At 38.1% G+C, this 72089-nt stretch overlaps 3 protein-coding genes across 9 annotated transcripts; 2 read left to right on the top strand and 1 right to left on the bottom strand.

Moving 5' to 3' along the window:
• The first annotated feature begins 3687 nt into the window (after positions 1-3687).
• Positions 3688-27177, top strand: dazap1 (DAZ associated protein 1). 7 transcript variants are annotated; one of them, XM_030131397.1, is made up of 13 exons: positions 3688-4015; positions 5138-5178; positions 8655-8821; positions 9609-9674; positions 10854-10958; positions 11207-11255; positions 14431-14513; positions 18285-18432; positions 18640-18672; positions 19291-19440; positions 20877-21044; positions 23873-23965; positions 24397-25908. In XM_030131397.1, the coding sequence occupies exons 1-13, from the start codon at positions 3984-3986 to the stop codon at positions 24603-24605; spliced, it is 1344 nt and encodes a 447-aa protein (XP_029987257.1). In that variant the 5' UTR covers positions 3688-3983; the 3' UTR covers positions 24606-25908. The 7 variants fall into 7 exon arrangements, with proteins under 7 accessions (XP_029987257.1, XP_029987255.1, XP_029987256.1 ...); XM_030131395.1 differs by having other exon boundaries at positions 3693-4015; positions 10851-10958; positions 24397-25904; XM_030131396.1 differs by having other exon boundaries at positions 3695-4015; positions 10851-10958; positions 20880-21044; positions 24397-25902.
• A 614-nt stretch (positions 27178-27791) lies between these two features.
• Positions 27792-52055, top strand: LOC115417458 (dipeptidyl peptidase 9-like). The gene is made up of 21 exons (XM_030131385.1): positions 27792-27974; positions 30576-30666; positions 32511-32755; positions 34559-34671; positions 35669-35842; positions 37632-37800; positions 38399-38509; positions 39397-39525; positions 39646-39707; positions 39803-39903; positions 42566-42743; positions 42834-42993; positions 43814-43893; positions 44769-44939; positions 45051-45186; positions 45351-45496; positions 46901-47047; positions 47138-47290; positions 48667-48809; positions 48991-49102; positions 50873-52055. Exons 2-21 carry the CDS (start codon positions 30611-30613, stop codon positions 50963-50965), a joined length of 2679 nt encoding a protein of 892 aa, XP_029987245.1. The 5' UTR covers positions 27792-27974; positions 30576-30610; the 3' UTR covers positions 50966-52055.
• Positions 52056-52887: 832 nt separating this feature from the next.
• Positions 52888-56317, bottom strand: LOC115417464 (angiopoietin-related protein 4-like). Its single transcript, XM_030131403.1, has 7 exons — positions 55802-56317; positions 55481-55591; positions 55268-55343; positions 54700-54813; positions 53877-53972; positions 53513-53785; positions 52888-53358 (listed from the first exon to the last, which is right to left on the bottom strand). The coding sequence occupies exons 1-7, from the start codon at positions 56273-56275 to the stop codon at positions 53183-53185; spliced, it is 1320 nt and encodes a 439-aa protein (XP_029987263.1). The 5' UTR covers positions 56276-56317; the 3' UTR covers positions 52888-53182.
• Between the last annotated feature and the right edge of the window lie 15772 nt (positions 56318-72089).

Consider the following 72089-nt stretch of genomic DNA (forward strand, 5'->3'; position numbering starts at 1 on the left):
GTTGGAAGGTAAGAGTGGAGACAACAGAGTGACAGACTGTGTTTAGCAGCTGCTTTATCAGTGATAAGATATTTTAAACAGGTTATTAGGGACCGTTTATGGTTTATATATGATAGACTATTTTCAAACTCTGAACCCTGATGAAAGGCAATGCTGTGCTGAGAAACAGGCTGTGACTGATGGGTTCGACCCTTAAAAAGACCCGTGCTGAGTGGAAGCAGGCACACCTAAAATTTATAACATTTACATTTTTCAGATATTTTAGGGTCAAAACACAGTAATGTCCCATCAGAGAGCGAACTTTAATTGACTGCCATTCCAACATTTATTTCAATATAAAGTGGCTCCTTGTTTTGGATAATCCCTTATGGTCCAACTAAAGCAAAAATGAATTTAAAAGTAAAAATGTGGGTCATTTAGCAACACTAATCTGTCAAATTGTCTCTAAAATGTCCTGTCAGAGAGATTTCAAATACCATGTTTTGACCCATTACGAACCAAAACAATCATTATTTTAGATGCGTAAACACATCTTTTTAAATTTTTTTTTTTACCTTTCTTCATACCGGTACCCTTACACAGAGTACACCCACAGTCACCTGTTGTGGCTCTTCGGTCATGGTTCTCCTCACGGCCTGGATGCAGAGGCCGCTTCTGGTGTCCTGTCAAGCCAGAACACTGGACGCCGGCTGGAGCCCTGCCCCCAGCCCCGTTTGCGCCCTGGGGCTCGGCGCACAGGTTGGGCTCTGCATCTAACCCCAGTTGGCCCTCGAGCCCGACCTGTGACCCAAGAACGGCAATACGTACCGAACCATGGATAACCTGTACCATCCCTGTTGTTCACCACTTTTAATGGTTATATGTAATATCCAGCTGACAGGTGAGCGTACATCTACTATCATACTCAGTACTCTGTCTCCGGGCACTGAGTTCCTTATATGTTTCTCCTTGGTTGGTTAAAACAGAGGGGATCCTGCAGAAAGACTTTTCACCATGTCCCGCTGTGTTTGAACAGCTTATGACTGCACAAATTTAACCATGACTGCAATTATTAAGTACAATTATCTGTCTAACAAGAATGACACTGCTCTTTCTACTTTGTGGGTTGTCTTCCAATATGACCATGTAAACATAAATCATGTGACCCCTGATGTCATGTGGCAGCGGTCTATTATTAGACCGGCAGAGTGACTCAGTACTCCCTCTAGTGGTCACATAAATCCTCCAGCCCATCATTCACTTCATATCTTTACACTTTAATACACTGGCATCTTTGGCAGAACTTTACAGCTCTGTATCTCTTTTAATTCATAGCTAGCTGTGTCCAGTGGTGAAAGCACTGACACTGGCTGAATGTCAGTTCACCCCTTGGCCCTCCCCCTTACCTCTACCCCTCCGTTTTGCGCATACATGTGAAGGTGTAGTATTGTCCCGATTCTCCATTAGACAGAGGGGAAGGGTTAAGTCGGAGGGCTGTATAGTCCTTGAAACAGAGACTTTCCAGGACCACGTTATGAACAGAGGGGTAGAAGAAATTTCCCATAATTCTGTTCAAATCATTGGAAAGATGGAGGTAAACACAGCAAAAAGTGCAGCAGTGTGATGAAAGAAACACACAAATGTACTTATTTTCTTTGTAAACAACTTGATCGTTTGATCAACCATTTAATGCTGTTTCAATGTGTTATAGATCGCATTTCTGCAGTTTATTGTTGATAGCCGCTAAAAGACGACCAAAGCCCATGCAACAGAGATGGTTACAGCTGCTGACATCATGATGAATACTTTCGGAAACAAAGTTTCTGCATCTGTTAATAGCGGCATCAATGAGTGCGGATGTAACAGGTCACGAAGGGTTGTCCCATTTCATAGGGGAATGTTTCAACCCCTACCCCTTGCAGCTCTGTTTTAAGGGTTAGGGCTAAGAGGTGAATTGGGATCAGGCCACTGCTTAGCTTTTTTCTTTTTCTTTGACTCTAAAAAGTTGTTTCTTGGGTGACTCCTTACTCCCTCTAGTGGCCACATACATTCACAGTGACACGGTCAGATCAGTCTAATGATAATTCTGGGTCATTTCAGAATAATTCAAAGTAGAAATACAACATAAACTTCCTGTTCATTTCACTTGATTATGAAAATCTGTTTTGAAACCAGGATTTTTTTCAACCTCTTGATTCCAAACCTTTGTAAGTTGATGTTCAGTTCATACTCTACACATTCCTAATGTGGATAATCAGTTTGCTGTGCAGAAAATCTGTGGCAAGGCAATCTTCTAGCAAAGAAAACATGTCTAGTATGATGTGCATGCGAGTGGAGCAGACTCATCAGGAGCTCAGTCGCTCATTTTTGCCTGCCCACAAGACATTCAAACTATGCACCGCAATTTTTGCATTGAGTCGACTAATCAGTCCCTCCAGGATTTTGCGGGATTTTTTGTTTTTTTAAATTGTGGCCTAAAATGCCTGATTTTGCGGCAACTTTTCCAAAAAATTGCGGTGAAAGCTGTGATGATTTGAGGCTTCTTTTATTAAAGTCACAGGAACATGGGCATTTGCAAGTTAACTAGAACAGTCTTTTTTTGAGTTTTTAGCCTTAAAAAGCACCAGGAAGCCATGATTTTAAACAAACAGGCTTTTTTTTCATTCATTCATTTATTTGTTTTGAGCAGAAGAAAAATTTAAACATTTTTTGTGTACAAGGAACTAATATCAGAGCAAATACATTAATAAAGCGAAATATCACTCCTTTAAACATGGAGATACTGTAAGTTATTTAGTTTTCAACACAGAGCTTCTTGAACATGAAATCTGACCCTACTACTGTGAGAGCAAATCATAGGAATGATAATACATTATTATTACAACCCCAAATGAGAAACACATGGAACTGTATGAATAAAAAGCACTGATATTAAAATGTACTTTGGCTTCTATTTCACTGTCCAATTAAAAAAGGCAACACATTTCAACTTGATTTCATTTGCGAATATGCATCCATTCCTCACAATACTTGTGTTTTTATTATGTATATTTGAGAGCCACATCAAAGACACATTTCTACTGCTCTGGTAGTGGATTATAATACTTTTTTTTTTTTTTTTTTTTTAATTCTGATCTTTATTTTGAGCAGCAGAAGAAGAAAAAACCATGTCCAGTGAAGTAAACCTGAGGAGACTGTATGTCCTATATTTATATATATAGACATTGATGATATATACTGAATGTAATTAATGCAAATGGTGTTTGTGTGACATATAACTAAAACCATGTCTGACATATCATCACATTTTTCTTTTTTAATTTGTGTTTTTATGTTCTATGCTATGCTCTATACATTTTAGAGCCAGGTCAAAGGCACATTTCCACTGATCTTGTAATGGATTATAATTACATATATACTTACATTACATTCTATATATTTCTGAAGCCCCACGGGGTTTTCTGATCTCACCTGCACAATTAGTTTCTGTGCTTGTCCTAATGTTTGATTTGTTGTGCAAAATAAATAAATAAATAAATAATAATAATAATAAAAAAAATAATAATAATTTTCTGATGCTGATATTTATTTTGAGCAGTAGAAGACAATACCATGTCCAGTGAAGTAAACCTGAGGAGGCCGCATGTCTGTCTGGTCCTGGCTGTGTGTTTATCAGACAGTAAATGTAAATGGGAGTCCAGGTGTCATCATTCCTGTTCTTGTCCCTCATCCAGACCTTGTGCCTCCATGTTTTTCCATGCGGTGGGATGGTGGCTCCGTGCTTTCCTTCAGATCCTGCTGTGGGCCGGTTCTAACCCGTTAACGGGCTGGGGAGTCGGTGTAATGTTCCTTTAAAGGCCGCTGCCCCCCGCAGCGTCGTCATTGCGCAGAAACAGTTTGAACCAAAAAGCGGAGTGACCTTCCGCCGCTCTCAGTCTGAGAGGGGCAGCACTGAAGCAATAAGCCGGTCACAGCTCCTATACTCCCCCGCTTTAGCCTCAGAAATGAACAACAACTTAGTCGGAGATGAAGTCGGGTAAGACCCTTTTAATACAACATTTCACAGCGGATGCATTTACCTGGAAAATGCGCTGTATTTTAAAGTTGTCCTACTCTGTGCTGGAGCTGTCATTTGACAGCTAACGATAGCTAGCAGGCTAAGCTAATTGCAAGTTAGCGAGATCGTTAGCCGGAGGAAACACGACCAAAAAGTAAAAGTTGTCATAAAAGTAGCTCCGTTATTGCAGTTATCGTTTGCCGGGAGATGGACCGTGTTAGTCTGCCGTGCTGCTACTTCGCTTGTCACGGGAATGTGAAGAACTAGAGCTACTTATTTCAGTGTTGTTTTCAGTTAGCTCTGAGCAGCTGAGCTAGCTTAGCTTACGGTTGCCAGCGAAGCGAAAGTCTCCTCTTCTTGACTTCGCCAGTGCGAGGACATTTAGCGGGCACCGGTGAAGGATGGAGCATCCTGGTCCGCACAAACCCACCGACACTCTAACACCCACCACAGTGTGTTATAATATTCATGTTATTAACAGAAGGGAGACGGACAGCAGGTTTTATAGCGGTGTCATTTAAACTGCAGTTAAACTTCCAGTAGCGCACGCAGCCTCCGAGTCGCCGGTCCGCATGCGGAGAGCCGAGCCCCCGCTCTTCTCCGGGATCACCTCGGTCCTGTGTTCGGGACCGACGGAGCTCCGGGTACAGGGTAGTATTGCTGCAGCTTCGTCGGTCACCTAACCGGTTGTGTTTGGAGTTAGCCTGCTACATGCTATGGCTTTATGCCGGGGTATGTTACGTGGCAGGGTGTTCATAAAAAGACCTTTATTGTCGAGGCCATCGTGGATTCTGTCGAGAGACCGAACTGACATCATCATCTGAGGTGAAGACTTTTACATTAACCGCATGAAACACTGCAAACAGTCCAAGCCGGAGCTGAGGGGTTGTGTCCATGTATGCAGGATCAGCTGTGGCCGGATCCGTGCCTGATGTTGTGTAATATCTGTCTGGTTCTTTGGCTAGTTCAGTCTAATCCAACAAGACTCCTGTGTTTTTAATTTTGTGTCTTCCATAAAGTCATAGGTTTCAGTCAGCTCATTAACATTCAATTCTGTCATTTACTCTCAGTCTCATTCCGAATCCATCTACTTTTTTTCAGGAAACTTTTTGTGGGTGGATTGGACTGGAGTACCACACAAGGTGAGTTATTTTGTTTAATGTGTTAAGACTTAATGCCCAATGTGTGATCAGGTGTTAAGTTACTGGGATGACATTTTAGTAGTTGTATGGGTTTGTCAGACTGGTTATAGCTTGTACCTTTTAAGAGACATCTCATTTGAGGGATAAATGTTGTGGTGATACTTGGCATAATAGTGTACATAATGGTCTGTGTTAATTAAACCCTCATTAATGTGTAATATTCAAGCAGGTAGTTGTAGAATAGCAGAATTACCAGTTGATCAGGTGCTGGCTGGTGTGAATTTGGAAAATACTTTGATGTATTTAATCAGCAGATGTGATAATGGGCTGGGCTGAGTTACAATTAAACACCTACTTGAACAGCAATGATTAATATGGTTAAGTTTTGTTGGATAATATGTTAGCTCTGTCTATATTCACTAATGTGAGGGATCAGAAGTATATAAATATAAGTACATAAACTAAAGTAATATGCAAAAGATGCGTTATATCTAGTCCTGCTGTTCCTAGACATTAGTCATCTTCATGCATCCCCTTAAGGAAATGCAGATCAACCACAGTAACACATTATACAATAGAATTAAATGAATAATGGATTCATTATTGGCAAGTGAAATAGTTGCGTAGATGTAGTGTTGAGTGAAAATAAGTGTAGTGTTTTTAGTAGGAAGTAGTCCATAATTATGTTTCATGATTAAGAAAGTGAAATGTATATATTCATATGATAAAGGATGGATCCCGTTGTTCATTCATTTATGATTCTCATTAGAATTAACCTCAACTTGTAGTACTTTTTGAGCCCTTCCTTTACACTATATATGTTTTTAAAGGTGTCAAAGTTTAACCAATTTCTCAGAAAGTCTGTAAAAACACATGTGAATTTATGAGTTGTCATCCATTGCTGTCATGAATTGATCATGATGATGATTAACATCATACAAAAACATTCACCAGCCAGAAGAGCTGATTGATGTGAGAGATACTGTGTCTATAAAAGGAAGCCATGTATAGTTTTCGGTTCCTGAACTGAACCTATAGTTCACTTCATATAACGTGGTTTGCCAAAGCCGTTGTCTGACAGTTGTTTCTGCAGCTGCTGATACACGGAGGTTGGTCAGTGGTGATTCAATATAATATCTAATTTATTTTTTCTAGTCTTTATTCACTGAACAGTGCAGTGTCCTTATTGCTTTACACATAATTATTCACTCAGTCTGTAATAATTGCACACCTTTTAATGCACAAACCTTGTATAGTTTTTATTTCGCATTTCCACGTGGGTGTTTTGTAATGAAAATGTGACAAAAAACATCTGGTTGCCAGTGCACCTTTTGATTTCAAGAAAATACCAAATTAACCATCTTTCTGGTCTGTGTTGAGCTACTGCTGGTCTTTATTATTCAGGTTTTCTTTGTAGGTCATCCTGATTTGACTCCATTCTCTTCTACACTTTGCATAATTGCTATCATGATATTAGAATCCCACTATGTCTGAGTGTGCATCCTCCTCCCATTCAGACCTGCCTGGAGACGGTTTCGTTTGTTTACAGCCTCCTCTGGCTCATGCTCGGTTGGTCATTGTGTAACTTTGCACGAGGGGCCTTTCAGTGCGAACAGCCCTGTTAACATTGAGATCCGAACCACAGTGCCGGGTAACTTTGAGCCTGTTTCGCCGGCGATGCCCCAGGGCTTCCCAGCAATGAGAAAAGCAATTACAATCTTTCTCCGAAGTGACTCCTCATTTGTTGTAACTTGCACGCCGTGCCTCAGTGGGCGGGTGCAGACATTGGTGGAGCTAGGTGTATATTTGGTGTGAGATCACTGTGGGGTTTGTTCTTTAGGAGTTTTCATATGTGGCTTGAAGGTGACCAGACTGCATTTTATGTTTTTATATCAGATAGTGAAATATTGTGTCTCTTTAGTGTTCCCTATGTATTTTCACAGTGATGCAATTATCTTTTTCTTACCCCTGTTATGCTGCCAGTTACAGTCCTGGTGTTTTAAATTGAATTCTAAAAGATGTTTTAATGGTGTAATTCATCATAATGGGTGCAAAGGTTGTACAGCTTTGGAAATAATGTGATTTTCTTTAGAAATTTCATATAATGGACCTTCAAATGACCTTTAGAAATTCTGTTCTGGGCATATCTATTGTTTCTAGATTATTTTTCATCGTCAGATGTTGTTAATTTGTGTTAATTCTTAATGAAAGTTTTAAGAACATTGTTTTTTTTGTCTTGTATTAAATTTGTAAAGCAGTCTTTTCTGAACTGAAGATTTTAAAAGTCACATTCACCTCTAAATATTAATGTTGCTTTACTTCCCTATAGTGGTGTAATACTATTCTTAAAGCTGTATGTATCATGCCTACTAGAGGTCATCATATAGTTTTATTAATAACAGATCATTGTAGGAAAAAGCTAATAGCTGATTAATTGATTAATTAAGTAGCCGATTGATTCTTCATGTACAGTACTGTGCAAAAGTCTTAATCCATCTTTCTATTTTATTTCTTCTGGATTTAAATGATAATACGTATTCATTTAATCATCATCATTTTCTTCTCTATATATACAACAAGAAAATGCAGGAAATATGTGCAGAATCTTAAAAGACACAAAAAAACTGAACAAAAAATTAACTAAAAGGTTAAAGTGACTATATATTGTGACCTCTGATCCCATGACAAGAAGCAGCACAAACAGTTAGAAACATCTGACGTGTTGAATGAAACCTGGTATAAAACATCAGAAAATTAATGCCATAAATCAGAACAAAAGGGTTCAAGGGTTAAAGACATGTTAAATGCAAAGGGAGGTCACACTAGAAATGACCACTTTGGTTTATAGAGGCTGTTTTTATCCTGAAACTTTAGTTTTTCCTGCTGTTCATACTTCACATATATCAGATTGGTCTAAGTACAGAGACAAATGCATATTTGTGGACATAAGAACTTTACTAAACCAATAAACCTACACAGCTGGAATAGGACTTTTACACAGGACTGTATGTCCAAATAAACATTCAACTCGATGATTCAAACCAGATGTTGAACTGATCATGCAAGTCAATGTAATAAATACCAAAATGAATAACCTGCAATCAAACTCATAGTAGTTAATCAGTAAATGTGGAGTTTAGCTTCAGACTAAGATTGGAGCATTTATTATTTTCCCTCAGACTATGCATTTCCATTTTAGAATCTTAATATTATCTGTTAATGCCAACCTCTGCTGATGTTAGTGTAGCCCTCTATGATTCACACTGTGAGATTTTCTGTCCCTCCATTTGCTTTTACAGATTATTATTATTTGTATTTTTTATTTTTTAACCGTTGAAGGCAAGACTAATAAACCCAGTGACCTGAGCAGAGTGACATACTAGAACTTGAATGACTTTAAGCAGTTTTCTAACATTGCAGGTGCTGTGTTTGTATTTGCGAGGCTCCACTGTTACATCCCATCTTCCTTTTTTCAGAAACACTGAGAAATTACTTCTCACAGTACGGGGAAGTAGTAGATTGTGTCATCATGAAGGACAAAACTACGAATCAGTCGCGAGGCTTCGGCTTTGTCAAATTCAAAGACCCAAACTGTGTACGGACAGTGCTGGAGACAAAGCCGCATAATCTCGATGGAAGAAATGTAAGTATTTTAAATCTAAGCAGCAGATAAGTAAATTAACTCAAGCAATCTGCCTGCATCTTGTATGGACGGTATGAAATAACCTCATGCTGTATTTTATAACCCAGAGTAGTAGAAGATATTCAAGGAGAAGTGTAGTTTTGTCGTGGTTGCAGAACATGATGCAGACAGTAGTTTAAGACATACAGTTGCAGAAAAAATTATTAGACAAAAAGTCACCAAAAACAATGGTTATGCAGTCAAGTTCTAACTCCTGTGTGTATCATGTGACTAAAACAGACAGAAAAGAAAACATGGAATGCCTGAAAGCATTGTTTTTGTCAGTACAATGCCATAGATATTGACGTAAGAACTGAAGTGATTTTGGTTATTATCAAGAAAACATGGAAAATGGATAGATATCAGCTCTTAAATAAAAATTTTATGTGCTGTTTTTGTTATTATCATTATATTTGTCCAAACAAATGTACCTTTAGTTGTACCAGGCATTAAAATGAACAAGAAACTGAAGAAAACAAGGGGCGGTCTAATCTGTTTAAAGCTAAATTGGCAGCTAATGTTAGCCTAGAAACAATCTGTTAATGTAATCTTTCTCTTCATCTTAACATACACTGAGTTCCATGGATTACATATTTCCACTGTTGGCTTAGGGAGACATAAAATTTTCTTGCCTGCATATTGAAAATGTGAGTTAGGCCATTACTCTGTATTGAATTCAGTGAAGAAGAACGTTTGAAGGTGCCTTTATTTAGGTCTAATGTCAAACGTTTTCTGTCTCTGCTGTCAGATTGACCCGAAGCCATGCACTCCCAGAGGAATGCAACCTGAAAAGTCTCGAACCAAGGAGGGCTGGGTAAGAGGAATCTGATTTCTACTGCTAGGTGTTTCTGCTGGAATAAGGCTCAGGCCGTCAGTCTCTCCTTCCTCTCCTCCTGAGGTTGGACTCTGCTTTATTTTTTCCCCCCTCCTAGACCATTAGGACACCTTGATCTTGTTTTTTAAAACACTGACTTTGACCCACATTGTATTTCCTTGGAGTTTGTTTTGTGCTTTTTGGTGTAAAGCCCTCAGACTTGGAAAAGGATAACAGTTAATTTTGGGTTTTGATAAATCACGCATGCTATTTCTTGTATCGACCTCTATTTGTGTCCGATGTACAGCAACAGTATCAGCAGATCTTTGGTGCAGATTACATTGGCCTGGCATTGACACATAATACGGTCGTATTTTTGCATGTAACCAAAATGTCATCACCATGCACCAGCGTTTGCTCCTGCTTCTCTCTCTCTCTCTTTTTTTATGCATTTAAATGAAGATTCCTCCAACCTTTGCAGCTAAAACATGTTTCTCTTCAAACTGCACTGCCTCATTGTGTAAAACTGATAAAATACAAGTAGGTTTGGGGAAGAGTCAGCTGATGCGGTGCAGAAAATTGCTGTAAGCAGTTAGTACTGAAAGCCAGAAATCTGCGTGTGAGCCTTGGTAGTTTGTGGATCGATCAACAATTCTGTCAGCCCCCTGCAGATCTTTTCATTCACAGCATCCTATTGGGCACCAGAACTTTTAGCTATTGCACCTTTGCCGCTACTAAAACATTTTTCCAAGTCACACATTTGGCCGCGAGCAGAGCCTCCGTATGTCAGGAGCTTTTGTAAACACAGCTCTTTTCCTCCTACCGGAACCCCTTTCAGTCTAAGTCGTGCAGCTGGTACTGAGGGTTTTACTAACAAAGCAGAAGATGTAATGTGAAAAATCATTGTTGTTGTTGTAAGCAGCCTCTGGCCTCTACAATATGAGTGCAGTGCAGAGCGATGGCGAAATGTTTAGTGGTTCAGAGTAAGTGGAGGAAGCCGTGTTCTCTGATCTGTGGAGACTAGTGTTTGCATTGACATGACATGAATTATACCCCAGGGCAAGAGAAGAACCTAATTTCTTCTGCACTGTCTGAATAGATGATGGCTAACTGGCCCCATCCCAGGGTGATCTTTTAACAGACATTAAAATCCATACACTCCCTGTTTTCTTTCAGAAGGGCAGCAAAGCCGATAGCAATAAATCAAAGAAGATATTTGTAGGTGGAATCCCCCATAACTGCGGCGAGCCTGAACTCAGGGACTATTTCAATAGATTCGGAGTGGTGAGTATTGCCGAGTGCATGATACAAGTCTGTTCATATCGTCATTAAAATTGCTTGAATGGATGTGACTTTGAGCAGGGTCAGTATTTCACTATAAGGGATTGAAATTTAGCGGGATGAGAGCGAGAGAGGACGCTTAATTATTATTATTTTTTTTTCCAAATTGAGGCTGAATGTTTAATTGGTATAAGAACAGACCCTGGCTGGTTTTCTAAATGGAGCCACTGTTTCCCTTTGTCCCATTCAAGGTCACAGAGGTGGTAATGATCTATGATGCGGAGAAGCAGAGGCCCCGAGGTAAAAGCTGATCCTGTTTTCTCTCTCCCCTCTCCATACCTTACCATCTTAAATCTCATGACAAACTATTCTGGCCCAAAGAGAAAAAGCCAATACAGACATTCAATTTAATCTAAACTCTGTCGCCTGCTTCGTTCATTTATTAAACGGAATCGCACTGAAACATCAAACACAGGAGAGGCATGTTCAGAAACACCTCATGGAAAACAGCAGAGTCAGAATAAAAAGAGGAATTAACCGCTCTGCAGTGAAATGCATGGAATCCATTAATGTCACAAAGGCAGTATATTGTTTATGCTAATCTGTGAAGTGTCATGTATATTTGCTCACATAATTACCGCAGCCACTTCTCAGCCTCTTTCACATTGCCATATTTGAGAATTACACACCTTTTTATTTGTTTTTTTCCCTGTGAGGCTTTAATTGAATTGTTGCAGCATCCATCTAAGTGCACATGTTATTTTTATTTATTTGCTGTATTCTTGTCACGGTCAAATTTTAGGAGCCCAGGTTACATTTCAGTAGTTGTGTCTGATAATGTATGAAGAAACGCAGGCTTATTCTCTGTCATTTAAGAAAAACTCCAAACTTAAACAAATAGTGGCATTTGCTGTTGATGAATTTCTCATTTTTAGCCGCAGTCTGTTGTTTGTCTTGTACCTACTCTTGTGGATAATTGGCCAAAAGTAAACATGGTGTAACATCACTTCTAGATATTCTGCACAAGACATTTGAGTAAAAAAAAAAACAAACCATAGAGACAGTAAATGCAGTTAAATGCCAAAGCAGAAATGTCAAGTTGAGTGCAATACAGCCGCAACGTGTAAGTCGACATTTTCTCCTGTGGAAAATCACTCCCCCGAAAACTTCGGAAAAGTTGTTAAAGGGCACGTTTGAAAGAAAATCGGCAAGTAGTGTAAGACAGAAACCAGGTTGCAGGAAAGTAGGTGCCCTCCTCCCCAACAAAAAATAAAACAATGCGCTTTATCACAACTTAGCGCTGCTGGCATATTGAGAACAGGTTGAATATCCAAGAGTGGATTCGTCCTTCAGAGAGTTTGTTTTCAGCCCAAACATCGAATATGATCAAATTGATCATTATTGCACCGCGAAAATACTTTTTACAAGTTAAACGCCAACACTTTCTCGAAACCCAACTGTGTAACCCTGTTTTCTGACTGTAAATATGACAGGCTTTAACGTCTCTGCAGAGTTTGTCCAGTTCAGTCATAAATTTCTCACAAGTGCACCGACATGTGCCGACACTTTTAGCATTCACGGGCGGCCTCTGTGGGAATCAGACTTGTGCCACTGGCGGTGTTGGCGTCAGACTCTGCCCGCTGACTTACAGTCACAGCTGTTTCATCTGCATTTGTCCTACATAACTATGATGCAGCGGCCACTGACCCACAACATGTATTGCTGCTCCTGCTTCAAAACCCCATTCACTCTCTGTTGGGAGTAACCCAGAATAGTTTGTCATTGGAATTTAACATGATGTTTTGCACCCGCAACAACCATTACATAATCTTATCTAGTATAACCAGTTTATTTTACTAAAACCGTTAGATGTTCAACATTGGAATAAGTTTTCTTTACCTTGACTTAGATGTAATTGATACATGTATCTTAAATGGCATAGTATGTGTTTTCCCATATGTAGAAAGTTAAGTATTTTTGTAAGTAAGCCCTTTCTATTTTTCTTTCTTCTGTCCCCCTTCTCCTTGTGAATGGTTTGAATGTGATTAACGGTGTCTCTTAAGATTTGTCTTTTCTCCTTTAGGTTACTGTGCATTGATCAGTACTACAGAGATACAGGCCAAACATAAAACACACTAGTTTTACTTGATTCAAATGGGGTCTACACAAAGTTTCCTCATATTTTGACGTGGGCTGAACTTCATTTTTTTTTGCTAAAATGGTTTGTTTCACAATTATTCTCACTGTAACTGCACTTTGTTCCATTGATTATCATTTAAGGTAATAAGAACATAGTTACCATAATTCTGTTACAGTAGTAAAAAGAGGCAAAATAACACAGCTTTAGGAATTAAATGCCGTAGTCTGAGATTTTAGCTATAAATTAAATAACCATGAATAATAAAATGTTGTCCTCTTCATATCTGGCATGTTTTAGTGACCCTGTTTCGTATCGACCAGGACATGTCACTGTAACCAGGGTCTGTCAAACTCTTCCGATGTGACACATGGTTTTAATTTTAGACATGGGACAGGCCATTGATAGATGTTATTAATAGCGATAGATCTTGAGTCTTGGGAATACTTGGCATGGCACTAGAGGTCCCTCCAAATTTGCGTGGTCTCATAGGATTGTTTAATTGGATTCAGGTTAGGTCCCCAAGTAGAGATGTGAACACAACCCAATTCTGCCAAAGTGGAAAGTTAATCAGATTTTAAGTAGATCATGGCAGAATGCGGCAGCCTGTTAACACTCTGAAAAAGTTCTGCTATCGCACGTCGCTCTCTTTTGAAAAAAGTCCTGAGAGTTTGGACTTTGTACATTCCCCATGAAACCACTTGAGCAAAATCAGTGGCTCTTGACTTTGGACACCAGGTTTGGCCTATATCTTTGTATTACTGCTGTGAGCAATATTTTAATTGTCCATTTAGGCTTATCCTGGCTGACTCAAAAGTAAAATACTGAATTTGGGAAAGCTTGGAGAAAGCTTTAGGCATTCTACAGTTTGTGTTTCTTCATATTTTTGTGATGCATTAACAATGGCTGCTGCGAGTGTGTGCTCCACAGCAATATACCAAGGGACAGATCAAGGTGGGGTTTGGATGAAACAGCATGAAGTAACACCAAGTAGTATTGCTTCAATTGGCATTTATCGGCTTATTTCAAAAGTCTGAACTCACCTTTCTTTACTAAATCAAATGCTTCACATGTTATTCTTCACCATTAACAGCGTAGCAGTCTTGTATTGTTATTATTTACAGTTTATTTTATTGCACTGTAAAGAGAAGTTTCCTTCAATCCCCCAGGATTTAGTCTTGGATTTGTGTTGTTCTACAAGTCTGCGACATCATCCGAACCCCAGGAGCCTCTTGCTCAGTCTTGACGGATCCTCACTCTGCTGAAGCCAATACTGTTCTTCATCTTGTGTTGTCACAACCCCCCTGCTACCTTGATTCACTCTTGGTCGTTGGCTAGGTTTTGGATTTATTACTTTCGAGGCCGAACAATCAGTGGACCAGGCTGTCAACATGCATTTTCACGACATCATGGGCAAAAAAGTGTGTAGTTGTAGTTTTATTTTACCCTTCAGATCAAACGGAGGCTTGGGCGACGCACTGAGTATTACCCTGTGATGCTGCTTTATTAGGTGTGACTCATTTTCATAATCCATTTGTGAGTGATCCTGTTCCTGCAGCATCATAAAACACAAAGTCAATCTTTAATATCATACACAGTGAACTCACATTTGTACCATTTTTGGGGGTATTGAAAACAACCTACCCTTGACTCATATGGACACATCAAAACATTCAAAACTTTTCATTATTGTCGCCCAAGGCTTTGTTGAAATTGACCACTCCTTTAGGCTGTTTGTAGAGCATTAGAGTAAATTTAATACATCAGCGTTAAACCATCTGGCCTTTTATGTTGCCAATAAAATATGATAAAACCAAAACATGTAGATTAAAGAATTCAACAGAGTATAAATCACCTAAAGGATTGGTCCAACCAGTTCTGTTTTATTTTGTTTTTTCTGATGTTTTGTTGGCAGGTCACTTACATGTCAACATGTTGTTGTTGTTGTTGTTTTCTTTTCCTTTTTCTTTATCCTTTTTTGAAACGTTTTAAGAAAAACCTCAACTCAGTGACCTCAGATGAAGAATCTCCATACTGTGTCTGTCAGCTCTGTTTAAAAACCCCAAAAATCGAAATCTCTCTGAAACGCTGCTTAGGAGACATGAAATTGTTAGACGCGAGTCGCAGAATGATATTGGCATGTCCCTTCTTAGTGTTTGTTTTAACTCAGCAGACGTACCAGATGGATAGGGTTTACTGCACAAAGACTATTCAGATTGCGTCAGGTGAGCTCTCCTTTCAGGAACAAACAATACATTTGCTATAGTGTAACATTTAAGCACACCTCCTAACATTCTGGGAGCTCTTCTATTTTCTCCTGTAGGTAGCAAACACTGCCCACCTGGCACCACAGCTGAGTAAAACAATCTATAAAAATACCGCAAGTGCTACTTAGTACACATCTGGTTAGGCTCGGTCCCAGCAGTTCGGTATTAAAGGCACTTTTAAAGCTCTCGTTCATTCACAGCCACCCTTTCCCCCCAAAGAGACGTGTTGTAATTAGTAGCTTTTAAACCACTCTACAGAGATACCAGAAAAAAAAAGACAGTCTCCTCTCCGTCCTCCATGCAGACAGCAATGATTTGTGGGCATTAGAAAATGATCAAAGTCAGAAACAGTGAAGTTATATCCACTCAGTCATATCATATTATAACATGTATCCTGTTTCCGTCCTTCAATGTTACATGGCTACATAACTTTTAGAAATCCTTGAAGGTCAGTCTGATATTTGACACTATGGAAACCTCCAAGTGGCTTTAATGTGAGGTTTTTTAGTCCTAAATGCAACGTTAAAACCATCTCTTTTGAGAAGTGGTTATTGCCGAAGTGTCTCTGCTCCTTCGAGGGCGTTTTTTGACAGAGGTGCAGCTTCAACTGCACTCGAAGCCAAGTCATGATCGGTATCACTTCACACAGTAACCGGCCACTTTGGCAAACATACATTATGTGTCAAATTTCCTGCTTAACAGCCTTTTAACATCCATTACAATTAGAGACATATGAGCTGTGTTTGAGTTACAGCTGCAGCCATTAATCTCTTAAATTAAGCAACAACTATTTTGCTTAATTAATACTTACCTCCAGCTTTTTAAATACCCCTAGAAATTCAACTAAACATCTTTTAGTTTCAGACCCAACAGGGATATTGTCTTGGGTTTTGGGGAACGATGACATTTTAGAAACCAAACAACTAATTAAGTTGAAAAAATAATCAGCTTTGAAAATGATGTAATATAGTTTAAGTTGTGTTTTAGTCAAATGATGAATGCATTTCTGTAAAATGACGTCTGCATGGATTTGAGCTTTGTGCATTTTTGTTATAAACAAAAGATCAGTGAAAAAGGTTAAACACCCATCAAACAGTTTATTCTCCATCAGTACATCTAAAATCTTCCACCAACAGGATTTGTGTGGAGTATTTATCATATTAATCATCATTATAATGTAGATAATTTTCAGTAAAACGTCACTGATCATTCCCTCTAAAAAGATGATTTGTATCACGTTTACTCATTAGATGATTCGGTCCAACCTCTCCAAACTCTCCAGTGGAACTCGCCCCCCTTGACTTTGCCCTGGTTTCCAGCAGGAATCAAGGCTTGACTTAATCCATTGTTCTTGACTTGACATTACCTTACGCTGGGACTTGAGGGAGGCTGGGAGATATGAGTTACAAAATTAGAAATTGGAGCACATCAAACTGTGGAACAAATCCCAGTTCTGCTGTTGGGGACTGTACAGAAGTCATGGTATCCATCACTCGTAGCTGTGATGCCCACGGGAGGAATGCTCAGGTAGCTGCCGGCGGCGGCCGAGGCCACTGCCGGAAACATGTGCATGTAATTAGGTCGACAGAGAAGGAAGACGGGAGGCTGGGGAAGGTGGCAACACCTTAAAGCGGGGAGGAATTTGCGATTCGTTTTCCTCCTGCAAGGTGACCCCAATAACTCAACCCCTCAGTCTATTTATGGTTGGCTCTCCCTTAGTCTCAGCCGGTTTCTTTGCTCTGGTTAACTGCTGTTAGTTTTGCCTAGTTACAGAGAGGAAAGTTTGGTTTTTAGGGCGGGACGTATATTTGTCCTCAGAGCTGCAACAGCTAATTGATTAATCTACTTGTGCTTCAAACAATTATAGCAACAATTGGCTAATGAATTAGTAGAGTCAGTGATTTTTCATGCAAAAACTGCCAACATTTGGTTTTTAAACGTAGTCATTTTTACAGACATCTTAGTTTTAGACTGTTTGGTTGGTGAAAAACACCTTTTGAAAACGTTACTTCAAGCTGTTATTGTATTATAAGATAAATTTAATCATACGCCTGATTGACTTGAAAGATACTGTAAAAACCTGCCAATCACTCAGTAGTAAATGTATGTCTTAAATCTGTCGATTGTCATTGTACGTATATATAAAAAAAAACAAAACAGAAACTTAATTTCTAAGGAAAATTATTTTCTTTATCATTTTTAAAACCCAAAAAAAAATGGAGGAAGGTTTGATTGTACAGACACTGTGTCCTCCAGCAGCCATTTGTTTCGTTCACTATATTTCAAAGTTAATTCATCACTTTCAGTCAGCCGGACAAACATTTTCTCACCCTTGACACAGTATGAAGATTCAATTTTTAGATTTGTCTGAAAAGACTGTTCATTTTTACTATCTGCATGTTTACCTTATATTCTGTTAGATCTCAGATACAAATTTCTCTCTACATCCATTCCCCCGTTAAAACTTATTCCAAATAAAATATAGATGAGATTTTTTATAAGCGTTAGCTGGAGAAAGGTAAGTCATGACCTTCAATAGATGTCTTTATCATATATAGGGCAGCTCATTCAAGGTAAAACAAGATGAATCTATGTTTCTCAGGTACATCTAAGGAGGCTTTTATCTGGAGGCAGTTTTGCCGTTAGAAACCATTGGTCTGTCCTGTGTTTTTACTGTTATTTTGGGCAAATTTCCACTTGATAATTAGTACCTGAGACACATAGTCATCCAGCTCTCTTGGCTACACAGTAATATTTATTTACATAACTGCCCCACATTAATCTGATAAACATAAAGTGAACGATATCAAACTGGCCCCGAAATGTTGAGATTAACTATGAGAGGTAGGTCAGGTCTGCTAGGTGAGGGACTTCAGTGGTCATATACGGGTGTTGCCAAATGTGCCCTCCTTGTCCTTTGTCCAGGTGGAAGTAAAGAAGGCCGAACCTCGTGACAGCAAAGCTCCTGGCCAGCTTGGCCCTGGCCAGTGGGCACCCAGGGGCATCTTGAGTGCAGCTAATGGTTGGACAGCACAGCCTGCCCAGGGCTGGCAACAGCCTTACGGGCCACAGGGTGAGTGGGACCGAGTCCAAGAGCAGAGAAAGTCCAGCTCACAAACCTAGTAACTGTGGTGTAAATCCTCTGCTTTACCATTAACCTTGTGCATGTAGGTCACTGCCTGCACTCGGGCTGAACGTTAAACTGGACTCTGTCACCATTGTACATCACAGGCAGCTTCACTGTGTGTAGTCTAAAGTTTGTTTTGTCTTTTTCCCAAAGGAGTGTGGGTATCAACTACTGGCCAGCCCATAGGTACGTGTTCTTTCCTCCCGTTACAGCTCATGAAGTAATACTCTTGCACCGTTTGGATGTGATAGTATGTGTTTGAATGTTGAATAACTAAGAATTGATCAAACTGCAGATAAATTTGCGTCTTTGCCATGTGATCATGTGCTTATCTTGAAATGCTTGTGTGACAGTAATGGGCTTGCACAGTCTGTGGCCAATCGGCTGTCAGTTAACAACACGTGTTATCACTGATTCATAATAGCTGAGGCTGCTGATAACTTGCTGCTTGAGACAGATGGCAGCCTTGAATGGATTCCGGCCTCCCTCTGCTATTGGTCAGGCTCTGTTTCATATCACCACCTCTAGGTCAACATGCAGTGTTCACTGCAGCGTCTGCCGTTTGTTCGCTCAGAAAACACACAATAGATTTTATAGTGACTTGTAAATTGCAATTTACTTTTTAAAGAATAATTATCTGCGTAGTATTGAGCTGTTACATGATCCTGACAAATGCAGATTTATGTCATTCACACGGGTCACATCTTGGCTGCCATCTATCTTGTATCATAGCTGCTATCATTGTCATTAAATATAAACTGCGTATTCAAACATTTCTATATAACATGTTTTATGTTTGAGCAGGAGGGTATGGACCTCCGTTGACAGCAGGCCGAGGAACCCCCACACAGCCCCCCTCACCTTTTAACGCATTCCTGGTCACGACCCCAGCGGGCAGCTTTGCTGCACCTCAGGGCTACCCTCAACAGGGCTACAGCACAGCACCTCAGTTTGGTCAGTAACACACTCATACCCCTCCTCATTACACTTTTTTTTAGAGTCCTGCATAAACTTGAGGAGGTGGGAAGACGGTGCTTTGCAAAATGCACTGAATGTTTATGTGAAGCTATCTATGTTGGGCTTGACAGGCAGTTTTACAGTTACTGTGGTCAGGGAGGATCTTCTCTTATCAGAGATGGACAGCGTGACTCCAGCGCTTCAATACAAACTGAACAGTGTGGTGGTCATACTGTAACTAGCCTTGTGAAGGCCTGAAGTCTAACAATGAAATATTTAGCAAATGATTGACAACATGTTAGATAACAGGGTTCCTACACAATATAGAACTTGTTTTTTGTTATTCCCACGTCTGGATAAATGTGGAGTACAAGTTTATCAATAGAGTATATCCTCCTGTTCTGTTGTCTAAAATGTGAAATTTAGAATTTATAAAAAATATACTGACTGGACAAGCAGAGTGTTTTTGTGCTGTTTGGAGCAGGTAAAGCAGACAAATGTTTATAACTGTGTGAGAACACTGGTCAGAGCAGGTTTGATGTTGATGAAAGCAAGTACAGTGTCTGACTGAATGCCTAATCCTACGCAGAACCTTCTGTATAGGAGTGTGGACTGAAGGGCCACAGTGGGTGCATGCAGGTTTTCTGAGGGCTGTCTGAAATAAAAAGCCTGATTGTCTGAGGAATCCAAAGGGGAAAAGAACGCTAGATGTAAACAAATTGGTCCACATCTCCAAGTTGGAGGAGGTGGAAGTTGTGAACCACATGTAAGAACTACAGGGCTGTTTAGTAATCACAGAAACCTCTGCATATGTAGTCTAACAACATCTGACCTACAACAACCACAACAAGTAATGAACTCGCCAACAAACATGATCAGAAGGAATATGCATAACAGAAAACTTTACACAAACACTATAGATATATGAGGAATCAAACTGAGAAACAATCTATGCAGTTGTATAATAACAATAGGCTGCAGAAATGGAAAAAATAATGTGCATGTGTGACGCTGGAGACCTGTTTGAGTGCAGTCTGTTTATCATCTACACTTATAATAAAGAACTGACCAATCAGTCTGTGTTGAGGCACTGAAACTGTGTGTAAACTGAGTGTGTAGACCAGGTGACATGGATGCTAAGAGCAGACCTAAAGAATAAATATGACGTCTGTTGTACTCTGAGACTCAGTAACTTGAAACTAGACTCAACTGTAATCACTAATCACAGTCTGTCCATAAAATCCCAATATGACCTTTCACCAAATTGTACCACCTCAACAAACATCTGTTTGCACTCAAGTCTGTGGAACTTTGAGATGGAAAATGTGTAGGAACCCTTAGAAAAACAAACAAAGAAGCCCATACCATCTGTGACTGGAACTGGAAAAACGTCTTAGAAACACTTCAACAAAAACGGTTTTGTTTCTTTTCAGCAGGTTACAGTTTTGGCACACCACAAGCAGACCAGTATGCCCCACAGGTTCCTCCTCCGCCCACCACTCCAGGAACTGCACCTCTGGGCTTTGCCCCCGCCACCACACCAACTCAGGACTTGAGCAAAGCTCCCACTGGGCAGCCCGACTTCCCTTATAGCCAGTATGGTAAGAAAAGCATTGTGCATCAAGCAGTTTGCTGCCCCTCTCTGTCCCTTCTGACCCTGCCCATCTCCCTGGATATGTTATTGGGTGCAACTACAGCTCAATTCAGTGCACAAGTACAACCCTAAATAAACAGGAGCTTGCTATTGGTACCATTTAGCTTGAACATCCACACGTTGCATACATGCTTTCTGCATACATGACCCTCCCTGGCTCTGCCGTGAAGATGCTGCTGAAGTTCCACCATATGAAGGAGTCTTCAGCAGTCATTTCTGTTAAGTTTTCCAGCTGGGCTGTGGATTGGTAAAAAGATTGGTAGGTCTTGGTAGGTTTGAATTAGATCATCCTGCCTTGCAATGTTTTTTTTGTTTTGCATTTTTTTTATTTTATTTTATTGGATTTCAGATAGAGTGCAACATTCTCCTGACTGTACTAAACATTTGACCTGGTTCAAGTATTCCCTCCTTCTTAATTACTCCTTTCTTTGTCACCTCCTCCTCTTCCTCTTCCTCCCTGTTGATGACTTTGCTGGTTTCTTTTCCTGGTCTTGGCACAATCGCCACATAAGAGCACCAGCATGACAATATTATACCCGTGGAACCTTATTTCTGGAATTAGGCATGTCCAACCTGCCAAGCTACCTATCAAGTTTTTTCAACATGTCCATTTGTTTTTCACATCAGAGCTTTGCATGCTTGTCCGCAGAATGTAAACTTTGCCCCTCAGCCTTGTAGATACAAACCGAATGCCCTGAGAAAGTCATATTTTTACTGATGTTTTTGTAGTTTTTACTTTTCAGTCGTCTTTGGGGTTTATCTGTTGGACTGTTAATTTAGTCTAACGTCACCTTTCAGCTGTAAGATGAGGTGAATCATTTCTCTTCGGATTTTACTGAGCGCTACTCAGCGTAGAAAATTATGTGCCTTATACATTTTTGTGCCTGTAGTGCTGCTGGGGTAGATTTTCCAGAGACATACTGTGTAACCATGCAGGATTAAGAGTTTGAGACCATGCTGTGTGCACAAATGGAGGCTGGAGGTTTTCAGCTCTGAAAGAAAAAGAAGACAGAAATACTGTGAAAACTAACCAGCATCCATGGAAAAGGAACAAGCTCCGTCTTCATTCAGCAGCCATCCATTCAGCCATTTAAGCACATAGTCAGATGAGAGTCAGATGTTCATTCAGAGGCTACATTCAGTTTTTTTGGCTTGCTAGTGTTTTTCTTCTGACATGGCTTACAGCTGCTTCACGCTGCTGGATCGACATTTAATGCAGTCATGTGACCCCTGTCAGTCATGACAGGTACCCATCTTGTTCAGTGTTTCCTGCCTGTGCTTCTCTTCCATTCAGCTTTTTGCATTTAGTGTCCGCTGCCTGTTCAGGCACTTAGTCCAGTGGCAATCTCAGGTTTGTTCTGTAATGAGACCAAAATCAGAAAGGTTTATTATGATAATGTTGTAGACATGAATCCAATACGTCTGGCATTAAAGTTCAGCAAACAGGAAGACAGAATCCCATTTTTACCTTTTGTAAGGTTAACACATGGTTGACGTTTAGTTGGCTTGTAGTTTGACAGTCCCAGTGTAGTTTAGATTCAAGATCATACCAGTGGTTTTGCAAGAGTCAATTTACAACTGTTTATGCATAAATTATGCACATAAAAAACAGACATTTATTACATTCCTCTCCCTTTAATGCAGCCTCTGGCATTTGTCCATTTCAGCTGTTTCCATTAATTTAAAGGCATGTATGTAATTTCTGCTGCTCTTCAGGTAAATTATAACAAACTGCATAGTAGAGTTAGCGTAGCATCGTGGGAGTTCACTAAAATAGCAGACACTAAAGGTGATACAATGCCTTTGACACAACAATGACCCGATCCAGTGAAGGTGTTGAAACACAATATGACGTAAGTAAACACTTCAACAAGTTAAATATAGGACGTAGATGTTTTAATGTGGAAGTGTTGGATATTTCAGCTCTGAAACTCAACTGACAGTTCAATACAAGCAGGTTTTTATCTGATTTTCTTGTATAAACAGGTACAATGGTTAATTAAATTGACAATGGTCTGCTCAGTTTTGGCTCCACTTTATCCCATTTGGGTTATTTCCTTTTCTATTTTTTTACACATCATTGTTTATGTCTCCAAAGCAGCTCTTCTTCCTAACTTTTAGACGTTGAAATGTTTGTAGATTCCCAAACAAAATAGTTCCACATACGTCCCCTGTCTGCAACAAAATAACAGACATAATATTTTTTTGACACGAAGATAAATGTGACACATTTTCATTGCTGCAAATTACCCGTTTGACGCAACTGTCAAAACGTCAGTTGTCAACTCGCGCTTGAATTAATGGAAACCAGCGGCTGCTCGGAGGAGAGGAAATCAATCTAAACTTTTGACATTATTTGGAAAACTGCAAGTCCGCGAGTGTTAAATGAAATCTGACATGAAAATCCACTGGTATGTTCATTTACAGTACACTGCAATCGCTGCCACGCCCACAGCAGACTCATCTCTCTCTTTGTAATCTCCTACAGTAGAGTATTTATTATGTCTCATAGGGACATCGTAGCATATAACGCACGAGACCAGGCTGGCGTGAAAAGGGTCAGGCGAGCGAACAGACGGCACATGCACTCACACTTTGTTTTGACTTCCAGATGAAGCCGAGCAGCGACGCCTCATCAAGCGTAGAGCAGCCCCAACACGTAGACGCATAAATGTAGAGCTCTGTTAGCTCAGTAAAGGGGGGTCTACAGTATGTCAAGTAGCTGGCCAACAGTATCTGGGTTCAGTCAACCTGGTCTCCTCATCTCCCTGATAGGCTTGGGTAACTACCCTCAGGACCCCTCTGCCTACGGACCAACGCGTCCTTCTCACAGTTATGGTCAGGATGAGCAGGGAGGATATAGTGCAGGTAGGTGACAGCATCGTCTTCTCCAACCACAAAAGTAGCATCTGTTCAGTACTGTAGTGTTTATAGAGCTGCAACCTGGTTCTCTGCCTCTTTTTTCTTTTTGCTCTGTGTCAAGTATTTTGCATGTACATTTTGCATGTACATACAAATTACCATGTGTACTCTTGTGTAGTAAAACACAGCTACCTAACGCCTCACAGCCGATACAAAAGAACCGAAATTATTGAAGTGGCTGTGGATTTACTGCACCAAGACGGACCGTGTCCTCTTTTTTTTTTTTTGTCCACTCTCTCTGTCCGCATTGCTTTGCTGATTATAAAAGGATGATCTAATTGTCAGAAGATTTGTTCATGGTTCAGTTGTCTCTATGCATCAGCAGTCCATTCACCCGTTGTTTTTTTCCCTCCCCATGTACTGTCTCCACATTATAGCTAAAGGGGTGAGAAAAGAAAGAAGATGTAAGGAAGAACAAGATGACAGTAATTCCCAATTTTTTTCTCATATTCCTCTGTTCCGTGGTCCTGTTACGGCCGCGCTGTTCTTCAGATTCCTCGGATTTGTTCTGCGCCCCAAAATCTACTCATATGACAACCTTTCCTTTCTCTCTCTCTTTCTCTCTTTTTGTGTTTTTTTTTTTTAATGACAGTCTTCTGTTTTATAAGAGATGGTTAAAACCTAAAGTTATCACCAGGGCGGGGGGGAATAAACAGTCACCACTACTGGCTCTTTGGCAGCAAATCAGTCTGTCTTCTGCATCTAAACGGCTGTTTGACTTTGAATTCTGGGATGCACCAGCCATTTTTACAGGCAGATTGATTTCCTTCCCTGGGTGTCACTGTTTTCCCTGTTTGTGTGCAGGGAGATGGTGCCATCCTCTGTCCACAGAAGAACATTGATCATTTAAGTGAAACAAGTCACGCTTTTCCTCAATGAAGCCACATTAAAGTGTCACAACACATTAAACTTGAATTATTCTAAATGTACGGAGCATTATTTTAAACAAATTCAACACTAAATGGCTCATTGAAGGAATACAGTCTTTAATTATAGAGGAAAAATCCACCTCGAAACAGAACGTGTATTGGTTCATTTATTGATCTCATCATATTTTTATCAATCAACTAAGAAAATTACAAATTGACAAGATGCTGGGACATAACAGAGGATCTAATGTCATAATAATCTTCTTAGTTTTGATGTATTTTCTAACAAAATTGCGCAGGCCAGTATACCAGATGAACAGCTTTGTCAGTTGTACCCACCACATACTGAATCAAAATCCCTTTATTTATACCTTTGGGTTCATTTGTTTCACAGGGACATGATAACATCCACAACAGATAAAAACAAAACCATATAACATTCAACATAATAGTAACAATAGTACATAATAAAACATGAAAAAAAAAATACTCCAGGTTCCACGGATCAGGACATACACGAGAAACAAACATGAATAAATGATTAATAACTGAAATAACGTTGAATTAAAAAAAAAAGTAGATCACAGTAAAAACAACAAAGCTAACACCTAAGTGAACATATGATATAATATTCTGTTAGAAGACTCCTTCAAACTGTTGTAACATTACAGTAACAATTTAATACCCACAATTTAGTCAACAGTAGAGACGAGAGGAGCTTTAGATTTTAAAAGGTTATTAATGTTTATTTGCTGTTTTGTAGTTTGCATTAAAAAAGGAGGCTAACTTTATATAGCTTTGGAAACAAGTTTTATGCCTGTGATTTTCCATCGAAATTAACTATAATAGTCCTTCAAATGGCCTTTAATAAAATTTTAATTGGAATATTAATTGGTTCTAAATAGTTTTTCAGCATCAGATGTTAATTCATATGTTACTTGTTACTGAAAAAAAAAAAGTATCCTCACTAAATTTATAAAGCAAACATTTTTCTGTTTTGCCGGGTTTTTGTGATTTTATGACAAATGTTTTTCCAGTTTTCTCATAGCAATTTAATAATTACTCCCAAAGCTGGTGTCATTCTGTTCTTCTGACAGTAGAATAAACCATGATCTGGTTCATATATCAAAAATAAAATAGACCTAGCACCATTAAAGAAAAACAAAACAGGATACAGGTGTTTTTTTCATTAGTACCAGTACTGCTGCAGAGCTGGAGTGACCTATTATAATTGACCAAAAGTCCTATTTCAGAACCATTATTAAGACAGTCTGGATGTTAAACAGTGAAGAGGTGGCTTTTTCCTCCACATCAGACCCACATTCCTCAGTTCTGTGAACGGTTTGTCTGAGCCTGCTCTGACTCTGACAGTAAAACCCTCTTCCTTCCTCTTTGGTCTCCTCAGGTTACAGTCAGGACCTGACGGCTTTCGGCCACAGTTTCGCGGACCCCAGCCAGCCAACGGCCTCGTACGGGGCCCCGACGGCGCAGCCTGCCGCCGCCCCCCAGCCCGCCGCCAACGCGTTCGGCAGAGGGCAGAACCACAACGTACAGGGCTTCCACCCGTATCGACGCTGACCGCCACCGCCGGCCCAGGCCACAGTGTAAAGTTCAAAAAACAAAAACGAAACAAAAAAAGAAGTCAGGGAAATGTGTGTTGTCGCTAAAAAGCAAAACTGGAGTTCTGGATTGTTCTGTGGAAATGTCGAATGAACAGTTTGTGAAACAAACATTTGTTAAAGCAGGGATTCCAGTAAATTTTAGAGGGGTGTAAAGAAACCCAGGTTTTTTTTGCATAACTTAAGGAAGATTCAGCAGAAAGAAGCTTTTATCCCCCACCCCCATCCCGTGTTTTATAGTAGAACTAAACTACTTTGCAATAATTTTGATTGTCTGGTCAAACACTAGCACAGAGACTATATGTAAAGAGACTTGCATATAAATATGTATATTTATGGTGGACACAAATGAAAACAGGGTCTCAAGTTTCCTCAGCTTTAAATTCTAGGGAAAAAATGTTTTTATTTTTCATTTGGTGAATTTTGTTTACTTTCTGAGCCTTTAAAGTTTGTTTAAAATGGAGTTTATGAATATATATATTATACACAAACTGTGCAATTTTTTAAAAAGAGAATTTTGTACTATAAATGTACACTTTGCTTGTTTTTTTATTTAAAGATGTAGACTTCCCTCAGGTGGCTGTTTGGGTGCATTTTGCACTTATGCAAAAAGAAAAAAAGGACAAATTATTACAAAAATAAATGTTTTAAGAATACAGTGGTTGTCCTGGATGTTGACTGCATTGACTTTGTCGTTACATTTCCCTCAAGAAACATTGTCCTTTACTTTAGACGGTTGTACAAACTGAACATGTTAATATCATCGCAGACAACAGGATATTTCTGCAATGAAGTAAAATAAGAGCATTCAATTTAGGTCCCATTACAGTGGAACCATCAGACTGGACTAAACATCTGACAGATCATTTTCCAATAATGAAAATATGTGACTAATCCAGTTGTGACTATGTAGCAGAGACAAAGGATTATAAATACAGATATTTATGGTGGATACATAGAAACGGTTGAATGTTGAGGGAAGTGTTTTTTAATTTTCATGTGGTTCATTTTTTACTTTCTGAGCCTTAAATGTTAGTTTATTTGTGTTATGGACAGATTTTATCTTGCTGCTGTAAATGTACTCCTTACTTGCACTTTTTATTTATAATCGGAATGGAAGAAATAAGAATATTAAGGTTGCAGGAGTAAAGAGTGAGGTGGAAGTGGAAAAAAGCTTCCAAATGAGGTGAATCTGACTTTATTGATGAGTCGGAGTCTCCAGGAGGTGGCGGTAGGAGGAGATTATGGATTTGTGCTACCGTAAAATCCATAGACGAAGAAGAAGTTAACCATAATCTCTAACGTTTGATTTCCGCGTTGCTAACACGTTAGCATCGAGCTAGACTTCCTCTATAAACTCACTTGCATACCGTCATTTATCAGACCCCGAGCGTTTTTTCAGCATTTTAACACAGAAGACTTTGTCACCGGGAGGAGGAAACCCTTCGACGGACTCCGGCAGAACGTGTAAGCTTTTTATAAAAAAAAATGTTTGACTGTTTTGATTAGTTTCCGTGTGCTAACGCTACTTTGGCAGCTAACTCTTGCTAGCTCCAAGCATCGTTAAGACATCAGAGGGATTTAATTCTTGTTTAATTATGGTTTAATCGGCTTGTAATTAAAGTTGGTAAGATGTGAAGAACAGGAGAGAGTCTGTGTTTGTTTATGTGGAGGTCAGTTATTTGTCTTTCTAGTGCATCATAGTTATTTCTAAGAGGAAGTAGAGATGTAGTTCAGTGTCTGAAGCACAAAGTTCATAGTTTTAACAGAATTTACAAACCAAGTAGTCGTGTGTCATGAATAAGGTGCTTCCCATTTTAAGTTTATGCCATGTTTAGTCTTTAATTTTTCATGAGGAAAAAGGAAAGTGAAAGTAGTCACCTGCAAAACATTTGCTGTAAAGTCGCATCAACAAAAGTAAGAAAAAAATGAATGGAAAGATTAGATTCTCTCAGTAAATCTGTGCCTTGTTTACGTAAGACAGTCATTTTAAACAAGTAATTTGCACATAAATGGAGTTTCAGAGGTGTGCAGAGCTCCAGAAGTTCACTCGTAGGCTTTAAATAGGTTTATTTTCCAGTTTAAAGTCACCAAAACATCTGCAACAAGACTCATGATACTTGGTATTTATAGAAATGCAGAAGATTTAGGTCATCAGGTTTGTTGTTTCAGCAAGATTATAATGAGGTTATAGACTATGTGCATTTCTAGTATGTGTATGAAGACATAACTGGAATATACAGGAAATATGTAAAGAGCAAGGACAACAAAACTTTCAGAAAAGACTGTTTCTACAGAGCAAAGTAGAAAGTGTTTCATGTGACCTCCTTTGGTACTTTTCTGCAGACTGTGAAATTTACTGGTCTATTAAGTACACCACACTTCATTCCAGAGATGCCAAATTTTTCTCATTGTTTATGAAGAGTGATCAGACTAAATACTACATAATGCATGGAGAAGTCATTTAATTCTCGGTCTTTAAATCTGCATACACTTAAGTATGTGTATATATATATATATATATATATATATATGTATATATATATGTATATATATGTATATGCTCATTACAACTCTGCTAACACAACAATGACAACACACCGATGACTGTATGTACCACTTTTGTAGATTTGCTGTACATAGTTATTAAGCAGATTGATTGACTGAGATGGAAGTTGATCTCATGTCAGTACAGAAATATTGTAAATCCAGAATGATCAAAGATGATATTTGGCACCATGGAGCCTAGACTAGATAATACTTGTGACATATTTATATTTTGTCATCGTATATTACACCTGAAATGCAGAAATCACGTTATACACTATAAATTATACCTGCATGGTTTGGTGAAAACATTGTGCTTATAGTGGACAATTTTCCCATTGTAATTTGAGTTAATTTAGTTGGTTTTGGAGGGACATGCACATATTAATGATAATTTTGAGATGTTTATGTCTTTCAAATCAACTTGAACTACTGTAAATGAAATGCAAAAACTTTGTCAGTGAAAATGAAATGCAAAAATCGCCATTCCCACTACAGTTGTGTAATTATAATAATCATTCAGCTCTTTTATATACTTCAACTTCAGTATCGATGATGTAATTATAGACCACCTATGATTTTTCTGTATAAATTCAGTATTATTATTTTAGCTTGAAAGTCAATCTGATAATAACAAAATATATTCCAAAAATTATATATGAAAGCAAATTAGAGAAAGAGCAAAATGTCCAAAATTGACACTAGATGACTAACAACATTTTAGAAGCGCCTCATGTGCGTCAGCTCCATATTTAAGTAAATTATAAATGAATTGTGAAGATTTTGGTTCCTTACAATGTAGAGTCACTGCTGTTAGACTTGGAATTAGTTAAACAGCTTAGTTTTAATGGTTGATTAGAACCTCTAGAAGGAAATTCAGTGTGACTCCATCAAGATCCAAAATAGAAGAGTTACAAATGGATTTAAGCAGCATGTCACAGTGGTTTAATAAATGTCTGTAAAGCTGTAAACATGGTCACATCTTCCAACCCTTGTTTCCAGAAAATTTGTGTCAGCTTTCCTAGTATACAACCTCTGGTCCGTGTGATCTGATCAGTCAGAATCCCTCGTAAATGTCCAGCAGAGAATGAGTTTGCATGGTGGTCTCTAACCCTCAGTGACCTCACGTAGGCCCCAGTAAAAGGCCAGTTGCCTATACATCCTACAGTATCCAGGCTACAGTAAAATGTGGAGGAACAGTGTAACATTTGTCACAGTTATGATACAGTGCCAGAGTCAAGCAGCTGAGTCAAACTGAACCTTCAGAGCTGAAACACGTTGCTGAAGTGCGGCATCTCCATGAAGCAGCCCCGAGACATGTGCCCTGAATGTGGCCGGCACCTCGGAACCAGTTTTAACGTAGACGGCGCCAGATGTACGTTCAGGGTGGGATTGTGTTTGTTGAAATGAGATTCCTGTTTGACCAGGTGCTGCCAGGTAAACAGTCTGGATTCTGTGTCGTCTTGGAACAAACATCTCTGACTTTGCTGGGTTTTTGTTTGTTTGTTTTTTTCTTTATAGGGTGTCAGGTTTGGTCCAGGGTCGTTGAACAGTTAATGCACAAAGTAAAGAGGCTGAAAACTGAAGACAAATCAGAAGACTGCCAGGAAAGGTAAGATACTCGTACAGCACAGAAGTGTTTTGTACCACATTCATTTGGTTATTCTTTCATTTCTCATTTTATTCTGGCTTTTAGTTAAATATTTTGGCCAAAATGTTAAAATATGTATGTTTTAAAACATCTCACAGGCAGATATAATGTCATTAGACACATTGCCATTGTAATAGTGATCAAAAAAGTTATTAAGTTCGTGAAAGTTAATATTTTGATAAACATTAAAATATTTAACTTTTAAGAACTGATAAAGCTAAAATCAGGCATGTTGTATACTTTCAGTCCAAATCAGAAGACTAGATATTAAGAACTGTAGATGAATTACATATTATTACCTCACTGTAAAAAAGAGGAACGAGGGATTAGAGCAGTACAGAGTCCTGTCTGAGTCTGAACCGATGAGTAAATACAGCTGTCAGTTGTGGTTTTGGCCAGTGTAAAATCTTTAAAACTAGTTTTACCTTAAGCTAAACACCAAACTGAACCGGTATACTACTGGATTTTATCACTGGATGTCAGACTTTCACTCAGCAGAAGAGAAGAAATGAGACTACCAAAGCCCCTGGCTGAGAGAGTAGTGACTCCAGTCCACCTGGTGGCGATAGCGAACCTCTAAGTTGGTTTCGCAACTGCCATTAAACACTAAAAGATGAGAATAACCAGCAGGACTGTCCTCATCGCTGCTGAGAAAGAGTTGGCTATGAGAGATTAAAACAGCACTAGAACCAGGTTTACTGTGGCTTTTTTCTTGCAGTGTGTATTTAATGTTTTTCAGCTTATATTCTTCATCAGCTTCAAATCAGCCATGTTATCATATTAGGGAAGTTTCAGTCTCTCATGTCATGTTTCTTCTCATGTCGTCCCAAAAATCACACGAACCTTCCATTAATCCAGGGGTGGGCAATTAATTTTCTTATGGGGCCACATGAGAAACTTTGGCAGTGGTCAAAGGCTGGGCCAGTCCACCTGCAGCTCTGCTCAATATATCTCTATAAAAACAGTAAATGAAACAATATAATGATGCAATGAAAATGTGGAGCACAGAATACAACTATTTAATGAATATTCACAAAAACATTTTAGAAACTTGCTTGTGACTTATGACCTTTTTCTATATATGATACAGTGTTCACATTCAGATTATTTTAATCACTGTATTGGATGGTTTGCTCACCTATGAGTGGTGTCATATATAGTTGCAAAAAAAATTATTAGACCATCAAAAGCCATCAAAAACAATGGTTAGGCAATTAAATACTCCTGTGTGTGTCATGTGACTAAAACAGACAGAAAAGAAAACATGGAATGCCTAAAAGCACTGTTTTTGTCAGTACAATGCCATAGATATTGATGTAAAAACTGAAGTGATTTTGGTTATTATCAAGAAAACATGTTAAATGGATAGATATCAGCTCTGAAATGAAACTGTTATGAGCTATTTTTGTTGTTATCATTATATTTGTCCAAACAAATGTAACTTTAGCTGTATCAGGCATTAAAATGAGCAAAAAATGGAAGAAAGCAAGGATGGTCTAATAATATTTTCCACGACTGTAGTTACTGACATTAATTATGACCTTTTTGATGACAATGAAGCTATATGAATATACGTTACCCAGAGGAAAGTGAGTAAAACATGATTACTACATAATGTGCTTTAAAAATGTACTAACTTTTTATTTGAACAGCTGCAACAAAATCACTCATCAGATTATCTTCTATCAAAACATCTAGTGTTGTTTATTTTCCATCCTAACAACGTCCATACTCTCCTTTTGCGTGTCCGATTTCTTTCCTGGTGTGTTTATCATGAGCTGATCAGTGTGAGTTTGTGTCCACAGCGTCAGAGTGGCACTGGCACAGATGACGGGGGTGGACGAGCTCTCAGACAGCACAGAGGTGGTGGAGATGGAGGATGTGAATCCAACACAGTTCAATGTGGAGAAGCGTTCGTGGGAGGATCTGCGGAAAATCATCCGCAACAGTCGCCAAAACATGGGCGTGATTGTCAGCAAGGCGCCGCATGACTTTCAGTTCGTCACGAAGGACGAGGCCAGCTCGCACTCTCACCGTATCTACTTCCTCGGTGAGCAGCGAAACACTGACATGACCAAGACAAAGAATTATCTAAACTAAATATCAGCTGGAACAAAGGGGCCGGCTCAGTTCAGGCGCCTTCAGTGGGCGTCACTTGATCCGAAGCGTCTGTGACGTAGTTTCATTTGCTTTTAAGGCCGTTCGTCTGTGTGTTTCATTGAGGATACAGATGATGAGTCAGATGTTCAGAGCTCAGTCATTAGATATTCACTGTCTACTGCGATGGATGGAATCTGTGTGAGCGGAAGAAAACATGAAACACCGTCACCCAGACCAGAAAGTAGTTTCTGCTCCTGTAATCAGAATACTTTATTAATCCCAGGGGAAATTATTGTGTGTTACAGTTGCTCCATTCAAGTAGAATAAAAAAGTAGCACAAAGATATTAGCAATACAATGATAAAGAAAAAAAGAAAGAAAAAAAATTATATACATACATGTATACAAAATATACATATTAAGATACAATTAGACCAGCAATTTGCACAATATGTACTAGACAATGTATTATCAATATGATAATTAAAGAAATATACATAAATAAAAGTGAAAGAATATTGTTGTGTTAATGTACAAAATCCCAGCAGAATGGTCATCGTAGTTTTATACTTAAAGCATTTGATAGACTTTAAAGATCAGCTCAAACCAAGGATTCACCAAGGTGTTGTTCTGAACCGTTCCTCTGATGAAGTACTGCCTTGATGGTGACAATGGAACTGCTCTGGGAACAGACTGGAAAAAATCTCAGCCCACTTGTTTTTTTAACGCTTTATCCAGTACTAAAAATACACATGTAGCATACAGGTCACTATAGAATAGAATAAAATATCTTTACCATCATTGTAAACAAGTACAATGAAATTAAAAGTGCCATCCAATCTGTGCATCATATAAAATCTACTATAAAAATACAAATAAAAGCAGTTAATAAATCGATAAAAACAACCAAGCAGAAACCCATTACTCACACACAAACATACATTCTGTTATTGCACTGATCCCTTTAAAAGATATTGCTCATTAGGCTCCTCATTCATATTTAGATATCTATGTAATAAAAGCCAAGTGGCCTCTGTGTGTGTGTGTGTGTCCAGGGAGTCACACAAAACCCATACAGAGCTGACTGTTGCAGTTAGTCATACTTATGTATTTTTCCTCAAGGATCAGACTGGCAAAAACAGCAAGTTGATAGGATCAATATTTTGGGAGATATTAGTAATTTTGGAATTCAGTAGCCTTACAACCACATCGCTCTGACCAGAACACTTTGGCGGTGACTGCTGGACAAATGCGGTACAGCATACACGGATGCACAACATCATAATTAAATTTTCAATTCAGTTTTATTTGTAGAGCCCAATATCCCAATGAGATTGCCTCACAGAGCTTTACAGAATTTGTTGAATATGAAAATAAACAACAGTCAACCAAACAGTTGATGAAGGAAATGGATTAATGTCCTGAGCATCCCCTGTCCTTAGATACTCCTTCTCAGCAAGAAAAAACTCCAAAAACCCAGCATAAGAACTACCACATGTGGAACCATTGGATCCCCACGGGTCAGTGAGCTAGTTTACATTATATCCAGATACAAAACCCTGAAAACCATCGGAACAGAAGTAGAGTCATCGCTATGGAAACAGTGCATCATCACATGTAGTTGAATATGAGGTAGATGCAACTTAAAGTCCTCTCATAGCGAACCTGGTCGGGTCTTAAGGGGTTTTGAATTCTAAATACTATCCTCCGTTACTACTGTTTGCAGAGTGTGACTGTTTTCTCTCCTCTGGTAGGAGTGCCTTATACCACCAGGGACAACTCCTTACTCTACTGCGATGTTCCAAAGAAGGTCCGCCAAGACTCTCTGCTGGTGCTGTCATGGAAACCGATGTTCAGTCATTTTCAGGTGAAGAGGGTTTCTGTTCCTACTTTTCACACTCTTACATTTCCAGTGCGGTTGATTCTCTCTGTAAATCTGTAGATCATCTTGTAAAACTTCAAAATGAAATGTTTCTCAGTGTAGCTAAAATCTTCTGTTGCAAATCTCTGTTTCACGACCAAATAACCTGGATTATTTAGAAACTGTCCAGCTGATACACAATTACATCTGGCTTTTTATATCAAGGAAACACAGAAATGATCAAGACAAAGTGCTGAAAGATCTAAACTATATACCAACAGGAACAGAGGGACACTGGTTCGGTTTAGGCGCCTTCAGTGGGCGTCACCTGTTCTGAAGCTTCAGTGACATCTGATGAGATGATCCAGACAAAGCAGTGGTGTATAAGAGGGTTTGTCCCACAAGTATAACTACTAAACATATGTAAAAGTAATGTGGAGAACAACAAAACTAACTAAAATGACTTCACAGATCGATTAAGTTTTGTTTTTAAGCTTTTTGGATGCTTTTGCAAATCTTTGCACTCATAAGTGATAATGAAGTTTTCTAAAATCATGTTATTTTATTAAAAAATATTTACTTGAGGACTTCCAGATCCAACAACCACTTACGATTTTCACAAAATTAGAAAAAAGCAACAACCTAAGCAGCACCTCAGCCCTGGAAAAACAAAGGAAAACCATTTATAAACCTGCATTTATACAACAGTTTTCCAACTCACTGCACAGAAGTACAGTTTGTCTCTCATTCCCCCTCCAGTATAAATAAATATACAGCTGCTTATTCATCTCTGCCCCTTTACTCTGTCCTTTGTATTTAAACTAGGCTGAACTGCGGTTTTCCTGCTGCAGCCAGTGAAGAAAAGGCCTTTTATTTTTTGGTTCATGGCAGTTCCTTCTACAGTTTCTCCTCTTTTGCTGCTTGTTTGTTTTCTGTGTCCTGAACAAACCTCAGCAGACCGGCTTTGTCATATTTCATGTCTGTCTTTCACCTCTGACCCCAGACCAGTCCTCGGCACGGGATCTTCTCCCGGGAGGAGGAGCTGCTGCGAGAGAGGAAGCGTTTGGGGGTTTTTGGCATCACCTCCTATGACTACCACGGAGCCTCCGGCCTCTTCTTGTTCCAGGCCAACAGCAATCTGTACTACTGCAGTGACGGAGGAAACAACAGCTTCATTGTGAGTTCCACAGCAAAAACGTCACATTTGTGATCTCAAAATATGTCAAGATAGAGGCTACATGTACAATACAGCTATACAAGAAAGGAATCATTACAACAGTCATTATGAACAATAAACGGGCAATTCCTTGAACAATAAAACCAGAAGAATAATGAAGGAGTTGCAGCAGTGATGATAAATACAATTCATCATTTTTGCAGCTGCATAACAGTAAATGACTGTTATCAACCTTAAGGCCTTTAGAAGGATAATTATTAGGACAATACTCCAATCATTTGTTGTTCACTCTTAGGCTGTGACTGCTCAGCTGGTTCACCAGACTGTGAGGGAACAGAAATATGAATAATTTTACATTTTCGTAACAATCGCCATCACAGAATTTGGTTCAGAGCCTCTGATTCAGGCATTTATTTCTGATTTTAGTTGTGTTTCTGAGGATTTAACAGACTGATAAAGGCTGCCTCTTGTCACATTTTTGGGTGAAATCTTAACACACTCAGAGCACGAGACCAAGAACAGTTCTGAAACTCAGCTGTTGAGTGTTTATTTTGGTGTGCCTTTAATGCTAAACAAATACGACCTGTACGTTTTTAGCAGGTTTGTTAATCTCTAAACTTCTTGAGTAGTTTTAAAGAATATACTAAACTGATCCACATTATTTTGGAACATTAATGCAGTCCCACTTTTTGGTTTTTGTGGAAACATAGTCGATCATACAGTCGCTTGGTACTTAACCTGCTTTTCACACAACTTTGAGAAGTACTCGAAGATTTTATGCAGTTTGAGATTGTTATATTCTCTTTATCCGTGTGCGTATCAATGTGGAAAACTGGGATCAAGAGCAACAACGTGTGAAATGTCAAACGAAAAGATTTAGTTTGTAGACATCTTAAAATATTTAGTACAGTTAACTACACAAAAATTATACTCTTGCTCTGAGCCATCCCAAAATTAATGATTTTTAATTAAATATTGGAGCCAAACAAAGGACCCAAATTGGGACAGTAAAAGCTACCTAGGTGTCAGTGCATTTGATCTGGAAAACATCACTTGAAAGGGTCTTATATAGCGCTGTAAATAAAGACACTGTATTAAATTTGATGATCCTCATGGTTTGTGTAATGCAGACATACAGGTTTTGTATGCAACCAATCGTGTCCACTCGTGTTACACGTAGAACCTGTCCATTTAAACACAAATAAATCGTGAATTATTTTGCTACAGTGGTCATTTTTGTGAAACACTCTGTCTTACATAATTAGTTCAGTTCCTAAAATGTACCTGTGAGAGAATAAAGAAATATTCAAAAAAAAAATAGTAGCGTGTAATTTTCGTGTCCTTTTGACTGTGTTACATGCAGATTTTTATATTAAATATAATGTAAAATAATATAAAAATGGGTTTTATCTGAAAAATAGTTTCTCTTTTGTCTCAGTAAGTATTTATTTTTATAATAGACCCAAAGTGCTTCCAAACTTGGGTCATAACATTAGTCTGCATCTTGTTTAAAGTTTTAGCCCCCACGTCCTGTTTCTAGGACCAGTTTCATAGAAGCGTCCATCTATATCCTGCCAACTTTCCCTCTGTGGAGGTATTGATGAGCTTCTTTGCTGTGTTATTTATTTATTTATTTTTTTAAGTAATCCCCTGTTGTTGTTAAATAATCTACCAGTAGGTAGGCTCTTAAACCTGCAAGTCCGTCTGTGTTACCATGGTAACGCTACGTGACACCTATAGCAATACACACAGTCTATACATCCACGTAACTGTTATCTGCTCTGTTCAGACGGCTCCCACGAAGCCAGTAGAAATCCAGAGCCAGAGTTCAGGAACCCGCATGGACCCAAAGATCTGCCCGGGACATCCGGACTTCATCGGCTTCATCAACAACAACGACATCTGGGTGTCGAACATCAAGACGGGTGAAGAGAGGAGGCTCACGTTCTGCCATAAAGGTCAGCACCAGATGCTCTCATCCTCTGACACTGTGCTCTGATTGTTTTTTCTTTTTTCACTTAAGTTTTTATTGAAATTTTATAAACCCAAAGTCACCAAAAACAACAAAAAACGAACAAACAAACCTCGCTTTGCTACACTACACGACACTACATTCACATTATTCAGTTCTTCCACCATTTGGAGTTCTGTAATCAGTCCATTTGTTCCATTTTTTTTGTCCATTTGTGCTTCTTGTAGTTGCAGTTTGTGAGTTATTTTTTTCCATTGTATATATTCCTTCAATAATTGTGATCCATTGGTCCTTTGTTGGTGGTTCTGTCTTCCCCCAGTTCCTTGTAATTGCTTTTTTACAAGCCACTAAAAGTACCTTAACCAGATTTATGTCATTTCCAATTACATTTCCATCAGAAAAGTCACAAAAATACCGAACATCACAGCACACTGGAATCTCTTACCCCATTATGTGTTGAAGCACTCCACACACCATCTCCCAAAACACTGTTATTTTATCACATTTCCAAAAGACGTGTGTGCTCTCCATCTCTGATTGTTTTTGCCACATCATTTCTCTTTTTTCATCTAATTTTATTTTAGGTATTGATAATCCAAAAGATGATCCAAAGTCTGCCGGCGTGGCTACTTTTGTCACACAGGAGGAGTTCGATCGGTTCACCGGATACTGGTGGTCACCGGCTGCTCGGGAAGGTCAGTGACTTCAAGTGTTGTCACTTTATTTCCACCGGTAAACTGTTGCTGCTGCTCATGTTGCTGCATAGATGCACCACCACCTTATGCTGTTTCTGCTGCTGTATATTTTGCAATATTGTACATATTCAGAGGTTTATTTTATTATATTTTAGCACATTTTACGGTAGATTTTATTGTATTATTTTTAGCTTTCATATATTTTATTTAATATTTTTATCCTATTTCCATGCTGCAAAAACCAAAACCTGGGTCACTGTATTTCATTCTATCATGACTATTAATTGAATGACAATAAAGATGAGTCAGAGTCTAGGTATCAAAGTTTTACAGAAAGACTTCCATTTTTTAATTCAAATTTTTATTCAAAACACTCTCACAACATATTACACGACATCATTGATACAAAGTACACCGTTCTCTTTTTTTTTTTTTTTTCAATAAAAAAGGTGTCAATATAGTTCACAGAAAGAAAGAAAGGCCACCCTACTTTTGCAGAACAATTACACAAATAATCATTTCCATTTTTTAATCACCATGTTAACAAGATATCCTTAGTTGTTTTCCAAGTGACTTCATCAGTTCTATTTGCTGGTGGGAAAGCAGACTTATAAACCTGTATGATGATAACATCTCTTGGTTGACAAACGAAACATTTTCAAGAACAAAAACCAGTCCCGTTGAACTTGAAAAACAACTAAGGATGAACCTGGACAAATGAGAGCTTACACGGACATTTTACAAGAGATGAAATAGTCTTAATATTGACTATGTTTTTAGTTTCAGAGACAAGCGTTTTATAATAATTCCTCCTTTGTGTCTGTTACTGGTTCTGCTGATCTCTAACTTGATTGGTTTAACGGGCTGACCTCGTTTCTCCATCTCAGAACTGGACGGTGGTAAGACTCTGCAGATAATGTACGAGGAGGTGGATGAATCTGAGGTGGAGATCATCCATGTCCCGTCTCCAGCGCTGGAGGAGCGTAAAACTGACGTGTACAGATACCCACGAGCAGGTGAACACAGCACTTACACTTACAACATCGACTGTCGTGCATTTGTTGATGATTATTTATAATTTCCCCCATTTTTGTAGTATTGCCTTAACTGACACTGTGTTTCTGTTTTTACTCCAGGCAGCAAGAATCCTGTGATAACTCTGAAATTAGCAGAAATCCTTATAGACAATCAAGGCACAGTGAGTGTGTGAATGTTTTTTTTTTTTTTTTTTTAGCTAGGGGACTGTTTCTACTGGTTTAATTCTGTTGATAAAGGTGTTGTTTTTCTGTTTAGATCGTCAGCACACAGGAAAAAGAGCTGCCTGCACCTTTCACCAGCCTGTTTCCCACTGCTGAGTACATCATCAGAGCTGGATGGACCAAAGATGGCAAATAGTGAGTGTCTTCACCAACAAAAAAGATCATGTGATGCCAGTATATCACACATGTTTTAGATCTAAAGTTCTCTGACTTTGATCCAATATCTTCCTTCTGTTTGGTAAATTGAGAAAAGTTCAAATCAGCAGTGTCAAACCTTAAAATATGACTTTTTTTCCTCAATATCGTATTAGTGCATATTACATAAGATAAAGGTGAGATGTCTAGTATTTGTATTTGTCATGTTTAAGAAGAAAAAAGACAAAGTGAAATGATAATAAGAAATATGGACAGGAAATAAACAAGCGAATGCTAAAAATAAAAACATCTGCGAAATCCCCACACATTAGCCACATCCTTAGAAATTATTTAGGCCAAACACTGGAAAACAATTTTAACTACAATCTATTGAAATGAAATCAATTTGATATAGTACAGAAGTATTAAGTAAATTAGTTAACACACACAGGTTGTCAAAATATGAAATGATAAGTTTCCACATGTGGATAAAATGATGCTTCTACTGAGTGTATATTTAATTCTTTTAGTGCACAGTAAATGCATTACATCCTTTACATCCTTTATCCAGACAAATGTAGGAGGTGAGCTAGGAGATTTTCATTCAAGTATTATCATAATATATTAGATGCTCCAAAAATGGTCAGTAGGGGGCATGGTTGTTCATTAATATTTAGAACCTTACTTCCAATAAAAGACTAAGCTCAAAATATACTGTATGTAGTATGTCTGTCTAGTGTAACCATAATGTGTTTTAAAAAAGAAACAAAACGTAGAACAGATGTTAAATGCAAGCAAGTATTTAAAGATAAATATATACGTTTGGAAAAAAAAAAGTATCACAATAGCACTAGCAATATCTTATTTTTATTTACAACAGTATTTTTCAGTTCTGTGTACAGCAGAATGCAGAGGGCCCTCCGGGTTTTGCATTTTTGTATTTGCAGACCTGTATTCACAAAAAAAATTGATATTTTGATTTAAAAAAAAAGGATTTTAGAAAACATTTTTAGGTTAGAATATAACAAATCTACCCACTGTTGTTCTGTGTTCACATATTAAGTTTTAATAATACATTTCCCTTCATAACTGTCATATTTTTATGTCAGAAAGGCTTTGAAATATGTTTGAAATTGCAGGGCTCAAAATTAACTTTTTGACCTAGGAGCACTGTGCTCCTAACCCTAAAAAGTTAGGAGCACAGGCTAAAATCTAGGCGCACCACTATTATATAAAAAATTTGGAGAACAAGCAAAACTCTTGGCCATACCAAGTAATATTCCTATATGTATTTAAGCAATGTTAACAACCTAGAATAAAGTATTTGAATAGAGTATGAAAGAAAAAGCTTACATTGACACAGGTGCAAAACAATTGTCAATGTGTGGTATATACTTTAGTTGGTTCTTGGAGAAGAAAGACGAATCACACCATTATTTGCAACAACCAACTTTTTTCATGGCATTTCATGGCCTAAAGGCCCTTAAGGGCCGTTTACACGGCGTCGGCTTCAGTCGACTCCGGGAAGATTTCATCGCGGATTAGCCTTCTGTTACCATGGAAACGGTGCCTAGAGTGCCTGAATCCGGAAACTTTTGATACCAGGGTCCAGGGTGGAACGTTATCGATACGCTCCGCATTCCAGCTCCGTGTTCACGCGAGTCGGAGCGTTCCGGGGTAAAATATGACGTCACCGCAGGCGCGCGCAGCCAAGAACCGCCAGTTAACCCACTCCGGGCCAGTTGGTGGCGGTAATGCGCCTCCAAGCTGGTTTGCCAGCCTCTATGACACAATAAAGCTGCAGAAAAAGAAGGAACAACCACAACAACAATGGCCGGTTTCAGAACAACATACGTGCTGCTAACTGCTCAGCTCGTCTGTCCAGACAAAGAAGTCCTGCGTCTTTGTACGACCACTCGCCATTGTTGTTTGTAAATAGTGTCGTCGTCCTCCTCCTCCTCCTCCTCCTCCTCATTTAAAGGCTGTCTAAACCGGAAATTGTTTGTGCGCAGGCGCCTGTTTTACCACCACTGTTTCACTACAGCTCTACATCGCCAGCTACTGGTCTGGCATGGCCACTACAGCGTATTCAGCCGTCCTCGCGGACTCATGTTAACGCAGATCGTTATCATAGCGGCGTCGTCTTAACGCGGAATGATTTTATAACACAAAGGAGAAATCTTTGCGGAGTGTTGCCGTGTAAACGTACCCTAGTCACTGTGGTCTACACCACGCCTGAAGTCAGGAGATTGTTTCAAACGTCGGTGGAGTTATTTGATCCCTTTGTTTATGCCGCCTGCGCACGCGAGGGGGCGGGGACTATATTTTCCGCTTCAGTCAGCGGGGCGTGGAGCTTGTTTATTTTCAGCTGACGAGTTACTTCTGCAGACATTATTCTAGGCGCACGTATTGATTTTCGCTCATTTTTTTATTGGTGCACCGTGCGATCGTAATCTCAAAAACAGTCGCACTACCGAAATTCTCAGGCGCATGCGACCGTAATTCAGTCGCAGTCACGAGCCCTGAATTGAGTCATAATGATCTTAAAAGACCTGTAGTTACTTCAAACGTTGATAAAATAATCAGTTGAATGAACTGTTCCACGCCAACATCTTGTTAGTCACATCTGACAGTGTTTTGTCCTTCTTTCTGTGTTCGTCAGTGCATGGACAGTCTTGATGGACCGGCGGCAGCAGAATCTCCAGTTGGTCCTCCTGCCTCCCGCTCTGTTTGTCCCCGTGAATCAGGACGAGTCGAGCCGACAGAAGAGTCTGGAGGCCGTGGGACACAACGTCCACCCCCTCATCATCTACAGAGAAAACAGCGACATTTGGATCAACGTGAGGACTCAACCTGAAGACTCTGTTTAGTTCCAACAATGAAACGAGTTCATTTAATTAAAAAAACATCCTCTTTTGTTTGTCCTTCAGGTCCATAACATCTTCTACCCGTTTATCCAAACCAATGATGAGGAGTTCACCTTCATCACAGTGAATGAGTCCAAAACAGGCTTCTGCCATTTGTATAAGATCACATCAGTGTTACAACAGGGCAGTTACGACTGGGCCAAAGGCTACACACACTCTGAAGGTAACACCATCAATAATACAAAATAATACAAAACAATCGTCATAACAGGTTCATTAAGCACAAAGGTGCTGATGTGACTGGTGTGTTTGTTATTCAGGTAAATACTTAGATCATCTTTTTAGACCTTACACGTCTGAGCACTTGGATATATTTGGTTAAACTGTTTACACATTTACTAAACTAACTTTTAAAGCAGATTGGAAAAGATAAAGCCCAGTTGATCTTTATTGGATCATGACATGTTATTGGAAATATTCATTTAATGTTCCATATCATGTTCATACCATTGTTGGTATGTGCTGCTCTTTACCATTAGTGGTATTGTAGTTTTTTGGGTTTTTTTTCTTACCACTGTTGGTATGTAATTATTGCTGTTCTTTACCACTTGTGGTATTGTAGTTTTTCTTACCATTGTTGGTATTTAATTATTATAATGTAAGTTGACGGTTAACTGTTACACGTGGTAACACCACCAGGAATGTACTTAGTGTCTATTTTTCACACACATTTTGGTTATATAATGTAAATACTGTTGAGTGAGTTCATTCTAAATTGGTATAGGCCTAGTTTGTTCATTGTTCTGGCATGAAGTCTAAGGACAGGAGTGAGTATTTAAAACGTTATTATGTTAAGTTACTTGATGATGAGAATGGGGGAGGGGTTAAATATGTTTTTCTTCTTCCCACTCCTTTTCGATTGTAGATTAATGATTTTGGAACTTTGAATTTGCATGTATTCTGTAAATGCTCGAAATAAACAAAAATGAATGAATGAATGTCTGTGTATAAGCTGAACCCCATCTGACTGTCTTTTTCCACAGGTGACTTCCAGTGTCCGGTCAAAGAGGAGGTGACGTTGACCAGCGGCGAGTGGGAGGTTCTGGCCAATCACGGAGCCAAGGTAGAGTCCAGTTTAACCTCAGAGTCTCTAATCCACGACAGCACGAATGAACCATGGCATCGAGACCCTCCCTCAGCTGTCAACCAAACGATGTGCAGACTTTGAATGTTTTTTTTAAAATACAAAATCTGTGTTAAAGACATGCATATGAAAGCAGAATTTATGATTTTATGGTTAATTATTCAGCTTTTACAGACGTGATGTGGAAACTTGATGCCATAACTGCAGAAGGACAGGATTTTTACGAGAGCAGGAAACATGCAGAGTCAGCTGAGTTATAGTTGCATGTTCATGAATCACAGCAGATGATGTTTTAAAAATGTTGAATCAGGTCATTGCCCATATCAGTATTTTTAGAATTTTTTAAATTTTTTTTATTAAATTAGACATTTACATAAACATGTACTTAGACACAAAGAGCCACATAAACACAATACAAACTACCAAATTACACAGCAAACCTATAAAACAAAAGAAAACAAGGCAAAATCTTCCAAAAAAAACAACAACAAAATAAATAATATCAACTGCTCTTTACAATGCAACAGTAGAACAGAATTACAATAGAATTTCTTAGATCATTACTAGAGGTAATGTTTTGCTCAACAAGGTACTTGGGCAGATGTAGAAGGTTTTCACATATGAAAGTTATGAAAATGCCCAGTTAGTTTTTTTTTTTTTTTTTCTCCCCACACTGCGTTTTTGCTAATTTGGAGTTGTAAAAGTGGCTGCACATTTTAATTTATTCTATTTAATGATCATTTACTGTAATACATTTTTCAAGGAGGTAAAAAATAAACATTTCATCCGAGGATGGATATGAAACAGGCTTTTACTGCAGTGAAATTGTTTCTCTTCCTCTGTGGTTTCCGCAGCGTTCGTCCTGTCCTCAGATTTGGGTAAACGAGGCGACAAAGCTGGTTTATTTCCAGGGAACCAAAGACTCACCTCTGGAGCATCACCTGTACGTGGTGAGCTACGAGTCACCAGGTGAAATAGTCCGACTCACCAAACCCGGCTTCTCTCACAGCTGCGCCGTCAGTCAGGTATCACCTTCAGATTTCTCCATTTACTCCATTTAAATTTACCTCCACAGGTTTTAAGACGAATGTAAAGTTCCTGTCGACTCTGAGTGTCTGTCCTGTTTTTCAACACAGACCTTTGACATGTTCGTCAGCCATTACAGCAGTCTTACAGCCTCACCTTGTGTACACATCTACAAACTGACGGGATCAGACAGTGACCCTCTGCACAAAGAGCCACAGTTCTGGGCGAGCATGATGGAGTCTTCAAGTAATGATCAGAAATGTCTTTTAATATTTTACAGATAGTTGTGGCTGCATTGTCAGTTTGTATGACTCTATATCAAATATAAAATGATGTATGTGCATGTATCCATAACAACACCTCATTGTTAAATTATTTTATAGCCGTATGTTTTATCTGTTTTTTTCCAGCATTCCAGTTTGACTATAATACTCCAGAGCTCTTCAGTTTTAAAGGGAAGTCGGGCTTCGACCTTTACGGCATGTTGTACAAACCAACCGACCTGAAGCCCGGTGCCAAACACCCCACTGTTGTCTTCGTTTATGGCGGTCCTCAGGTTTGTTTTCTTCCCGTTAGAATCCAGTTTGACCAGTTGAGGTAGTGAATTCGTAAAACAACCCATCATTTGAATCTGATCTGACACGTCACATTACAGTAGCTTCAGGACATTTAAACTAAAGCTCCTTAAACCTTCATATCGTCTAAATCAGTGATTCCCAACCACTATGCCACGGCACAGTAGTGTGTAAGATCATCAGGTATGCTCTGGGAAAATGATCCAATTTCACTTAATTGATTAAAAAAATGTTATTTACTGCAAGTAATTTGTCTTCGTGACAGATAGAACAATTAAATACTCTTCCACTAGATGGCAGAAGGTAGATAATAGATACTAGCGGGGGTTCTAGATGTGGTAGTTTTTATGCTTTTGTGTATTCGTGCATGCTGTACTGCGTTTGTCCAGCAGTCACCACCAAAGCGCCCTGGTGATAGCAATGTAAGGCTATTGTATTCCAGAATTACTAATGTCTCCTAAAATACTGGTCCTATCAACTTGCCGATTTCACTAGTCTGTTCCCGGACCAAATATACATAATTATGCCAAACTGCAGCAGTTAGCTCTCTCCAGATTTTGTGTGAATCCCTGAACACACACGCACGCATACAAAAGCCACTTGGCTTTTAGAATATCGATAACCTGTGTATCTACCTGTTGCCATTCAAACAACAGAATAATTAATAATGCTTTGAGTGAGATAGCGGTGATAGTGATGGATGAATACGTCAAAAGAATAAGTACTCAATTCACACTGGGTGCTGGAGAGCATTCGGGGCCAAATGAGTGCCCTAGTATGAGTAGTGGTCAGAAGGAAGCAAAAAGATAAGCTCAAGACAATACAATGAAAGTTGTCTTTATGTTCACTGGGGACCAACTGAGCCGACTCCGTTATGCTTGGTGTGTGGGGAAAAGCTGTCCAACAGCACTATGGTTCCAAGCAAACTTGCACGCCATCCAAATAAAACATCTGTCACTTCAAAACAAGAACTCTGACTATTTTGTTCAACTACGTGAACAGACTGGGAAACGGGCAGCTTTATTGAGGAAAACCACAAACATTAATGAGAGAACTCTCAAAGGTAGCTACCAAAAAAAGAGAAACGCAGAGCTGTTGAGAAGGAGCTTTGTGTACATCTTTCTTCAATTCCAATATATCAGCCGTGTGCTCAACATAACAGGCCCAGGTTTCACACTGAGTAAATTGTGAGTAAATTGAAACATTTTTGTTTGGTGATATGCCCTGGGATTTTTGTTTTATAGAATATGCGCCATGGCTCAAGAAAGGTTGGGAAACACTGTAAATAAATAAAAAATGTAATAAATTCAGTAAATAATCCTACTCAGTACAGATCAGATGTGGTTGTAGAAATCCTTTTGACATAATGAACATCATGTTTTTAGGTCCAGCTAGTGAACAACTCGTATAAAGGTGTGAAGTACCTGCGTCTGACCACGCTGGCGGCGCTGGGCTATGCCGTTCTGGTCATCGATGGACGGGGCTCCTGTCAGCGAGGACTCAAGTTCGAAGGAGCTGTGAAAGACAAGATGGTGAGTGTCATAAACCACCTCTGATTTTTAACGGACAGGTGATTGGATGAACTTTGACCCCTATCAACTTCTTTGTTTTCGTCCACACAGGGTGAAGTGGAGATCGATGACCAGGTAGAGGGTTTACACTATATCGCAGAGAAGCACAAGTTCATTGACCTGAGTCGAGTTGCCATCCACGGATGGTCGTACGGAGGATTCCTGTCACTCATGGGCCTCATCCACAAACCCGACGTCTTCAAGGTCAGATTCAGATTCAACTTTATTGTCATTACACATGTACAAGTAGTAGTAGTTTATTCAGTCATTAATTACTTTAAACAACAAACAAAAACAACATATCCATTGTTCCATATACAATGTGACTGAAAGGGTTTAGGCCGAAGTAAAGACTTATTTTGCCTAACCCTATTTATAATTAACACAATGTTTCCACAAGAAAACAAACAGAAACATTTTCAATGTAATTGTTGCTAAATATACAACAGAAGAGAATACATCTTTAATTTTAATTCAGGGAGATCATCTCAACTACCAATATTGACCCTAATCTTTTGAACAAGTAATTTATTTAGTCAATTCTGAGCTCTGTATTTTTAAATATTAGTTAATTTGTACATCTTTTTAAAAGTTTTAATTGTTTTACAAGTACAAGGCGATGAAATGCAGTTTGGCATCGAGCCAGAGGTGCAGTTAGCAGGAAGTTGAAGATGTACAGTATGCACATAGATATACAGGATAAGATTATTGGGTAGTTATAAATATACTTTACAGATTATAATATACAGATTAATATATACTGATTAACCCTTTCATGCATGGCGTCCACATTTGTAGACACATAGTTTAGGTTCACTTTCCAAAGGGTTATAAAGGCAATATTCTCCAAACCACATGGGGGCAGTCTCTGTAGACCCTAAGCAATACAATGAAAAGAAATGTATCGTCTTAGTTTTAGAATTTGGACTGCTCTGTGATCTCATAAAGTTAATTTCCTAAGACTCAGCTGTGGGTTTTCTGTCTGTTTGTAGACAAGAGTTTCACAGCTTTATAAAACAAAACAAAACAAAAAAACCACCTGTCCACCACAAAGGACATTCCATAAAAATTAAAAAAAAGAAATGCATCTGAGAAAGCTGTTGCATCATGATGATTCCAATATAGGCAATTATTTAATTTAAAAAAGCCAAATCTTGTACTTTCCTGGGTCTCAAGAGGTTAAGTATCTTCTTAATAAAATCATGTTTTTTAATAAAATTCAAAATACATTTGAACTTTAACCTAAATTTAAGTAATAAAATCAATCTAAAAAAAAAAAAAAAATCTTGATACTTTTTTTCACAATTCATGCATGAAAGGGTTAAGGAATGATTGTTGTGTTGTACTAATAGAATAGAATGGCCTTTATTGTCATTGTGTGCTCAATGATATCAGCAGTACTACTCCAGTCTGAACCAAACTTCAGCCTGATTTAGTCTTTAAAATTCCTGCTTCTGCAAACTGCACATAAAGAAAACCCTGTGATAAATTTCCACCCTTTTAGTTGACTTTTCCAGCTGATCTGTGCTCTCAGCTGCATGTCCAGATAAAGCTTTAAAAGTACTTATTTGTCATTCCAGGTCGCCATTGCAGGAGCACCGGTGACGTTATGGATGGCCTATGACACCGGTTACACAGAGCGCTACCTGGACACACCAGAGAAGAACCAGAAGGGCTACGAGTCTTGTTCTGTCGCTCTCCATGTCAACAAACTGCCAAATGAGTGAGAACTAACTGTCATTTCACAAAACAGTGCTTTAAAACAGCAATAAATTAACCTTCAGTTAGTCCACTCACATGAGGTCTGTTTTCCAAAGTTTATTGTCATAATCTTTACAGCAGAGAACTCAGTTTTCTTTCTTTTGTAATGTAATGTTTTCCATGTGTCTCCATTAAAAACACAGGCCCAACCGGTTGCTGATCCTTCATGGATTTCTCGATGAGAATGTGCACTTTTTCCACACAAACTTCCTGGTGTCTCAGCTGATCCGGGCAGGGAAGCCATACAGCCTCCAGGTTAGACGACTCTAGGTCCTCATTAGACTGGTTACACTATTGGGTTTTTACTGTACTAGTAGACAGATGCATAGATAGATCACTTTTTTGTTCAGTTTTTTTCTTTCTAAAGTGTTTGGCTGTTAAGTAAAGGTTAAAGTAAATGAGAAAGAATTTTTTTTTTTTTTTTTTATTGCAGCAGTAAGTAAATGCAGGTATTGTATCAAGAGGTTGATTTTATAATTGTGTTTGAAATTACTAAATGCACAAGTATTTTGTTTGAAGCAGAAAATTGTTCTTTCTGCTCCTTTTCCTTCATAATGTGTTTTTTTTGACATGTCTGTCTTTTTTCTTACAAATGAAATAAATTATGATAATGTTATGATGTGGCACTATAGATACATAGACAGATAGGTAGATAGATAGATAGATAGATAGATAGATAGATAGATAGATAGATAGATAGATAGATAGATAGATAGATAGATAGATAGATAGATAGATAGATAGATAGATAGATAGATAGATAGATAGATAAACAATGGTTTTATCAATGTTCTGCTCCTGTTAGCTGATGTTGTTATACATTTATAGCATACACAATTTGCAAAAAACAAATGAAAAAATGCTGTAGCAGATAAATTAACACATCTAAAACAGTTTTACCCAAGTAGCAGGTTATTATAAATTGTGTCAGCCGTATTTCATTTTGCTATGACAACAAAAGCACTTAAACACAACGTACTTGTAATTTTGAATTCACAAGTGGAAAGGATCATCTTCCTGATAGCACGTGAAGGCTGCAGCAGATAGATAGATGTACTTTATTTATCCCAAAGTGGGAAATTACAGTGTAGCTGCATCATGACACACAACAATATTTACATTTACATTTATGCATTTGGCAGATGCTTTTTTCCAAAGCGACGTACAGGGGAAAGCCAATCAATCAATCAAATTTTATTTATATAGCACCAAATCATAACAAAAGTTATCTCATGACACTTTACATATAGAGTTAGTCAAAACCAGACTCTAAGCCAATTTACAGAAACCAACAGAATCCTCCAGGAGCAAACACTAGTGAGTGGAGACAGTGGAAGGAAAAACTTCCCTTTAACAGCAGAAACCTGGAGCAGAGCCAGACTGAGGAGGATGGATGTCTGCCTTGACCAGCTGGCGTTAAAGAGAGAGTGATAGAGATAGAGACTGGGGAAGAGGGGGAGAAGGGGGTAAGTAGGGGGAGACACATGGATGCAGTTGAGGATAAGTGAGTGATGACGATGAAGGCAGGAGAGAGGCAGGACCACAGCAGCAGGTCCAGAGATGATCGTGGGAAAACCTTATTCATACATTTAAAATGGAATGTTTGAAAGTGCTAGGACCGGAGGTGCTCTCGGAAGAGCTGGGTCTTCAGGAGCTTCTTGAAGATAGGCAGGGACGCCTCTGTTCTGGTAGTGCTTGGTAGATTGTTCCACCAACGTGGAGCAACAATATAACAGAATACAAGAGCAAACGAGTAAAAAATAGAACATGAGAGCAAACACTATGTATAATAAATTAGAAGTATAAAAAAGATGTGTGTAAAGACCCTGGATAATAAGTGTAATGTGCCAAAATAAAACTGTAAGGTGCAAAACAAGCTGTAATATTCAGGTACAAAAAGACATTTAAGTGCAAACAGATTTATGACCAGAGACATAACATACATAACATACAGTGAACAGAAAATAAAACCCTATACGATTTATTTTGGGCTCAGTGATCAAACATGTCTTTTTGTTTTCTCAGGTTTATCCCAATGAGCGACACAGCATCCGATGTCCAGAGTCTGGAGAACATTATGAAGTTACGCTGCTGCACTTCCTTCAGCAAAACCTCTGATAAGCCTCTGCACACGCTCAGCTTTCCTCCGCTTCTTCCTACCTTCCTCTACCTGCATCCTGTTTCCTTTCTCTGTCTGAACAGCCATCACCAACCTCGTCCCAGGTTATAAAACCACCAGAGCGCTGAGTAAATAAACCGCAACACACCTCAGTCACCGTCTGTCAGGCGGAAAGGTGCTGTAGATTATTACCACATTTATATCCACACATCAGAACGGTCACAGTAAAAACATCTTTGTTTTACAGTGGAGGGAAAAATACTAAAGGGCTTTAAGCTCTATGATCAATAGAGGGCGCTGTTTACCCAGAACAAACAGGGCTGTAGCTTTTCAGATTCAGATCATGACTTAAAAAAAAAACAAAAAAAACCACACTGAATCACAATGTGACAGTGATGATATTATAGTTGAAATGCAGCTTAATGTACCTTTTATGCAAATAGAACAGAGGGACCTCCTTGGAATAAACTTTTTGGGACCCAACTGACAAAGTCACCAGATACGTTTCTGTCAGTGAATAAACACTGGAGTCGAGATTGAAAACCTGAAAACTCTGTAACAAACGTACAAGTGAGCTCTTCACCTCATTTTTTTTCCTATTCTTTAATTGCTTCGAGATGGACTTTTTTATGTGTTGTGCCATAATTTGGCAGAAGAGTAAGAAAAATGCCAGATTTTATCATGCATTACTGGTATATATAAATATATATATATATATATTTTATGTATTCTTATGCAGTTTAAAGAGTGGATAAACGTAGTCGTCTGTCGCTGTCACTTGCGGGCTTTAATTCTGCTGGGAGCTTGTTTTTCTTCTGCTGCTGAAGGACTTTATCTGACTCTCAGATTGGTTTTGCACGTTTTACATGTTTGCCTTGGCGTTGACAAACCGAAGATGTTGATGTTGGACGAATCTGCGGCTGCGTGAGGTGCCTTTTAGAGCATAGAGGAGCATCGGGTCATTTCCAGTCGTATATCAGGGAGTCCGAGGACCTACAACAAGAACATGCCTTGTTACACACTGTCTGTGTCTGACGACCATCTGTAGGATGAGCAACCATGAGAAGAAGAAATAAACACAACCTTTTTTTCAAGTTTGATCAGTTTTTTCTTTGAAATCACAACTGAAGAAAATGACATGAAAAATGAATTCAATGACAATTTTGTGTTGAGAAAATGCAAGAAAAACAGAAAACTGGTCGATCAAAATCACTCGTAAGTGTGGGTGTGAGTGGTTGTTTATCTGTATATGACAAAGAGGCGACACATTCAGGGTGTAAATCGCCTTCACACAGTGGTACCCAGGATGGGCTCCAGGACCCCCGAGACCATTCAGAGAACTAAAGTGGTTCAGGAGATGGATGGATGGATGATATCTGTGTGGTCATTGTTAAAATAAATCAGAAATGCAACACAAATAAAAATATCAACAACAAAATTCTCAGCACTTGAAACGATGTAGCTGAACTGTTTATCACATAAATAAAGTAAAATTGCTCATCTTTCCAACCCCATAGTTTTGTCAACGAATGCATCCTCTGTCTTTATTAAACCTTCCCAGCAGGGGGCAGCAACACCAAACCAAACTGGATCAACACTTGGCAGGAGAATGAGAGGCCAGTGAGAAAAACATTCAGTCTACGTTGATTATATTACCATAATAAACATATCAAATATTCACAAATTCAACACCAAAGCTACATTTATGTGAATCAGATTTAGATTCTCTGTTCGGTCCATTAATAATAATAATAATAATAATAAATTTTATTTATAGGTGCCTTTCTCAGCACTCAAGGACACCGTACAGTAAACAGGAGAGTAAAAACAAGCAATAAAACAGTATAAGAGTCACTTAATAAAAAGTGTTTTCTTTCATGCTTTTCGCACTTGGCAGACAGAAGCACAAACAAAGAGTGAGGATTTGTTACAAAAATTTTATTTTAATCCACTTAATGTAATAAAAAAAATTTATATTTGAAGTTTACAAATGTTGCAAGTAAGAAACTGTACATTATTACAAAAGCAGTTATTAAAATACAGTAAATATTACAAAATAATATTATCCTTAAAACCCTTATAAAGGGAACAATGTTCAACTGTCAATATGACAAAACAAAACATTGAAGTATCTGCTCAGATTGATTATTGATCAGCACAGATCAATAATATTCGTGTGGGATTTCAGTCTGGTGTTGATTCACAGACTGATGAGTTCATGGTTTTATTGTAACCGGTTTAATCTTCAGCAGAGTCGTCTTCAGAGCAGTATTGTGTCCGTTTGTCGTCGTCCAGAACATGCTCTGTCTTGTGGGCTGGTGTGTGACGCTCTGCATTCTGGGATATTTACCGTTGAGGTTTGAGTTGCCACAGCCGCTGAACCACCAACCTCCTGCAAAGACAGAGCATCATTAGTAAAACTGTAGTGGATTTGACTGGATTCTTTCTTAAACCTGGAGAGAAGGTCACAGAGGCTTAAATCTGCGCAGGTTTTTTTTGTGGCATTCAGGTGCAGCGGCTGTTTTATTGGGGGCTCAGTGACGTACCTGAAAACATCTCAGCACAGTTGACGTCTTTATCGAGGTCGTTGTCTCTGTCGGCGGTGGAGAAAGGCAGACCGGACGCTCCAGTCGTCACGAGACCCTCAGATGAATCCTGGGGCTGAAGGTGGAGGGCGTACTGCTGCTCTTCTCCGTCCACCTGGAACTGGTAACGAAACACCTGCTCCTGCGTCGACCAATCAGAGAGCTCCACCTGAAGCACGTACTGGCCTTGTCTGGACACGGAGTGGATGTTGTCCAGGCCGAGCCAAAAGTCACCTGCAGGTCGAGAAGAGTTTGAGTTAACTCTGGAATTCTGGTGGCAGAGTGTTGATGGTGTAGTTTAGTCATGTGATGTTTTGGTCCTCACCTGTCAAACGGCCAAAGCCTCTCTTGTATCCGTCCCACAGCTGGTTGAAGCTCTGAGATCCATCATGACGTTTCTGGATGACTGTCCATCCACCTTCTGTGGGAAAAACATAATGGCATTTTATGAGCATCATATGAATCCTCACTCATCTGTAATCTTTTTCCTTCCTTATTACTGATTTTTAAGCTAAACTGAAGTATTTTAGAATCAGTTCACTCTTTCCTAACAGTAAGACCTAACCCATAAAAACCCAAACAGCCACTGGCAACCAAAATCATCTACTGATGTAAAATGTTTAATAACTTCTGATCCATTAAACCCATTAATATGTTAAAATAATTGATGTAAAATGCAGTTTGTCATCTTTTCATGGTCATCAGATATGACCCATTTGGACATTCAGAGGCTACGTAGTGAACGTGGAAACACCGTCATCTTCTACAACATTGATTCACGAGTAAAACCCATGGAGTTGGATCAATGACAGTGGATGGACACACTTGTTTTTATATTTAGTTGTTGATATCTTTGCTGAAAAAGTCATTTTTTCTTCAGTTTTCTCTGTTTTTGATATAATATCCCTCAACTTTAATCTGAGCTTTTATGAACATCCTCATTATCAGCAAATGTAATATAGGAAAATACTGGATTTTCATGGAAAAAACACAGAGGATAATATTATAAGTGGCATTAAATCACTTAAATAAAGTTAAATAGAGAGAAAAATGCATAAAAGTAGCACTGGGTCTTTATGGGTTAATTGGAGTAGTTTTAATGCAGCCTTCATGTGATTCTGTAGTTTTTCACATCATGTCTGACTCACCTGAGGTCATTTCACAGAGGACGCTGAAGGGTTTGGAGTTCTCAGGTTGGATTGTGTAAACGCCGCTGGTTCGCTGCCCTTTCACAAACAAATCATGACAGTCTTTGGCAAAACCTAAAAAAAAACAAAAAAAAAACAGGCCAGTCAGTCAAATGTATGCATCTTTTCAGGCACATTAGTGTCATGTACAGCTTTAAAATCACCTCCTGATGTTAGATCATGTATTTGACACGTGTATTAAGACTTATACTGTAGAGTTTTTAATGGCTGTCCTGGTTTTTTCTGACCTTCGGACTGTGTGAGAGCTGCTCTGCCAACGATTCAGTTGCTATAAATTCAGGTGCAAAGGTGAACTTCTTTGTTCTTGTATTTGTGACGCACATACAGTAGATAGGCTGACAGCTGACTGAAGTAAATGCCCTAAATTTATGATCGATGTGACTAAAATATATTTTATTATTCATGTCTCAATGGGTTGCAGCGTTGATGTTTGCGTCTTAACATAGATACGTGTCAATACAAAGTGTACAGATTGAGAATTAAGATGTAAAGGTTTTTTCGTTCTTACCTGACTGTTCTGCGTCTACTCTCAACGCCTCCTCGTCGTGTCTCCTCCTGTGTGACTTCAGTCTCTTTTGTGCAACCTGAAGGAAACAAACATGTCAGTCAGTCAACAGTAAACGACTCTGCAGCAGCAACCATCCTGTAGCTCCAATCTTAACTTTTTTTTTTTTTTTTTTGCGTGTTTTTTTCTTTATGCAGGGATGTGGTGTTAACTCACTTTACTCTGTAGCGCTTGCAGGTGCACGCTCTGCTTCTCCAGTTTGTCCTGCTGCTGCTTGATCTTCTCCACCAGCTGGTCGATGCGTCGGTTCTGAACCGCCATCAGCCTCTGCAGAGACAACACAGACACAAACCTCATGAGCTTCGGCGTCAGCCCGCTTTAGATGCACCTCAACATGCACGTGGATAGAAAACATCTGCAGGTTCTGTGAAACTTGTCAACTTCTGGATGGATGAAGTTGATTTTGGGTCATTTTTCTGCAGCGGTTACATTGTGCGAATCTCTAAACCAGCTTTTACTGTGTTATTATCTTCTCACCTGGATGAACGGGACTCCCGCGTCGTCGCTGTAGTTGCTGTCCAACGTGGGCTTGCTGAGCACCTCGTCCACCTTCTCCTCCAGCCTGTCCATCCTCGTGTGGACGTCCTGGTCCTGCTTCTTCATCTCCTCCACCTTCAGCCTCATCTCTTCGGCCAGCTGTGCCACCATACGCTCCCTCTCCTCCGCCTCCTTCACCTCAGTCTTCAGAGCTTCGTCTTGCTCCGTCTGTTTCTTCTCCAGCCCGCTCACCGTGCTGTTGAGCTCTTTCATTTTGGCGCTGACGTCCCTCATCTGGGCTTTGCTCTTGTCCACGTGCTCCTTCAGGCCCTGGCCGAGCTGCAGGAGCCCATGGGCCACCACGTTGACGTCGTCCCAGGAGGCGTGTTTGCTTTCCCTGCCGCCCGTGGGGAAACCGGCGGCCACCTGCACCGAAACGACCAAAAAGAGGACGAGGAGCTGTGTCATCTTCATCTTTGAGTCGGTTGTGTTGTCTAAGTCTGATGTCTGCAGCTGAAAAGCCCTCAGAGGTTTTTATAGCTCAGAGCTGCAGCTGAGGTCTGCTCTGATTGGCTGCTGGAGTGTGGAGGGGGGATGTGTGGGGACAGTGGAGGGGGGAGTGGGCGTGGACGGTCTGGGAGGCTTCCTCAGTGGGGTGGCCGCCTCCACGGAGCGTATCATGATGCAATGAGAGCTTAAAGTTTCTGTCAGATAGTCTCTACCGCAGGAATCCGAGACTAATTCGCCTTTATTTTCAGAGAGTTGAACGTCAATCAACTACTTTTTTTCCACATTTTAGTTTTTTTTAATGACCCTTTAAGCTGTAGTTACAAACAGAAAATATTCCCCAAACTAGTGATTTATAGCACACTATGATGAAAAATACGTTTCACTACAGTTCTGTTTGTGTTTTAACAAGTAGAACATGACAAGAATAAACAAGTTAAAAAAGAAACTACTCTGAGCTCTGATGTCATCATGATAAACCTTTTGATATCAGTACTGACAACTACCACAGTCAATGTACAGTCATTATTTCTTATCAGTTTCAAGCTTGATGGATAAAAATGAATAGTATAATATAGAAGATGTACATACATAGTTGTTCATTCTTCAAATTTTCATAAATAAACTCCATAGAAAAAATAAAATAATAATAATAATAATAATAATAATAATAATAATAATAATAATAAAAAATCGGTCATGCTATATTGTGGTATTTCTTATTCCTTATGCTCAGAACACTTAGGTTGTTTGATATTCAAATATATGAAATATGTGAGTAAATAAAACAACAAAGAATTTAGTTGACAGGGTAAACAAACTAATCTGACAAGACAAAAGAAAAGATTACATTGAGATAAATACAAGTATAGTTTTATCATCCAGACAGCACACAGATAGAAATGTATAGTAAACAATATGAGATATAGCATGAAAAAAGACACTATAAGTCTTTAGTACTTGCATAAAGGATTTATTAATCATTTTAATTGGATTGTACCAATATAAAGACATTTTCATACACTGATTGACTTTAACCTTGGTTTTAAATTCATAATTTACTTTATCCTTTCCCTTTAATATTCAGCATCTTTACAAGTGATCCACTAATCCTATCAATACATGTAAATAATTGAAATAAAATACAGTTTGTCATGTTTTCATGGTCATCAGATATGACCCATTTGGACGTTCAGAGGCTCCGTAGTTACTGTGGAAACACTGTCATCTTCTAGAACAATGATTCACCAGTAAAATCCATGGAGTTGGATCAATAACAGTGGATGGAGGCACTTGTTTTATGTTCAGTTATTGATATATTTTGCTGAAAAGTCACTATTTCTTCATTTTTTTGTGTGTCTGATATAATAACCCTCAACTATAATCTGAGGTTTTATGAACATCTACATGATTAGTAAATTAAATAGAGGAAAATACATGATTTTTACTGAAAATAATGCAAAATACAGAAGATATTGTTATAATAAATGGTGATAAATCATTTAAGAAGGTTTAATAGAGAGAAAAGTTAATTTGGGAGCTGCCGCAAAAGTAGCATTGAGTTTTTATGGGTTGAATAGTGAAATAAAATTTTAATAAACTCAAACATCAATAAGTCGTTGCTCTTTCTATTTCTGTAAAATCTGTCAGGGTTTGCTGTTAAAGTTAATGAAACCAATTGAAAACTTTCTAACCTTAAATGTTAAACCTCATTCTTACTTTTGTTTCTTAATGTTGTGGCTCTGACTGTGTTAATAAGTGACTGAATGAAACCATGCATCGTCTTCATGAATCAGGAGTTCATAGGCATCCACACTGTGAGAAGTAGGGGAAAGTTCAACCCTCAGGCTGTTTTACACACTGGGTCCTGACAACAAAATCCCACAATTGCACACACAACCCGACACGAGGCACGTGGTGTCCTGATGAGGTACAGATGGCATTGTAACACACGTACTGTACAAGTAGACGGAACCAGGCTCGACACATCCTGCTTTGAGGACATTTACAACAATGCTTTTACTGTTGTTTGGCTTTTAGACAGAAGAAAAAGATCAGATCCACGCTCCTACATTTGACTTTAGATAGAAAACTTATGCTCTGTTGAAATGATCTATTACATTTAGTGAGTATTTTCATTGTCTCCTGTGTAGTTAACCATTGTCTACCAAGAAATAGAAATGTTTCATTGTTGCCACACACTTTTTAAGTGTTTTCTTATATTTATACCCAACAATTTATCTGTTAATATGGAACAATAAGTAGAAATGTATATGTTGATGGCTTATTTAGTTCCAGACTGACCTACCATCAGCCAGATTAACATAACATAACGTAACATAACAATAACAATAAGCGCATTAACCAATATTTATGTAATTGGTTACTTACATACAGTCAGGTTCATATATTTGGACATTGAAATGTGGACTTTCAGCTTTAATTCAGTTTGTTTAATAAAAGTGTTGCATTAATCATTAAGAAGTACAAGAATTTTAACCATATTCCATCTATTTTCAGAAGCTCAAAAGTAATTGGACACTGACTGAATCAGCTTTATGTCCAGATGTGTCCTGTTCCCTGGTTATTCTACGACAAATGACACAGATGAAAGGTCTAGAGTTGATTCCAGATGTTGTATTTACATTTGGTAGCTGTTGAATCCTGAGTATGAGTCCAAAGAGGAGTCAATGCAAGTGAAGGAGGCATCATTCAGCTGGAAAAAAACAAAATAAATCCATCAGAGACATAGTGAAAACTTAAGGAATGGTCAAATAAAACGATAAACAAAAGACCCAAAGACCGACCACAGAAGACAACTAAAGTAATGATCACAGACACATCTGTCCAAGTCCAGAACACACCTGAGGAGGTCGACGTGTCTTTATGACAGTCTACGATAGGAGACGCCTTCAGAAATGTAAATACAGGGTGTTAACAATAAGACAAAAACCACTGGAAACGCTCAACAACAGGAAAGACACATTAGAACCAGGACTAATGACTGTTTCAATAGTTGACTAGTCAGACTATGAACTGCAAAAAAAACTCCCAATCGTTCTTATATTTATTACAGCACGAAAATAATTTTTTTCCATTTCATTCCTTTAACAAGAACCTGCATGCATAACAAAGTCTATTAAACAAATATTCAATTCAGTATTCAATATTCAACAAATGTTGCACCAGCAATAAAATACTATTTTCCCTTGAACAAAAGTGCATTGAGTTCATAGTAAATAAGATACATAGCATTACATAGCTGTGGGATACACATGATGATGTCACTAATGACCCAGTGACTACAAAATTAGTCATTTATTTATTTATTTATTTATTTATTTATTTATTTATTTATTAGGATCCCCATTAGCTGATGCAGTACATCAACTACTCTTCCTGGGGTCCTCCCATTCCAAACAGACATACAGTTTCCATTTCCAAGCATAAAAACAATGTGATTCATCCTTATATTTCCTTCTTAAGAACACTCAACAATCAAACAAAACAACATTAACAATTATAACAATACTACAAGATCAAATTAAAAACAGCACAAACAAACAAACAAACAAACAAAAACTAAGTAATAGTATTCAGTAAATAAACCTAATTATAATTTTGTGTGTGTGTATGTGTGTGTACATGCATTTGCTAATATCATGTTTATGTCTACATGTCTTCTGAATTGTTTACAGACGTTGGGTTATTTGATATTGCTTCAGTTGTCTTTTAAATCTTGCTTTTGTTTGTTCTTTAGTGATCTGTTCTGGAAGACAGTTCCATTCCACCATGACTCGATATAGAACTGTTCTTAGCATTGATTTTGTTCTTGCTATAGGAATTGTAGAGCAGCCTCTGGTGGCATGCCTCATATGGTATGTATGTATGCTAGAGCTATGTATGAGTTGGTTATATACGCAATTGGGGCTTTTAAACATATTAATATTTCTAACAAAAACAATCAGTGATGCTGTCAGCCTCTCCGTGACTTTCCTCCAGGAGAGCTTGACATGCATTTCATTTACGTTAGACCTTAGTGTGCATCGTAGGGCCAGCCGAGTTTTTCTTGGTCGTTCTTCTTGGTTCAACTGAACTGGTTTAGCTCTACTGAAAATGTTTCATCCCTCATCCAGGAGACTTCTTCAGTTCTAATGAAGTCTCTTGGATGAGGGATGAAACGCTTTCACAAAAGCTAAACCAGTCCAGTTGAACCAAGAAAAACGATGACCCGGGCAAATGAGAACCTACACACACAGTCATTGACTAACTTTGTCGTCGATTACTCGTTGCAGCTCTAATTAGAATCTGACAGAAAACATGTAACAAACACTGATCAGGTCTGGAAAAAGATTCCCTGGATAAAACCAAGATGAACCTTGACCAGAAATATAGAGAAGGAAAACATCAGTTGATCCAGATCAGACCAGTTCTTGTGTCCAACATGGTGGATGGTGTTATGACATGGACATGAACTGGGTCAGTGGTGTTTGTTGATGATGTGATGCCAATTGAAGGAACAGGATGAATTCTGAAGTTTACGATCTGTCCTCTGCTCAGATTCACACAAATGATGAAAAACTGACTGGATGGAGATGGATAATGAACCAAAACACATGGTAGAAGCAACACAAGAGCTTTAGAAGGTAAACAATGGGATGTTCTTCACCTGATCTCAACCCAGAGCAGTTTTCAGCTCCTGAAGACAAAACTGAGGGAACAGAGTCCCACGAACAAACAGCGACTGAAGGTGACTGTAGTAAAAACCTGAAAAACATCTGCAGGAGGAAACTCGTCCATGGGTTCAGACTTCAGGTGAAGGATTTTCATCTAAATTTTACAAATAGTTCTCATATTTATCACCGTGTTAGATTGTCCAAACTCTTTTTAGCCTCTGAAACTGGACGGACTATGTTTAATATGGTTTTATTTCCTAAATGGTTAGTCCATAATTCAACTCCATCTTCGTTCCTTTCATTTCAGATCCACTGTGTCTGAATACGTCACTGTCCAAATAAAATTTGACAATTTTAAAGGTACGAGGTGCACAGTGTCATGTAAACAAAGCGGAACATGAGAATCTCACGTCTAAAGAGGAATAAACCTGATGACGCTGTTAATGTTTGACACAGTGACCCATTTCCTCATTTTCACTCATTTCATTTCACTTGTTGAAAACGTAAACTTTAGCCAATAATTATAAATTCATAATCAGAAAAGTGACCAGACATGACACTGAGGGATTTGAGTCATGAGTTTACTTTGTAACAAGGACTGTTATAATGTGGTTATGCCGTTTTCAGACAGTTTAATGAATATTGGAGCAATAACAGCTGTAGAATTTGTACTGTTGTAATATCTTCTTTTCTCTTTAACATGTATGAAATTTTCAACATGATATCATGAAATCACGTAAATATACATGCCACTTTTAATAGATAGATAGATAGATAGATAGATAGATAGATAGATAGATAGATAGATAGATAGATAGATAGATAGATAGATAGATAGATAGATAGATGTACTTTATTTGAAATGAGTAAAAAAAAAACATGAGTTAAAAACAAACAAAAGAAGAAATGATAGATGGGAGGGATGAGGTTCTTTTTTTCTCTTTGATGTCAAATAATCCAATCATTAGTTGTGACATTGTTTTTCATACACAATACAAACCAAAGTAATGATAGGGTCCGATCAAGCGGTAACCTGGCCTTGCATTACATGTTCAGGGGGTTGTAACTTTATAACCACTTAACTTATACTTATGTTTTTTACATGTATGAGTAGGTATTATTAAGTACTTTAACATGGAAACATAAAAGATTTCTGAAAAAATTTTTTTTGTAAAAACATGCTCGGTAACCCGGCCTCGTGAAAAGTTCATCACCTTTTGGGGTTTACGCAAAAATACAAAACATGCGGTTCCCAAGTGAAATATACAGTAAACTGTCCACCATATGTTTAAATACATGTTTCACTGTACTCATCTGAAATTTTGAAGCAAAATGTTGAAAAATTTTGCTTTTATGACTAACAAAGCAAAGTAACCCGGCTTTGGTAACCCGGCTTCAAGAATGTAAAGGAGGAGGAAGACAGGAGGATGGATGGATGGATGGATGGATACTTTATTCATCCCATAGGGAAATTTACAGGTTCCAGCAGTATCACAAACTTTAGAACATCAATAGTAATAGTGAAGTAGTAGTAATTAATTGTTTTAATTGGTGTGTTATCCGTGCACATTATAAGCTTTCTGCATGTATGTTCACAGATCAGACCCATATATGGGGTTTGAGTTGTTTATTTGTCTTCTACTTGACTTAACTTACGACCCAGTTCCAACTGCTCTGTGGCCTATTTTGTTTCCTGACCTTAAATTTGGCAAAAACAATTACAGAAGGACTGAACAGAAGAATGACTGCAAAACAATATTTGCACGTTCATGTTTGCACACTTACATAGTACAGTAGATAAAGTCAACGGAGCAAATATTGGACTATTTTTAGTTGGTTTTCCTTCTTTAACTTTTTGCTGCCTTTCACATGTATCTTGTCGCCCTTTGTTCACAGAGGCTGGTTTCTGTGTTTTTGACTTTGACTGGGAACACATTCTTTTGGTGACTGCTGACCCAGTGCACGTCTCCCTGCTGTAAACTGCCGTTCAGCACGTATCCTCAAATCTCCTGCTCTCAGATGACGTGATTGGCCAGTGTGAGTCTGTGTTAGTGTGGATTCGCTCCAACTCAGCAGGACGTGCAGGGCTTCCATTCTCTCCTCGTGCGTATCAGGACACTGCGTTCGACTTGTAGATGAGGTTGTGTTTGGACCCCGGTGTTGGCGGGTCGACGCCTCGGCCCAGTTACAATAACAGCTGCTTCCTGTAAGTCGGAATAAATGTGTGATTATGAAGCACAAAGCGACATCGACACCAAAGATGCCCCAGAGTTAGTTCAGACATTGGCCATTCGCTTCGTCACTACATTGTAAAACTTCCTGCTCGGTCAGCAAGTTATGAAACAGCTACGAATCCGAAGCAGCTTTTATCCAGTTCCTTTTGTAGTTTGTCTGTGTGAATAAAAATGAAAACTCAGCACATTTTCGACTTCTGCTGCAGCTTTTATTCATGCTGTCTCATTTCAGTTTGTTCGACTTCTATCAGGTTTAAACCTTTATGGACTACCATTATAGATTTTTGTTTTTTGTTTTTTTATTTATAGTTTTTTTTTTTTTTTCATTTTGAAAGATACTTTACAACAGACGTCTAAGCACATTTGTATACCATGTCTGACAAAACAACAATGGTAAAGCATGAAATTTAACATAGGCGTGTTTAGGGATGTAACGATTACCGGTATAACGATAAACCGCGGTAAAATTGCAGACAGTTAGTATTACCATTAAAATTCTAATTATCATGATAACCGTGTTTGATTACTGCACTTTTAGGGGAAAAAACCCTATGTAAAAATCTGCTTTTATGTCAAATATTTGAGTATAGTTTTAATTTATTACAATTTTAATTTTCTATACCTAATATTTGGAACCAATATTCACTTTTAAAGTCTTTGAAAAGGTTCGTTAAGCATCTGTGTGTTATTTATGCAGTAAATTATATACATTTTTCAAATTGGATTTTATGTATTTTTTGTGTTTTCTGGACTTTTGTGTTGATATAGTAGGTTAAAGTGAAAAAAATAATAGACAGATGATATAGGTGAAGTTGTGCTGAAAAAAAAGATCCCAAACATGGGTATAGTAAACATTTGTTTATACAGTATTTAAAGGCAAAATCAAAAGTACTGAAAAACGGACAAAATAGGCTCAGACCAGTAAGGGTTAATATTTGAATGTTTCTGCAGCAGAAGGGACATTGTGCTGATTATTTTATTTGTTTCTTTGTTGGGATTTTTTTTTTTCAAAATACAACTTGGTTAAATTATTTCAGTGTGTGTAGTAGTACTTTTTGAACATTTTGAGCACAATTTCAATAGTACTGCGATAATAATGATAACCGTGATAATTTTGGTCACAATAACTGTGATATGAAATTGTCATATCGTTACATCCCGAGACACGTTCCATATAAGTTCTCTGTTTAGAGAAAAAATCAAAAACAGACAACTAAAAAAAAAAAAACTAAAAAAAAAACAGACAAGTGTTCTTAAAGTGAGTCTTCCCCTTTATATATATATATATATATATATATATGTATATATATATATATATATATATATATATATATATATATATATATATATACATACATACATACATACATACATACATATATCTTTGCTCTTTCAATGCACAGTAAATGCATTACATCCTTTACATCCTTTATCCAGGCAAATGTAGGAGGTGAGGTAGGAGATTTTCACTGAAGTATTATCATAGTAGATTAGTCGGCCCCTACTGACCAAAAATGGTCAGTAGGGGCCTACTGACCAAAAACTACTGACCAAAAATGGTCAGTAGGGGCCATGGTTGTTCATTAATATCTAGAACTTTACTTGCAGTAAAAGACTAAGCCAGTGTTTTTCAACCTTGGGGTCGCCTGGAATTCAAATGGAGTTGCCTGAAATTTCTAGTAATTCATAAAAAAAAACTAAAAAAACTTACTAATAAAAAATATGTAGTGAGTTGACAGCCAATCCCAGTACATAACAGACATGACAAACCGTGAAGCTGAAACTGCAGCACTGTGGTTCTGTTTGTCTGTCACATGTTCATTGTGGTCAGTTTCAGATGCTGCAGCTCTTTCATAATTCATAGTTTCAGTTCTTGTTTGTTCAGTATTAATTGTCGTCCTTGTAAATCACAGCTGGACTGACTGGACAGATCCTGACCAAGAAAAATCCAATTCTCTCTTTGTGCAGTAATCTACACCTGGATTTACTGCCTCTGTCCACAATAACAACTTTCCAGCAAAGACACAGATGACCAACCCATGGCTGAACACAGTATAAATTATTATTATTATCATTATTACTTACTTATAATACTTATTTAATCATCATTATTACTAGTACTGTAGTCATTGTTACTATTTATATATTGATATTGTGGTTATGACTACTATTATTATTATTATCTATTACTTTCATTATTATTATTTACATCATATTTTATTATTTATTACTGCTTGTATCTCCTATATCCAGTTGCCTGTTTTACTGCTGTTTTTATTGTTGTTCTTATTTTCTTTTCCTTTTTTTATCTTTCATTCGTGGAAGTATGGTGCTGATACTGGAACCTTAATTTCCAGGAGGGATCAATAAAGTTCTATCTAATCGAGTAAAAGAGAAAAGTGAAAATTGCGCGACTTGGAATAAACACCAGTTACTGGAATGCTCCGCATTTGGAAATTCCTGCATAGTTTTAGTCTTTTCAACACTTCACATGAACAAATATTCACCGTTACATCCTTGAACTATGTGTTTTACGTTGCACAGCCTGTTTTTCTGTATTCAAAAGAACACTCACGCTGATAAAGTTGTAATATCGTCCTCAAACGTCCAGATTATGGTGCATTACATCTGAGCACCTCAAACCCGTCGTACTGAAACGTCCCAGAGCATGACTCTCATCACTCCTCCACATGTACAGTACATGAGGTCTGAGTGGGTGGGGGTTGGGGTTGGGGTGGGGGGGCTGTTTTTGGCTCCAGTGGGTTAGTGTGTGAAAGGTGAGGATGTTGTCACGTGTCTGGAATGTTGCATCAGCCCGAAGGCCAGAAAACACCCTCTGACTCTGTTTGGGATGACAACGACCCCACACAGAGAATCCACGACAACAAAAACATCCCAATACGGAGTTATATTTAACTTCCACCGTGAACTTTGACCCCCATGAGCAGACTTCTGTCTCAGGGGTTGATGTTACTGTAAATATGCAGAAGAAAAACTCTGAATAATACAAATACTCTGAGAAATAATATCCATTTTTGATTAAATAGTGTTTTACACCGAACATATAATGCACCAAAAACCAGCTCCTGCTTAGGTTTTTGTCAATTATTCTTTATTTTGACAGATTATGTAATAATGTATCTTAATAATTCATTGTTGTTGGTTGATAAATTTAGCTTTTTTCCGAGTCTTTATGCTGACATGTTTTTGTTGTTGTGAATAACAAGCATTTTTAGCATTTTAGTGTTTTTACCCTTTTTTTCTTGATGTTATTTTTAATATGTAGAGAAAATATAAAAAAATATAAATACCTAGAGAAATAACATCCATTATTGACCAATACTACTTTACATCAAACTTATAAAGCACCTAAAACCAGTTTGTATTTGTTATTATTCCTAATTTTGCCTATTTATGTAATGATATATCTCATGAATTCATAGCTTTTGCTTGTTTTCACTACTTTACTTACAATGTTTATGATAAGTGTTGCTTTTTTTCTGTGAATCTATACACTTACATGTCTTTTTGTTGTAAGGTTTTAGTATTTTTAGCCTTTTTTTTCTTTATTTTACTTTTAATATGTAGAGAAAACACAGAAAAATACAAATACTTAGATAAATAACATCCATCATTGACCAAATTCTACTTCACATCAAACTTATAAAGTGCCTAAAACTAGCTTCTACTTATTATTCCTAATTTTGACTATTTATATAATGATATATCTCGCTGCTTTTCTGTGAATCTACACACTTACATCTTTTCGTTGTTGTAAACATTGCAAACTTGTAAGGTTTTAAGAGTTTTTTTTGTCTTTTTCTCTTTAATTTGACTTTTAATATGTAGAGAAAATATAGAAAAATATAGATACTTAGAGAAATAGCAATATTGGCCAAATACTACTTTACATAAAACTTATAAAGTGCCTAAAACCAGCTTCTAGTTAGTTTTTTTGGTCAATTATTCCTAATTTTGGCTGTTTTTGTAATGATATATCACATGAATTCACATTTGTTACTTGTTTTCGCTACTTTACTTGTGCTGTTTAAGATACATATTGCTTTTTTCTGTTAATTTATACACTTACATGTCTTTTTGTTGTTGTAAGGTTTTAGCATTTTTAGCCTTTTTTTTCTTTATTTTACTATTAATATGTAGAGAAAACACAGAAAATCCAAATACTTCGAGATACAACATTCATTTTAGATTTTTTAATGCTGAAAGCCAAAGTTATAATAGGTCTAAAACCAGCTACTACTTAGTTTTTTGTCAATTATTCCTATATCGGACGTTTTTGTAATGATATATCTCCAATTTATTCATAGTCGTTGCTTGTTTTCACTACTTTTCTCACCCAGTTTAACATAAATATTGCTCTTTTTATGTGAGTCCATACATTTAAATGTCTTTTTGATGTAAGCCTTTATTAATAGTTACATATAGTGTTGTTTATTGGATCATTTAAGGATCTGAATCCAGTTTAATAAACTAGTTAAAGACTTGTTGGTGGATTTCATGGTTGTGTCTGGTCCATTATTTGTGTTAAACTCGAGTCAGTATTAGTCTTTTTGTGTTTTCTGTGTAGTTGTACCGTCTTTGTGAATATGTGTCTGGATCCTTGTAGGCTTATTCTTTTTGGCAGGATGTGAAACTGTGTGAAAGGTTTGGTTCGTGCGCTGGCGTCCACACCGATGAACTCGTTCCGTGCCAAAGTAAAACCAGCTGTTATTTACAATTCAAAGGTTGGTTCTCATTCACTTCATTCACTTGCATCACGCCGACCTTTTACCCAGATTCCTCTCACTCTGCATCTGCATGTGGAGTCTCCGCCTGCTTCAGGACCTGCCGCCGTCCTCTTCATCCCACTCCGCTGTTTGCACTTTAACCTACAAAGCAGTGGCGTTTCCCCTGAGGCGTCCCAACGCACTGATCAAAGAGTTCAAACAAAGCGTGGGCTTCTAAGTCAGAGGTGACGCCGTAAAACACTGTTTTTGTTCTTTCACAGGTGGTTAAGGCCTTTCATTACCACTGTACAAGTTTGAGGCCAATAAACAAACGCCTGAAGAAGAAAATCAGTGTAAAACGTGTGTTTATTCGCCATGATAGCATTAATGAATTAGAAATGACCCTTTTTAACTCACCAGCAGATAAGCCATGAGCTACTGTGAAGGCGTCGCCTTCGTTGTCGTCTTTGTCGTCATCTTTGTTATTAGCAATTTCTTCTCCGATGAAACTACTGGTCGGATTCATCTCAAATTATATGTGTAGTTTCCTTGGGACAGTGTCTACAACGTTTGATCACAGTTTTGACATTTGTATTTTGATGAATTTTTGAAATGTTACAAATTTGCCTTTCCTGATAATGGTCCATATTTTAATGGCTTATAACATGTAAATGGTTACAGATATGAATATAGTTACTATTGATCACTGATAGGAAGTCATATATGGACTTTCATTTGGGTCCATGACCTTTCACCTTAAGTGACCCTGAAAGGTCAAACTCAAAGTCACCAATGTCAAGATTTCAACAATCTTCTTCTCTGTTAGCACTTAGCACATCTTAGCAGTGAGCTGCCGTGTGTCAAAGTCTCTTCTTTATGTCCTTTACACCCACATGTTTTTGTGTTTGTAACTGATGCCTCTTTTACGTAATTTTCATTTTGTCGCAGCTTTCACTCAGTTTTTTCCCTTCACATCTTGTTACATTAGTTTCTTCTCATTTTGTCCTTTACATCATTTTTTTCGTTGTTATATCTTTTATATCTCCTCTGCATTTCATGTACTATAGGTTAATATCAAGTAAACTCTAATTTGGGAAAAAAGACTTACATTTCATATCATGATGTCATTTACTCTTTTTTGTTGTGGATTTTTCTGGATGTAGAGGTGTAATTTTAATTTACAGTCGTGGAAAAAATTATTAGACCATCAAAAGTCATCAAAAACAATGGTTATCCAATCCAGTACTAACTCCTGTGTGTATCATGTGACTAAAACAGACTGAAAAGAAAACATGGAATGTCTAAAAGCACTGTTTTTGTCAGTATAATGCCATAGATATTGATGTAAGAACTGAAGGGATTTTGGTTTGTATCAAAAAAACATGAAAAATGGATAGATATCAGCTCTGAAATTAAACTATGAGCTATTTTTGTTGTTTTCATTATATTTGTCCAAACAAACATACCTTTAGTTGAACCAGGCATTAAAATGAACAAGAAACTGAAGAAAACAAGGGGTGGTCTAATAATTTTTTCCATTACTGCATTTGTTTTTGAGAAAATTAATCAAATGCAAGTTATTATTCAGCACAGGTTATTTTATTACATTGATTTTTTTAATATCCTTCATTTTCTTCTAGAATCATCTTTGTTTTCTTTTATAATTTGCAGTAACTCCTCGCAGAGACATGAGATGTAGATTATTAATCTGCTGAAGGACGTGGAAACCAGATGATGTGTTTTTGCCAAGAAGATAAATTACTCTGCCAAAACAGTTTTATGTAAGATGTGCTCACGTGCAGCGACAAACACGTTAATGTTTTATTTCCGTTAATGTCCACGTTTCAGTGAAGAGTGATACGTTTATCTGAACCCGTTCATGACCTTTATTATACATTTCAGACCATAACTACTGGCTTGCCTTTTACAAACACGTCCTGGTGCATTTAGATACAATTAAATGAATAAAACAGACTCATTTCAGTCTGCTGTGTTCCTGAAGTCGAACCCAGTCTGACCTTTCTGTCGATGCAGCAGTATTAACATGTCCGTCCGTCGTTCACTCGTGTATTTACTCTGTCCAGTTCATTGCACTCTCCATCTCATCATTTAACGCTCGGCTGGACTCTGACCTCAGCTGGTAGACGGGTCAACTCCGGCTCTGGGACGCCTCACCTTTTACCCAGAAACCACCAGGAAATCCTGAGACAGAACACACGAAATGCACGAGACACACGAAACACACGGAGGCTCCAACACACGAAACACACGGAGGCTCCAACACACGAAACACACGGAGGCTCCAACACACGAAACACACGGAGGCTCCCACACACGAAACACACGAAACACACGGAGGCTCGAACACACGAAACACACGTAGACACGAAACACACGGAGGCTCAGCTTTTCCTTTAGTTTATGCGTCTTATATCATCTACAATCATCTGTAATTCATTGATTTCATTCATTTATTCATTATATCTCTTACTTTCAACCATTTTCTTTTCTTACTTTTTTTTTAGTGATAGCTAACAAGACAATGTGGACAGAAAAACAACACATAAAGGGAAAATCAAACAAACAAACAAACCAAAAACAACGACAGAGTATTGACAACATCGACAACATCATATTACAATGAAAAAGATCATAAATGTAAATAGACCATTTTCTTTTCAATTTAAATGCTTTTATATTGCTTTATATTGATTATATATATATATATATATTTTTTATGTTTTTCGTTGCTCTAGATCAGGGGTGTCAAACATACAGCCCATGGGCTAAAACCAGCCCATCAAAGGGTCCAATCTGGCCCAGAGAATGAATTTGTGAAATGCAAAAATTACACTGCAGATGCTAAATTGTCAGAATCATTTTAGTGCAGGGGCCACATACAGACCAGTACAATAATAATATGACCTGTAAATAAAAGTCCAAATAAAAGTACATTTTAAAAAAGTAAAATTACATGAAAATGTTTACATTTGCAATCTATCCTTTCACAAAAAAGTGAATATCATGAACAGCTATCTACAAACTAAAATGTCTCAAGAAGAATAAGTGCAATTTGACCAGTATTCTGCCTGTAGCTGTATGTTTTGTGTATTTGTAGATCCTCTAAGTTGTAATGCTCTTGTGTAAATGATAAACTGAGGCAGAATATTGTTAAAATTGTACTTTTCATGTTAATGGTTCATGTTTTTCCCATTTCTTTAAAGGATAGTTTGTGAACATTATCATAAATTTTACTTTTTTCACTCTAAAACAAAGGGAAACGTTAGGAGTTGTCATTATTTATAGGTTATTATGTTATTATTTTACTGGTCCGCCCCACTTGAGATCATATTGGTCTGAATGTGGCCCCTGAACTAAAAGGAGTTTGACAGCCCTGCTCTAAATACTTTTCTCTATAAAGTGCATTCAGTTTATCATTAAAATATGCCCCCCCCCCCCCCCCTTCTTTTTTATTAAACATTTCTTAAATCTTGAGGAATCTTTGACCCCATTTTCAGTTTTGTAAAGACACACTTAAAGTAATACTAATTAATTACAAAACTGCAAACAGAACACCATTAAAAAGAGTTAATAGTTTATAAATGACCTGTACATTCATCTATGTTCATTTTTAATGTGTTTTACAACATGTTCCAAATGTATATGATATAAGACATGATAAACTGGACTATGTCACTGCGTTTACTGTTAATTTTATACTGAACCGGTTCGATATTAACATAACGGAACACAACGTAGTGCGTGACTTAGTGTGACTTTGCACAACCTTAGGACAACAAATTACACAACCAGACTATTCTATAAAAGGTCCTCTGGAGGACGATGGCCTCAGTGGCCTTATTAGCTAACATTTAATAGAATTAGTCTGTAAAAAGACTGAGTGGTTCTTTAAGGAGTCAGATCTGTCTCTGGAGGATCAAACTCAGACTCACATAGGTTCATATTCTTATTCTTCAGACTTATATTGAACATACTGGTATTTTTCCGTCCCTGTGACTCTCTTGGCAGCTTCAATGACACAGACCAACCTAGATTTTTACTGCTGTGTCAGACCTTTTTTGATCCTCAACTTGAGTAATCTCTTTATGATGTAAGTTTCTGGTCAGTTTTCTTAAAAAGGGCA

This window comes from Sphaeramia orbicularis, chromosome 4, assembly GCF_902148855.1.
Source record: "Sphaeramia orbicularis chromosome 4, fSphaOr1.1, whole genome shotgun sequence".
Classification (NCBI taxonomy): domain Eukaryota; kingdom Metazoa; phylum Chordata; class Actinopteri; order Kurtiformes; family Apogonidae; genus Sphaeramia; species Sphaeramia orbicularis.

Bases quoted from the DNA above. Each gene is read 5' to 3' on its own strand.
- dazap1 (XM_030131395.1), top strand. From the start codon at position 3,984: ATGAACAACAACTTAGTCGGAGATGAAGTCGG. The intron at 5,179-8,654 runs GTGAGTTATTTT...TCCTTTTTTCAG, and splicing joins GGACTGGAGTACCACACAAG to AAACACTGAGAAATTACTTC. The intron at 11,256-14,430 runs GTAAAAGCTGAT...GTCGTTGGCTAG, and splicing joins GGAGAAGCAGAGGCCCCGAG to GTTTTGGATTTATTACTTTC.
- LOC115417458 (XM_030131385.1), top strand. From the start codon at position 30,611: ATGCACAAAGTAAAGAGGCTGAAAACTGAAGACAAATCAGAAGACTGC. The intron at 42,994-43,813 runs GTAACACCATCA...CTTTTTCCACAG, and splicing joins AGGCTACACACACTCTGAAG to GTGACTTCCAGTGTCCGGTC. The intron at 45,497-46,900 runs GTTTGTTTTCTT...TCATGTTTTTAG, and splicing joins TCGTTTATGGCGGTCCTCAG to GTCCAGCTAGTGAACAACTC.
- LOC115417464 (XM_030131403.1), bottom strand. From the start codon at position 56,275: ATGAAGATGACACAGCTCCTCGTCCTCTTTTTGGTCGTTTCGGTGCAG. The intron at 53,786-53,876 runs GTGAGGACCAAA...CTCGACCTGCAG, and splicing joins AGGCTTTGGCCGTTTGACAG to GTGACTTTTGGCTCGGCCTG. The intron at 53,359-53,512 runs GTACGTCACTGA...CTGTCTTTGCAG, and splicing joins CTGTGCTGAGATGTTTTCAG to GAGGTTGGTGGTTCAGCGGC.